The sequence below is a fragment of the Dreissena polymorpha genome, chromosome 6 (assembly GCF_020536995.1).
Source record: "Dreissena polymorpha isolate Duluth1 chromosome 6, UMN_Dpol_1.0, whole genome shotgun sequence".
Classification (NCBI taxonomy): Eukaryota; Metazoa; Mollusca; class Bivalvia; order Myida; family Dreissenidae; genus Dreissena; species Dreissena polymorpha.
Genome location: NC_068360.1, coordinates 102,942,642 through 103,014,730, shown reverse-complemented (window position 1 = coordinate 103,014,730; position 72,089 = coordinate 102,942,642). Strand labels below are relative to the sequence as shown.

Genomic DNA, 72,089 nt, shown 5'->3' with positions numbered 1-72,089 from the left:
TGAAATAAGTTAAACATATCATTTATCGTTCCAAGAACACATCTTCTACAGTTTTACATTAAGCATATTTCGTTTTTTCCATCATGTCTGCGTATTTATTTTCGGAACGATTTTTTTAAAACACATTGTAACGCAAGACCATAGCGCACTAATAAATTTGATTTTGCATCGTGTCTGATCGCATCAAGTCGCCTCAAATACATAAGGGCCCTTGTCATTATTGTGTCTATGTATAGGACCGGTAGCAGCCATCTACAAATTACGTTCGAAATCTTCGGCGAATATATTTCAATCTAACATTAGGCTGGAATATCGCTTTTTTATACGCATTACGGAATTATTAGTATGGGTATGACACGTCTTGAAAGTATCAAAAGAGTAATTAAAATAAATAAATACAACGAAAATGTGTTTTCTTTCTGTTTGATAATGTGATTTATTTTGTCAGTCAAGTCAGAGAATTAACACATTGTCACTCTTAAATTCGCTCGTTAAAATAATTATTTCCTCACTTAACTAAAAACAATAAAGCATGGTATTATCCCGAAAGCAAACACATACTCTATATATATTATTTGGCGTATGATTAAAACACGATGACTTTCGAGGTTTGTATAAACCCTCATGTTCGGAAGCATTGATGATTGTCCCTTTAACAAGTATAAATCAGAAAATAACGTATCAGGTTTAAAATTATTCCACTTTCCGACACTTAGTCATTGCACCGATGGACGGTTAACTGAACGTGCTATATTTTATATTTTAAATGACATGCATATGCTCCGTTTTAGACCGACTGAAATGTGACAAAGAGGGCGCAATTAAAATCGGTGGTATAATTTCGATAGTTTTTCTGTTAATCGTACAATTGTCCGTGGTGATAATGGTATGGACTATGCCGGATATTCAAACAATCAATGGGAGAACTCATATTTGTTTGAAATCTGACGGTGGCGTAATTTTGCAAGAAAACCTCATCAACAATAAAGAGTTTGTTAGAAAATGTAAGTGATATGGGTTTTAATGAAACATAATTATTTTGTGTTTATACTATGTTTTTCAGATAATGTACAAATAGAATTGAACATTGACTACCTATCACCAATTCCAGACTTGAAACCCGCTGCAAAGATTGTTGGATTGCTCACAAACAAAATGACAGGTTTATGTTTTTTAAATTGCTGTTTAAAACAACTAAAACATTTTCTATGAAACACACGACATAAAGATTACAAAAAGTTCTCATGAAATTATAAACATCTTATAATTAATAATACAATATAAGAGTGTAATAAGTCGACTAACGCATATTTTTTAAATGCAATTTAAGCCAAACTGAAAATTGTCTTTACTTCTTTATTATATTATTGTAGGCTTGGAAATAAAGAAATCAGTGGATATAGAAACAGTAGTGTCTTGGTTCAATGGCAGAGATTTAGACTACACTACCGGTTTCATGAGATACGGAGTAAGGTACCAGAATGGTCGACTTATTGTACCTCTTACGGACACATTTAACATTTACTCCTTCCTTATTTTAACAGAAGACATTGATCCATTAGAGATAAAAATGAGAACACCAATGGGAAACTAGTTATTCATGCAATGTACAAATACAAAGTCAAACTCGGACATGAAGTGGAACTGGCGTCTTCTGTCCAAACAATGAACAGAAATTTCAACGCGTTCAATTCATACATCTCAACATTGGTAAATTTAGAAGCTGGGGACGAAATTTCTGTCAAAATTAGCGATATTTCACTTACATCATATCCAGGCGATAACTTTTTGGTCTACACATGATCTGACTAGCGATCAACAGTCGTCCACTCCATGGAGCTGCGGCACGTCGCGTTGATGCTAAAGACCAAAGGTTCCACAGTCCATTTTCATTAAACCGGCAGCATCTATATTTTAACATTCGTACCGAAAAAAAACTTTCATGTTTACGATTTAAATGAAAGTTACAGGATTTTTATCAATTACATTTCACATTAAACAAAGAAGACTAAGGCATTTTCCTAGCATTCAATACACTATCAAATATATTAGCTTCTTAAATGGATATAAGTTAATCATACATTTGAAACTTGGGTCATGATTATTAAGAAAAAATACTATATACAATGTCATCTTTTTATCAAAAAGGATATAGATTGTGTGTGTGAACAACCGAGGGTTCTATAATTGCACATAACTTAAACAAACTTTACAAGTACCATTTATATAATGTTTTGTGAAAATGATGTAATTTTGAGGAATTATATATAAATCTAGCTTATATTACTCATTGAGAAATACATTTGTTTAAATTAATAATATTTATAATGTATATGTATTCATGTTTGTGTTATCACTGTATATTAAAATTGCAAATATTGGCTTATCGTTATAAGGTAAATAATGATAAGCGACCAAAACCAAGACATAGTTCACATTTATCATGTTTTGTTTATTTATATTTTAAGCGCGGTAACACAAACGCAAATCCCTTACAATGCATGTAAAGTTCAGGCAAATATGGTTTCGTTACTTAGGTTCATGACACTAGTTGATAACAAAAAATCAAAATTGTATGGCCTGTCCTAAGGTTTCATAGCTAAACAGAACTTGCCAAACAAAATCTTAACAGCCCAACATTACTATAACTTAAAACAAATGATTCAGAAATGAAATCCATCTTAGGTTTCGTAAGAGGCTATAATTTGTATATGCGTATTCATCAATTAGTGGACATGAAACTGCCAGATTTAAAAACATCTGAGTGATTTATATCCTATTTGTAGGCATCATTTAGAAATTAATTAATATGATACTGACCTTAAATACTACAACATTGATGACTGGGATAATGGTATTGATATGTGTTGCTAAGCGTGTTGGTAACTTTCTCTTTTGAAAATACCCACTAAACACTATCATAGTCCTTTTGGAGACATTGCTACAATTGAGCTCACCATCACACACATTAAAACAAAACATGGATTTAAACGTAATTAATCAAAATGCATTATGAACAATGATACTTAGCGGATAACAAAGATCTATGGTTTATGTACATGTAAGTGAGTTTGAGAGAGTTTGAATCGATCACTGACACACCATGAAGACAAAAGATTAAATATAATTAAACCCATTCAGTTGTTTCGTAAATATGTTATTTTCCGAATCAATTATAGGGAAAAAATAATGGTATTTTATCAATATAAAGGAGTGAAACTCCAGCTGCTGGAGCAGTATTGCATCCTTATTATATACAACGTATTGGTCCTTTATTTAAGGCAATTTGCTTATTGCCAAAACAGAACGAAACAGCACAATACGAAACAACGTACACACAAAGAAGAATAAAGCTGGGGTAACCTCCTTGAAACGTTTCATGCAAAGTATTAGGGACTTAAACCGGTTTTAGAGCGCTAAACCTCACACTTGGCCCAGCAATATTTATGAAGTATTTAATTGTAAATAAAATTAAACCTCATAACATTACAACTCAAATCAAACAATAAAAATAGGGAATTTAAACGCATTCAATTTAATTACCATTAAATACCTCAATTGAAGGAATGAGACTCTAAAGCATTGGTGCAGTTTGTTAACCGTTACGCTGCTCTGTCATTGTAACAATAAAATATAAGTTACAATAATTTATAAATAATAGTTCCAAAGTAAGGACAACTCACCACGCTTATGTTTCAAAGTCACCGATACAATTCAAAATCGTTGAAAAAAGCACACAGGTTAATTTTGAAACGAAGCATGGATAAAGTAGAAAAACACAACATATGATTATTGGTTGTTAAATAAGCATGCACATGCATGTCGATGCATATTATCTACTTATGGCGAACATACAATCACATTATGCACTTAGAACGTATTCTCTCACATTCCACTGAAATGCAATGATATCATGTAGTCGCACTTTTCAAATATAACTGCATATCTATTCAGTGTCTTCTTCCGAAGATTTCTTATTGTGCTTTTAAAATAAGAACCCACACAAGTCCAAACATTGTTTAATTGTATTGAAACTGAAAACGATTATTATAATTTCCTATAAATAAATTCATTTTTTTCAAATGCTGGTGAATATTTGTACACAATATTTTACTTACACGTTATGATTGTCTTGTTACAAACGACGCTTAACTTAATTATATATATATATTTCTGAAAACGGGCCATAATTGCTTTGTTTATACAATAAGACTACACATTAATGGCTTGCATGTTTTTTTTACAAAATAGTATTTTTCTATCATTTGTCTTTTCCGATTAACCCAATGTAAGTATTTATATGCATAGACATACAGTTATAACGACCCCAATGAAATACAATTGTAGAACGTACTAACATAAATGATTAGTATCGAATAACAATTATTACTGAGAAATCTTACGAACCTGAATCAAAGAAGTAGTATCGTTTGCAGAGCGTGTACAATACACTTCTAAAGGAAACAGTCGAATGACACTTTGTAGCATACTAAGACGATTTATCCTACATAAATCAATCCGTACCGATTTAGAAAATGTATATTCAGCTGCTACGTAAGACCAACGACCAACGACCGAACGCTTGACAATATTAATGATATATCCCAGCTGCCGATTTTGCTGCTTCAAAACGATGGTTTATGACTCCACGAACCCGTGTTTAACTCTTATATAACGCTTATATGCGTTGTGCAGTAAAATGAAATTGAACATAATTATTTCATTTTAAAACGGTTGTATTGTCGACGTCTTCTTATTTACAAATACCATCTACAGAACTGAGGCCTTCAATATATTGTTTATTTGTGTATACCCAACATTTTTTTTACTTTTCAACTAAACCATGAGGGCCGCTGGACAAGTGGAGTTGAATACTTATACAAAAATGCCGGCTGTGTTAATTCGATGGATTGCTTGCAAGTGCAATTCTTGTAGAATAAAATGTGTGACAGAATGTATTTATCCAATATTATTCGGAAAGCATACTATTGAAGATACTATATTAATAACATATAATGGTTTCGAAACATTGCACTTTACCATTTACCAATTACTGTGTCACGAAAATTAAGGGATATATTGACAGCATTTAAAGCACTTAAGGACTTGTTGATTTAGTGTTTTAGCTTCCCGCTAGGTTTGTTGGTACCAGTTTGGTAGTTCGTACAATACAAATTGGTGAACACTAATTATAGAAACAAGACCACGAGTCCTAGTACCAGTCTGGCTGCATGACTTGCTCCAGGTTTGGTCGTGAACTTATTATACGGACAGTCTCCCTGGCATATTAATGTGAAGCAGTTTCAGTTACTTGCACGAAGTGGAAGCACTTTGTACACCCAAACAACAGAGTTTGTTGTTCGGAGTGTGCATTCAGCTTACTCACTACCGTACTATGTTTTATATAAAACAAAAAGCATACACATACACAGAACATTAAAAACAAAAGAAACGACATAAATATGTGTTCTGTCAGTTGAAAGATGACCAGTTTCCGAACTTAAGTATTAGTTTGCTGTCTCTGTTCCCATGCAGTGTAGCTGAATGCTATAGGGCTTAATTCTTGCTTACTGATGCGAAGGTCTCGCTAACAGAGATTTTGCGATAAATAACGGCGGAACACAATAATGCCAGTGCTCTTGTCACTTTTTCCCTTGCTCGCGTGTCTGACATTCAATGCGACCTCGGCTCGACCGATCCCGGGTTTACTATTAACTACAGGATTGGTGATCAGCACCTTAAATAAGACGGTGTTAGTGTCGTCCGTAAAATCAATCGGGCTTGTCTGTCAATTCGATTCCTTTCCTAGTAAAATCGAATGTTGAGTAGAAATCAGCAATTTACCAATAAAACCTTTTTTCTGTTTACCAAAATCACTACCTGTTAACCACCACTCTATAAATCACCATTCCTAATTCTAAAGGCGCATGAACATAAACTTGACACGTTTACCTTATAATTAAATATCCCCCCCCCAAAAAAAAACACAAACAAACAAACAAACACAATAACTAAGTAGGAATGCGGATTTCTGTGTTTATTGATTATCTTACTTTAGAGTTAATAGAAACGGATTTTAGTCATTTAATACGAACAAGAGCGAATGATGTTTTTTTCCGTGATCATCTGATATAGTTCATAATCATATTAAACTAAGTCAAATGATAAGAGACTGCGAACAATTACATAACAAACAATTTTTAAGTGTATTATTTATCGTAATCTTATAAGCGTGGTTAGGTTTATCCGCATTAACGTCGTTTATGAAAACGACAATCAATCAGAGGACTCGCGTATGTGTACATTGTCACGACTTTTTCAATTGTTATGAAATTACATATATAAAAGAAAATAACCGAACTAATACTTTATTAACTTACGCATATTGCATCTTATCGTATAGGTAAACAGTCCGAAAACGTATTTGATATTGTTTCAGTCAAACTGGTTTCAGCCTGAATGGCTGAATTGCAAACAGGTACCACATTGTTTAGAACTACTTATTGATGTGTTTTGTTCATTATTCATTTTTGAAAGAGTACACAGTCAAGTGCAAAGGCTCTGCTGAGACTCGAACTCAGATTTCAATGTCAAGCCTCTAGACGACATTGCGTTCTTCTTTGAACTACAGTACCAAATATACACATTGATGGCTGTGTACTCTGCTGTATGAAGTCATTATTCGAAGATGTTTCATGAATGATGGCTGGCTGCTAATTTATAATTGCATCGTTGCGTGCACGAATATTTTAACGTACGAACTTGTGGAGTGTGTAAAGGAATCTTTCGGCCAACGGATGGGCAATGTGCGATCGTCTTTTTTTATATAAGCACAAAAACGTCATTACGACTGTCTTGTGCTTTGCGTACGTCTTTCATACGGCAACTCGGTTGTCACAATGAAATCTGGACTTTTTAAGTTGCGACCAACAACCAAAATAGTGTTGGAAGTAACAATTATGCTATATTGGCTAAATACCAGTATGTGAATAAGTAATGATTTCAAATTATACATAGGTGATGACATGCCATTGTCTTTGGTATATATGGCAGGCAATATGGTATGACATGGTATTTGTCAAATAAAAAAATAGCATGTGTTATCACATGTATGAAGGACATGGCTTTTCGCTGTAACTGTAAGATAACCTCGAAGTATCTAGTAAGACAACACAATGCGTTTGATGTATACTATTGTATATATAAAAGAAGAAGGTGTGCCTTTTATTATACAAATAATATATTTTGGTATGTGCTTTAAACCAAATCTGTAAAACAAATGCTTGCGTGATGCAGCCAATATCATCAGAACAGCATTAAGTTCATAAATAATTTACGATCATAAAACGTGCTTTCAATATTGTAATGTTTTAGGTTTACTATTACTAATATACTCGTACACAAACTGTAGGCATATTAAACAATAAAAGGTATGTAGTTATGCGTGCTAAATGTGTGCATTATATTATAACTAGTGTGAGTGTTGTGCTGCCCAAAAGAAAATATTTTATTTGCATAAAAGCAAAAATAAGTATTTATATAATCTTTAAAACTTTTTTTCGCAAAAAGTAAATCAAATATCATTATGGTTTATTTTCGTGTTTTCTTCAATGTATCATACACTTGACTCTAATAGTAAACTTCAACGTTAACAAAAGTAAGAAATAAAAGCGGAGTTGCTTTTTGGGAATTTCATTTTAAACTAATATTACCATTACGTACGTGGTTTTAGGTCAAAATGATAATATCTCTTGTATTTGAACACTTACAAAATTGCGCGATAATTACACTAAATTTTGTAAGATTTCGTGTAAGATGATGTCAAATGCTTACACTAAGTGTCGCTTGCTGTCACTGATATTTCTGACCATTCGTCTCATAGCATGAATTAAATGACCGCACTTTTATTTAGCAAACACAAACGCTCGTCAAACATCCTCAATCTTTGTACAGAAGTTCAAATAACGCGCCAACAATATGACGCTTCAGAGGTAATAAGAGACGTTAGATACACTTCCATGATGTGCAGCTCGGATTGAAATACGGTATATCGTTCAATAGCGTAGTACAGTCATGTATGTACTACAAATGTCAACCGTCACGTATACTCAAATATTGTATAATTACACACTCAGCCTTGTTTGCAATCGTTAATAAAGTCGCAACGCACAAACTAATCGTGAATACAAAACGTTGACATTATTTATTTTAAACATCAAAATTCAACAATTAAAACGACATAATAGTGTTTTCTCAAAATATACAACGTTTATTTCGGGTTATTTGTTTGAAAACAGCGTAACATGACGTTAACGCTTAAATAATATTTCAAACATATAGCTTTGATTGAGCTATGAGGTAGCCTGTGGGATAATACATTGTCAAGAGTCTCACCATGTGTATAATCATATATCATATCGATTATTTAGAAATGACAATTGACAATACAATTTATTGTCATCGTCATTTCTACATAATATATATTATATATTCGCTCAATTGGTGCACAAAGGTACCATGTGTCTCCTTATTTCATTTTCACATGGTACCTTTTTGCACCAATGCTGTGAAATAAAAAAAAGCAAAGTAAAACTTACATGTGACTAGCTTCTCTTCTGTAAGAAAACGGATATATAAACTGAACAATGTGTTAACTTTTTCGAAAATAACCTACTATTGTTCCGACATAGACTGAATGAAAACTAGTTATGGTCCCGTGTTTTACATACAAATAACTATAAAATAAATATAAACCCCAGTTAATATTGATTGTAGAGATGATTCGTAAATATAACACATTACCATTCAAACCAATGTCCAGAACAAATTATATGGTGTGTTTGTGAAACTCGACTTATCAATGTGTATAACTGTAATGTGGGATCTTCAGTCTAAAGCATCCACGCGACGAGCACGCAATCCCACGGTGGCGGACGTCTGTGGAGCTTCTAGTCAAATCATATGTACACCAAAAAAATTATCACCAGGATAAGACATCAGTGCAATATTGCTGACTTTAACAGAAATTTCGTCTCCAGCCTCTAATTGCACCAAAGTAGAGATTTGTGAACTGAACGCGTTGAAATTTCTATTGGTCGACAGCCGATGTGTTTGTACAGAAGATGCCAGTTCCACTTCGTGTGCTAGTTTGACATTGTATTTGTACATTACATGCTTTACCAGGGTGTTGTTCGCATTCTCATTCTCATTTCGTACCTCCGGGGAGTCATTGTTTTCAGTCAAACTCAGAAAGGAGTAGATGTTGTACGTTCCCGTGAGCGGTACAATCAGACGCCCGTTCTGGTATCTAATTCCGTATCTCATGAAACCTGTCGTGTAATCTAAGTCTCTGTTGCTAAACCATGACATCACAGTTTTCATTGCACCCGGTTTGTCTCGCGTTTTATCCGTGCCTTAAATATACAATACACATATTTTGCAATTCAGCATTCATAGTAATTTGTCATTTTTATTTTACAAATTTAGGTTGATTCTGAATCAAATTCAATAATTCTATTTAAGCATAAGAAACATATACATATTTATTAGTTACGGTTGTTTCAAGTTATATCAACATTCACAAGTCAAATTCCGTGAACAAATTATTACCTATATGTTTGCTTGAGTGTTGCCCAACCAGCTTTGCCGCCGGTTTCATATCGGGGATCGATGCCAGGTAATCATTTTTGAGCTCAATTTTGACATTTTCTAAAATAATTAATACTGAATGTCATACAAGTAAGATGTTGCATATGATTACACAATACATTCATTTTGAAATAATGACTATCTTAACTATTACAATTTGTTTCATGAATATTATTTAATGACACAATTTCATAGGTTAGAAGATATCTTATTGTACCTAATTTGAATAGTGCACTTTCAAGATGTATCAATTTATCCACCGCAACACAAAAGTGACCTGCAAAGACGTTTAGAAAGTAATTCAACACTTTACTTATTGTTATTTAATATAAATTATTCATACCCTCAAAATATATTTTTGTGTCTAAAGTATCTTGTGTCACTGTTCGTTCGTACGCAGCAGCAATCTCCTACAAAACATAATCAAAGTATTTGTCTATTCATCGTGCTCTTTTACCTTGTTGTTCTGTCAGTATTCGAAATTGTCTTAATTTGATATGTTGAGTCCATGGACTGCAGTTATTAAGAGTAGTTATCATCAGAATGAACTATTTTATATGAACACATGTATTCAATACTATGTGATGAATATAATAGATTAAATAAATAGTTACATAATATAATGTGAAAACATTTGCTGCACAAAATACATGATTCTTATTTAATTTCAATACATGGCAAGTACAAAAATAATATAGTGTTAACATATTAAACATTTATTTTATTTAACTCAATAACAATGATGAAAGCTTAAACTGCAATACAATTAATTATCAACTCAACTTCATCTAAAATAATAGTATTGTAATAGTTTAGTAAGTTGTTTATGGTTTTGTATTAATTAAGCGGGTGTGTTATTACAATTTTGTAATGCAAACATTAAAACACTTTTAAATGTATTCTACTACGATTGAAATGTCTTGATATTAAATATCTACATAATAAAGATTCATTTAATAGCTTAAACCATTATTACACTAGTGAGTGGAATTCCGTAAGTTCTATTTTTAGAAACCACGGTGTTTATCGAGTTCCATGTAAAATGACATCAGATGTTTTAGCTGTTAGGTAGTGAGTTTACAACACTGTCGTTACGAGACAGGCGGAACGATGTAAGTTGTTATTACGTGTAATATCTCAGGATACAGTAGTTTACAACAAATATCACATAATGCAACAACGCTCATCTGTTTCTAACATTTGAAGCCGTGGAAAAACATTTCGTTTTAGTAAATAGTTATTCTTTTGGCATACACTATCACAATTAAACAGTATTCTTATTTGTAATATATGTTAAGGTGTCATAGCCAATTCATGTATGTTAAATAATAGGAAAGTGTAATATATTTTCAATTTCAAATAAAATAAATTGATGGTTTGCTTATCATCAATTGTGAAAAAAGTTGTTTCGAACGTTTTTATTTTTAAATCAAACAGATACACCAATGAAATCGAACTCATCGACCTGCTTTAATGCTTCATTTTTTATTTTTCCTAGAATTACATGTTTAAGTATGTTTCCCCTTAAATCATCGCTGAGCATCAAACACGAACTCAACAATTTTCATGCTAAGCACAAAATTGATGTCAAACAAGTTTCATTTTCAGAAAAAGAGTATATGTTTCATATTTATTATATTTAATAAATGGAGCCTCAGCATCTATACACATTTCTAATTACATGGGACATCATCAAGAGAGTCAATAACCTAAGGTTTCTCAACTGATACCCAAGGGTATAGAACTGTTTTGATTAAAAAGTCGGCCAAGATTGCATTTAACTTCATATTCTTGGTAAGTTTCAGGATGATTGGGTAAGAAATGTGACATTTAGTTCGCAAGCTTTAACACTAATTTGACAAAACGACTTATTTTCCTTCAAACCATATCACCCTGTTCAGAACTCGACCGAGATAGCATTGTGACAATTGTTGTGTTGAAAAAGTGTCATTAAGTTTTGACAATAAACGTGGCCTATTTAGTGTTCACAATCTGTAACTTATATTTGACAAGGTATCCTAGTTTTGACGTCACGTGACTATATTCCGAAAGCAGCCGAAATAAAATGGTGACAAATGTTCTGACCAAATAACACGAAGATTGGGCGATAACAACACTAAAGTCAATGAATAGAATTGTATAGAATTTGTGTCGTGTGATATTATTTTATTATCAATTATATGCGCTTTACCCAAAACATAGCTTTTTCCTCAATCCAAGCAGCGAAATTCGTTATCGCATGAACGATTCCTTGTAAAAATGGGTTTGCAAAATTTATTCACAAATTAACTTAACTTATATACGTACTATATAAGGAATGCTGAAATGGCATATTTATGATCCCAATCAAACTATACAATTTGACATGATACAAAATCATTTACGACAACTTCTAACTGGCTAATTGTTATTGTTTTACCGAACTTCAGTTGTTGTTGTGTTTTAAATGATATTATTTAAAAAAAATTAAATAAACATAATCAATATGAACAAAATCTACGTTTTTAAGCTTTCTGGTTGCCAATCAAACTTAACAGATCAAATACAAATATATGCTTTCTGGTGACTTATTTCTGCCACATCGGCGGGTTTGAAGACGGTCCTCGACACAAAAACAATAATGACTTGTTTGGTACATAAGTAATGACACCAACGTTGCCTGTCTGCTCCTTATGTTACAATTTGTATTTAATTTAAGTTATTTGATTGTATAAATCTAAAGGAATGATTCTGTATTTAAGCCTACCCATTTCCATATTCTAATCATATCGACAATTTTTTAATGAAGATTCATCATTTCTATAAGGTTTTCAATACTAGCTTATTTAAAACTTTCGAAATCCAATAGTTTACAATTACACACTTTTACCTAAACAGTTGAGAGTAATTAAATATAAATTGACTGCTCCGAACGTTATGATTAAAATTTGAAAAATATATATATGCAAGACAGTTCACCAACTTTTTCCAACAACTCTGTCAACGTTTTAGCTGTTTCTGAGCATTTAACCTCGCCATTGCTTTGCAAGCAAATGTTCGTATTTCCATCAACTGGTTTAATGTCCGGCATCGTCCATACAATAATCACAACGGACACCAATACGCACAATAACATAACAACTGCACAAATTGAACAGGTTTTTATCTGGTTCATTCTCATATCCCCAAATATGCCCACCGCTATACTCCACGGCAGTACTGTTTTTTAAACAACCTTTAGTATTTAAACCCTCGCGCCTAACTGTTGGCTGGTTGCTTGAATGAAATATTGGTTTAAGTTGAACACAGCTTTACGAGCTTAACGAGCTTTTATATATGTGTACACGTTATCTGAACTAATTACACTGTTATAGCAACCGTTTAAAGTTGCAAACGCGCTTGTTTACGGTTTGGAAAAAACAACAATATTGCAGACAAATATGTAATAGATTTAGAAACAATGTTTACACGACAACCATGCAACAAAATAACACTTTTGACGAAAAAAACACTTTACAATTGTTATCGATAATGTGGCAAAAACGTGTATAATTACATATCCTTCACAACCCTCTACTTATTTAAAGGCGTAGTGCAATAGCAGCTTGCTAGTGGTAGCTTGCTCGCGTTTTAGATGCCCCGTAATCGAATCGCAATGTTCTTATTTTTGTTCAATGATGTATTAACATAATACAAAGCGAAAATTGAGTTTACAGTGTTAATTAATACATTAATGGCCTTCGGTACACGTAGCTCTATTTTTTTCTTTTCGATCTATGTCTAATAATACTATTCGTCATAATTACTACAGTCAAACGAGGAGCTACACTTTTTAATTCGAATAATATGTATGTAAAATTGTCCTTTAACAATCAAATTAAGCTTTACAGACGGAACGATCATCATTTTCATTTATTCTTAAAGGCATTTTAAAGAATATTTTTAATGTTTGCGTGTAATTATTTTACCAGAAATTATCTGAGCAAGTTGATTTACACTTATTATGGTTCTCAAAAATTACTTGAAATATTTTTTATAAGAAGTGTTAATATTTCGTTTTGAACTTTAAAATTACATACGCATATTTATTTATAACAAAAAACTCAGCTGCGTTATAAGACGAGAGAACATGCTTAATACACTTAAACGAAATCTACCTCTGACAGCTGAATACTATAAAAGGAATTTAAAACGTAGATACAAAACGTAGATAACATACAGAAACAACACCGAAAACCATGTATATATTATACTCTATTTTGTTAACAATACTCACATGATCTCTATAATCTGAATAGGACGATACCGTAATCGAAGGACCTACTTTATTATTCGTAACGGTCATGGGTCAAGTTTCTACTAAACGTATCAAAACCGCGCTTTTTAAAAACGTTAACCCATAAAACCTAGATAGCTTTCGGCTTTGAACGCTTCTAACTCACCACTTGCAAGAACAGGTTATGACATATTCATTTGAAAATAGACTTAAGAGAACTTAACCATTAGATTCAACAACAGATTTAACACTATTTGATATGATTTAAATAGCCGTTGAGGTCATATTGATTACTTAAACAAAAGCTTAAAATATCAGTATGCTTCCTTATATAAAAACACAGTTTAACGACGTTCTGCTTCATACATTGATAATGGGAATTCAACAGTCGCAATACCAATTATGTATAAATAGTATTAACAAGAAAATGAAACAGATCCAAGTTTTAAGTTGGCAATTTAGCAAAACGAATGTTTTGTGACACGTAACTATATGCGTAGTATTATGTTCCTCACCAAATGTCAATTTACTGCGTCTCATGTTTCAAGGTTACGTATCTGTCTTTATAAATAGTAAACCGCTTTTTAAACATGTCTGGGTCATTATTTATATCGGTGAATAGGATCACGTATCTAGTGCATGCTGTGCCTTTATCATAGTATTTCAACGCATATCCACTAACATTTAACCGCGCGTCGTCTGCAGATTTAATGACTTCAGCATGTACTCAGGGCACTCTAAACCCGAACATATGATTGAATACAATTTTAAGAAAAAGACCAATAATGCGGCTTTATGGTGTTTTTCTATATTGCCGTTTATATTTAGCCTTGACATATGACTGAAACATTTTTCGAAAAATGAACACGAACAAACCACCTGACCTTATCGGTTTTATCGACGTTCAAGATTGTTTCGAATAAACATACAATTTCGGCCACAGCAAATAGACGAGATGTAAGCCTGATTTGTAGCCCCAAAAATTCGTTAAGTCAAATAAAAATATTGTATACTGTTTCTCTCGTATTGTACATTTTAGTGTTTTTAAATCAGAAGTGTTGCTTTTCCATTAATTTTTAAAATGTACACACTTATATTGTACGCCTTTCCAACAGGTTATAGTAAATGGCAGCATATTAGAGCAAAATACGTTTCGCAGACATAATAGACAAATATGTAGAAACTATGTAGTCTTTATTCTGCTATTTGCACTCCCCTTACTTAAGATCGAAACAGGGATACAATGAGTTGTATTGCTATTGCGCTAGGTCGCTCCTATGGTTATGAACCAATTTCCGTCGAACAACTGATCAATTTGTTGTGGCCTTAGTTGTAAATTATTCAAGGACTTAAAATATCAGTTGAGCTGTCATATATATGAGTTGCTGACGTAATGCTCGTCATTATTAAGCGACAATTGTTCTGTTTGGTCTTTGTTCATGGTGAAGGACTTATCAAGCAGACGATATGACAAGTCTTTTCTATAGAGTAGCAAAAAAACCTGGCGGGCGAAAATTTCCTTTTATATAAAAATTACAATTTAGGTTTCCTTTTTAGTTCCTTACCATTGATTCATTTTTTATAAGTATGGACAAATTGCGTCGACTGTCTATCCGAGCACGTATTACTGAAAAAGAACAGCAAAATATACTTTAATAATAAATATTTAAATGTAAGCAAATTGTTACATGTATGTATGATACTACAAGTATGTAACTACTATATGGTTGATTCCCGTCGTAAGAAACTACGCGTTTATAATATTTCTACCTAAACTATAATAACGCGTGTACTCGAAACCACACATTAAATTTTTACTTGTGTACCTTCGCATAGATATCGACCGACCTTTGCTGTGTTTGCACACGTTCTCGCTGTGCCGCAATAAGGACTGTTAAAGTGGTTTATATCACAATTCAATCTACGTTGTTAAATCATAATAAATATTGTGTTCATTTGTGTGTATGTACACCAAATGCATATAGTCACTGGAGAACACTATTATAAATATTTAGGTATCCGAAATGAGAGAAAAAGAACATTCGACTAAAAGAGAAACAGAGTATTAATGCCGGTTAAGTATGCAGCTTTTCAAGACAATTTGGCCATAACCTACCTTTGTTATTCAAACAGAAAATGATACCGTAAACGAATGCACCGTTTGCAGTTGTTTAATACTGAGTTGGTTGCAAATAACTTGCAACTACATTTGGTTTAAGTATGGTTATTTTTAACAAGTCGTTTGCATTTATATTTAGATCAAATTTAAGTTGTTATATTGTCTATGTAGCATTGCAATAAATGATCAATTTGCAATGGGTGTATACACTTTTGTAAACGTTCCAGCTTATGAAACCACATAAAGTTTAAATAATAAGACAAGTCCCATCTAAAATGAGTTTTAATTAAACTAATATTTACAAAAGGGCGGGTGTTGTAAAACTAGAAATTGCAATGGAAGATCGATCATATTTCTATTCGACGGATCATTTCGTTTTGTGGTCAAATGTATTTTCAAAGTTTGTAAGATGCTACCAGCCGATACAATAAATTATCGTCTGAAAGCATTACAAAACCCAGATTTAAATCTCCAGGTTCGCACCAGGTATAAACGTATAGTTGACAGTGAACTTGTAAAAAGTGAAACAGGCAACACAACTATATGCGTAAATACAATTTAGCGAAAGCCCTGTGAGATGAACATGACCCGATTGCATTATCATTTTTAAGATTATAGACCTAGAGCAACGCAATTAGGCGTTTCTATGTTCAACGCTCGATGCTATCTAGAATAACTATCGATTACTGCATGAAATATATAGAAATATATGTATGACTAATCTATTGTCGTATATAACGTTCGATCGCACAGTAACATTCAGGTCAATGCCATGTTTGGAAATCGGATGCTTTATTTAAACTAACATTTCATGATTGATAAAGTGCATAGGTAGCCACTATCATCCGTTATATAGAGGACTATGCACATGTATGCTAATAAGAAACACAGCCATTTGTTTAATTAATAGTTAAAGCATAATTAATAAATAAGGATTAAAAAGGATAGCTATTAGTAATATAATTACTTCAATCTTTAAGTGGGCATGGGCGAATCTAAGAATAACGTGTATACGAACAGGGATATATTTTTGAAATAGTTATGTTGTTTTTAATACAAAAGAGTTTAATTCAAAGCATAACACTACCATTATCTCTGGATTAGTTTGTCTGTCTCTGGTGTCAGTTGTAATTGTAATAAGTTTTTGGACGTATATTAAACAAATTGATGAACATAATCGTGTTGACTTGTTTGCTGACGTAAAACTGCAGTGTACAAAACACAGGTTTTGTGCGTATATTGTTTTTTCTATAATGAAACTGTCATCGCTATCGGACCAATATAAATGACGATTGTTTCCTAATTATAATGCATGGTTATAATGCATGGTTATAATGCATAATCTTTATTTATGACAACTCGTGAAAATATGGTTTTCATGGCAATTTAACATCTGAGATATATATTGTATATTGCCTTTTTTAAATGTTTAATAAAAGAAAATACTCGGTTTAAAAATTGTACCGCATAATACGCACCCGAGTTCACTTTGTATGGTATATTAACAATTCAAATCTACCAATCTAAAAGATAACACCACAATTATTGTATTGGGTATACTACCGACATAGCACTGGAAATAGGTGCTGATATATAGTAATAGGTATGCTGAGCCATCATACACGTTGTATATATGTTCTCAAGAGACACACAGCTTACCGACAGTTTAAAAAACTCAGACAAAAGCATTGACAAGAGAAAGGATTTGTAACTCTAACTACCTCGTACATTTAAAAAATGCATACACATATGAGTATTTATTTCTCTTTCAGCGATTTGTATAATATGCCCATTCCATATATTGATGAAAGTCCGTTTCCGTCATTTGTTTGAAAAGCCTGGAAAATATATATTGACGGAAATTTGTTATAACTGTTAAATCCTAGTGAACACAATACAGGCATGACAACAGAAGATGCATGGGAAAACTTGCAAACTTTTGGACAACATTTGTACCGTCTATGACACAAAAGTGTGAATATCATATCATTGCATTAGTTTACTATTTCTTCTAGCTCCCTCCCGGAGGTGTTGTTATTTAATACGATGAGTACCAGACGCATGTCGTGTCAACTATTGAACACGCTTCACTTTTAAAGGGATCTTTTGAATAATTTGGAGAGTTCTGTTGTCTTTTAATTTTGTGAAACTTAGAAGATGCTTATATTAAGTATAAAATACGGCACTCGTACATACTTGGCAGGATGGCCGAGCGGTCTAATTGGTTTTTACTCCAGGAGTCCGGGGATCACTGGTTCGAGCCCTGCCGCGGGCTACTTTTTTTTCTTTTTTTTTAATGTTATTCTTGATTTTTTACTGGAGCGTTTTAGATCCAATGTTTACATTTATCAATATAAAACATTTAATGACAAACTTCAAAACATGCCAAAATCTGTGAAAAGGCCCCTTTATTACGCTCTGGGGATTCATTCATAACTTAAAACTCAAGCGTACGTGCATAACAATTTTATTGCATGATTTGTATCACAACACTATTTGTATTGTTTAAGACTAGTATGGAGCTCTTGAAAGCTAAATTATTAATTTAAGGTGTGTTAAATATGAAGTATATTTAAATTACCTATGGGGAACCAATCAATGCATGTTTATTGTGTTCATGTTACGTTTATATTTGTATTTACATTTGTGAAAGTCAGTTATCTGCAAACAGATGAAAGATCGATACGGTTGCTGCTATAAATAAAAACATTGATCAAGGGAGACTAAGCACCAAACGCATACAGTTCTCATTGTAAGCATAATGCCCCTTTTATGCTTATTTTTATTAACTGTTTCGTTTTACACTTTGATAAGTACGCATGTCTCAACGCTTACATGTAAACTAATCAGTTTAAAGAAGAAATGCGAAGCTTTTTCAAACCTTTTAAAACCTTTATTTATCGAATTTAGTGCATTTTGGCACCTCATTTCGATGTAATGAGGGTTTTATTAGCAAAAACGAGTATGACTAAGTCGAGGATTTTCACACATTCCGATCTACTCGCCATTTTCATTCAAACTTGTTGTAACGTGCATTTGACAAATTCGCCCGCAATATCAAACCGGCATGATAGGGCTTTGGGTACAACATTTCTCGCAACTATCGTGAAAAAAGGATAACAATGGAATCTGAAATTGAATATGAATAATTTTCTGTTTAAATATACATGTATGAGACAGAATTTAGTGATTGTCAGCAAGATTTTTTTTAAATCTTATTCAGACACCGAGGAATCTTTTGCCTATGCTCAAGATTACCATCGTGAAGGGAATACGGATTGGTAAAAATATAATTGTCTTATTTTGTTAAATGCAAACGCCGGAAAAAAACGATTTTTATCTCGTTGCTTGTAGTTCTACAATACGATCGCATTGACTATACGGGCGTTGTATGGTTCGTAATTATCGACACAGAACTGATACTTGCGAGCATTTTGGTTTTATTGAAACTACAAATACAACTTCCGTTATAATAATGCGACGAATCAAACCAAGGGCATGCGTAGATAAAATAGGGCTCGGTGGTACGTTGATGCGACAGGGCGCTGCACCCTTGAATTAGGCCCTAGTTTGATAGCGATCAATGTTTATGAAACATTATTGATTTAATTGGGCGAGGTCTAATATCTTATCCGATACCACGCTGTGTCTGCCTAAATCAACTTGAGATATATCCGCTGATAAGGCACAGTTCAACACCCAAATAACTATAAACAGCATGACACATTCTGTAGGGAATACTACACAGCGGTGGTAACTTGTGTCAATTTGAGATTCGCCTTAGCAGGATATTTGCGAAAGTTAAGAAAATAAGAAATCAATCATTCTCATTGTGACCATAACTTGAGTTATTTATTAGTTTAAATGTAGTTGTTCTTTTTAAAAGCTGCTCTACTGATTCACGTATAAGTTATTAATAATAAGAGAAGGGTTAGTAACGTTGTTTTTTGCTACCAAACCATTGATGCGTACATTCTAATAATAAATACTGGCATTTTGAATACAGTTATCCGTATAATTATGTAATCTACATTAAGGCATAACAATAATTCGTTTCAATGTTTCTAGTAATACTTATACATTTAGAATATTGACTTGCAATTTCAGAAAATATATAAAGCTTTTTAAGCTATGAAAAACGTTGTGCGTTTCACAATTTATTCCGGACGCGCTATGCACCTGAAAGCTTTAGACTGAATCATGTCGAATAACGTTTGTCATGCTAAAAACTAATTGCAATACACGCGTTAAATAAAGCCTAACGAAAAACTAACACTATAATACGATATTGATTGTCAAAGGTGACGTTAGGCGCTTAATGTTCAAGATCAAATAACAATGGACGATCTTCCTTGCAATGCGTATGGGTTTGAGTTTACGTAATAATTAACAAAACAGGTAGCGGAAATACCCGAGCGTATAACGGATATTTCCGAGCAAAAAAAAATCGGTTTTTAGTAGCGAAATATTCATGTCCATGATTTAAATTGTATTCGGACATTTTTATTTATAAAAAAGCATGTTTCGTTATAAACATGACAGTTCACATTTAACAATCAATTTCCTTCTTTTGCTTATTTTTTCATAACGCGAACTTTATTCTGATATATCAATTTCCCAACTATATTAATGGGAAAAAAGGAACTGTTAATTTTGTTTAAACGTTGGCAAACATTTGGACAGATAACACACGCCAACAACCGATTTTCGACGCATGCGCTTTCCCGGTTATTATAGAAAGCAATGTTAATGGGGACAATTTTTTCGTTAAGATCATTATCATATCCATTTGCATCCAAGTAGTGAATAGAAAGGTCGAAGTGCCACATCTGCATAGGATTATTTATACTTTATAGCAGTGCTGAAGTGGATGACACATATTTTATTTATTTATAGGTTATTAAGTTATAAGTATACGAAGAAATACGATCCACAAACATTTTAAGCAAATGATACATATATTTAATTCAGGACATTGTTGACTACACATATTATTTACCTTGTTATCGTTCGTAACTAGTTTTTAAATAATGATTACCTATATAATGATGCAGTTTTCCAAAAGAAAATATACCTTTATAGGCATATGAAAAAATAGCATGTGTTAAGTGTATATTCATGTACATGTTTTAAAAAGAATGCGAAATTAAATGTAAGTAGGTAAAATGCGATTAATCAACACCTCCAATTGTCCATTGATTACCTGTTTGGAAAATCGGTATTAAGTTAATTATGTCACAAACATATTGTTCGTCTTTTCTTCTATTGAAAATTTAAGAGACGATATATTTTGGTAAGAATTTGTTATTGGATGTTGTAGTTTGTTATGTAAATGCATACACCAAATTGACTGAATTAAAAAAAAACAAGTTTGAAGTGTTTCATTAATAATATGAACATCAGTTCACTTGCTGTGTCCGAACCACGAGAAATTTATCTCAACAACTTTCAATTTACCAATATATTTTAAGCTATAGAATCTCAAACCGGTTGTCCATTAGGCTCGCGGATGGTTCACAAAACCAAATTTGGCACAATTGGATGTGTCTGTCTCTTCGCGACGTCTGGAACCTTCGGCGCCTAATCGGATTCGCAATTTTAAACGCTGTTAAATTTCGATGCCGAATATTTTATTCGATACTATATTGGATGTTCCGCTCACTTTCGGCAATCGGGCGGAACGTACTGGAACCAAGGTTACCGCGTCTCATACGGTTTATTCAGTACACAAAACATCGGGGTTGCAGTGGACAATAGTCAGCAGCCAGAATCAACACATTTGTTTGGATTTTCGGCTGTAACGATTAGTTGTTTCATATTTTTGTCAAGGTTATACACAGTGGTCGAATATTAAGACACATTTAGTCTTATTTCTTTTTTATTATGTTTGCATATCATCTCCAAACGCGCTCATTTTGCTGAAAACGTGCGTGGTATAATACTGTATTATACGACAACCTTTAATTCACCGAGAGTTAATTATTAACTAATTGCTTTAAACTATGAAGTTACTTTCGTGTTATTTTATCAAAAAAATGTGAATGTAATAATTTCATTGTGATTATCAATAATATGTTAAAATATATATTTAAAAGATATAATGCCAACAAGAAGATTATACAATTATACTTAATATGTATTAATATATTGATTTCATCTAGTTTTTAATAAAATAAAATACATTTTTAAGAAAAACAAATGTATTCACAAGTATGAAGAATACATTTTGAAACAATTTAAATAGACATGAACATTCGTTTTTTCAACATAAATTGTAATATTTGTTATCTTGCAATTATGTTAGTTCAATCGTTGTATAAAGCGCTTGTTATTTAATGATATGTTTAGACAGTTACTCACCAAACGACATGTATACTTGTAAATGAATCATTACAAAAATAGATTTCTCCATTCAAAACAATGCAAGCACATTTAAAGTAGTGTAGCTACATAACATAATAGCATCGAAAATCAAATTATGTGAAAATAAGAGAACATTCCACTTTAATTGCTTGTAATTACTCAATGGTTATTTACAAACCAGAGCACAAGAACCATAACTTTCTGAAGCACGATTTCATGAAACCAAAACGAGTATCAGGTATATCTCCTCTTTTTTAAAAAGCTTTAGAGATATAGCATCATATAGTTCAGGTCATCGTCGTCAAATTCAGAAAGCAGCCACTATACGGTTGTGAAAAGCCAAATATCAATGCTCGGTTGTGTCGTCTATCTTTACCAAAATAAAATAGTTTTAAATAGGTTAAACTGTTTCAATTAAATACAATTATTACATTCAGTTAAAAATGGCATGCTCTAACAAATCATAAATCATTTTTTCGTAGTGATTTGCTGATAGCGAGCCTTATATCAAAAGTTTTACATATGCATATTTTATGGGGTTGAGAAACCAACACAAACTTCGAAAACTTTTCATTCAATGGGTATTCCAGTTTTTGCCTGACATATCTGCTTTATGTTTGCTTATTGATATTGGCTAAATATTACGAATACAAGTATAACAGCACAGTATTGACATTTGTTGGAATAAACTCAAGCTTAAGCTTATTTAGCTTTGTTCAAATTTAATGTATCACTGCTTCGACTTGTAGACAATTAACACTGCAGTGTGTGTTTAAAAAGAAAACAATCTTAAATATACAAACATTTGGACTCTAATTCAAAGCCAAAAGAAGCTTGCAAAACATAAATATGCCATATGTTTTTGTTTTCTTTTGTGGCATCATTTTTAATTATGAATCATTTGAAGGATTAAGAAAATGTTAAATGTTGGGTTAAACAACAGTAATTAAACTATGAGAGTCGTACACAACTAATACGCGATTGGCAATTTTAGTTAATGAATAATACATTTCTACTGAATATCAACAACAATATGGTATTTAAGCATACTACTATACGGAATATCGTTCGCTTTTTTTGAACAAAAAAGACAATCATGGCAGCCAAAATGTGACATCGTAGTGTCACCTGATGATGTTACTCAAATCATGTGCAATCCAAAGAAGCCGTTCTTCTTGCAAACATGTCGTTCGAAAATGCCACTGATTTTGACTGAAATTTCGTCTCCGGCATGCAGATGTTCCAATCGCAAAAGCGGTGTACTGAAGGCACGAATGGCGGACAACAGAGGTTGAACAGAGGACACAAGCTCCATGTCGTGACCACTCTTGACGTTATATCTGTAAATAGCATGTTTGAAAAGAGTTTCGTTTGGTGGGCTGTCATGTTCTGCAGAGTTGTTGCTGCCCCTCAGACTAAGAAAGGAATAGAGGTTGTAAGAACCCGTGAGAGGTACAATTAGTCGACTATGGTGGTATCTCACTCCGTTACTCAGAAATGCGTTGGTACATTCATGGCACCAGCACTGTACTAACGTGGTATCCCGGGGATTTCTTGACGTCCGACCTGACAATACATTTTTTATATAAGCAGCTTTTCACTTGAATAATACATTTTATAACGATATTTATAATGACTATGACTATGTTTTTTTTTGACTTTGTGTATAATATAGTTAGTGTGTTATTTGCTTATTATCGAAAACTACAGACGGCTTATCACGTATATTCATTACGGCCTTTATTTAGATATGCTTTGATTTATATGTATACCTTTCAAAGAATTAGTCGGTCCTCCTTCAAGTCTTGCTGCTGGTTTCATTGTTGGCCCGCTTGTAACGAATCCATGTTTGATCTTGTCGTTGACCAGATTTTCTGTAAACAATCAACAAACGCTCTTACTAACGAATGAAATATGTTTATTAACTATGTGTAAGGTAAAACATCCTAAGCATTCCTTACATATGTTTATCAACTGTGGAGACCAGTTGAAGTAATATAAGCAGTGTATGGTGGTGCGGTGGTCGAGTGGTAACACTCTGGTCTACCATGTCAGAGGTCCCCGGTTCAGTTCCCGGCCGGGGCACTGGAAATTTAAGAAATGCTTTAAGTGTTTTCCACCCAACTAGAGATGTACTGGTATGAAACCCAGGTAATTCTCGCGTGTATCGGTGCTATACACTGAGCACGTAAAAGAACAAAGGGATCTATTCGCAAAGAGCTAGGGTATCGGACCCGGATTCCTTGTATCCCAATACTGTCTCTTCAGCTTGCTGTCTCTTCAGCAAAAGCCAAAGGACCCCATTGGAAATAAGTGCTTGCACTTTCATGGGTTATCCTTGACTGCAAGGTCAAATAAATACATACACACATACAGTGGTATGCGTAATTTAAAATGTATAAGTACTTAAATGAGGACGTTTGAATGCAGCTTGGTAGATTATAGCGCTCTTATGAGTGACTAATAAGCAATAACAGAATTACAAACAGACAATATATCACTACCTATACTTTCCAGCTGTGCACGCAACAAAGCGTCTTTTGATAATTCGTTATAAACGTCATCACAGACCTGTAATAGATGCACAAATGATTATTTAAACTGGCAAGGTGTGAACTAATAATAATATCAGTTTTAGAAGAATATATTATGTGCTTAACACCTCAATTCAAGATATAAAACAAATAAGTGGCACAGTAGTCATAGTGTAGTTGTAACACTTATAGTAATAACCGAGATGCAAATATAGCAGTGTTTTTGTTCAAAAAGCAGAACATCGAAATCTACGATGCATAACAAAGAATGTTCGTATTTAAATCGTAGAAATGGTCCGGGTAGAGGTTCAATTATTATCGTCTCTTATCCACCAGCAATCGTTGATAAGTCAGTAATAGCTATAGTTATCGGCAACTTATTAGCAACGCTCGTCGAAGGAGTAAAGTCGAGTATGTGGCTAAAATATCAGATTCCTTCAAAGTCGTGTTCATAATTTGTGTCGTCTTAATATTTTAATTCCAAAACGGATGACCAATTAATGTTAACGAGAGATTCGAAAGATGTATGTACGCAATTGCGAATTGTCAATAAAGCCGGAAATGGAAAAACATATCAAGAAACAAAGTTTAGCGGGCCTACCTGTCTTATTTTTTGGAGATGCTAATGGAACCATTTTCTTTTTTGAATTAATGCGATTACATTATTTAAAAGTCGATGTCATTCAAAAAGTAGAAGAAATAGATTATGTAGTTCTTATTGAATATTTCATACAAATAAGCATCATCTTCCGAAAAGTAACATTCGTCGAAATCGCTGTAGCAGTATTTGTCATGTCTAAAGATTAGCATTTGCTGAAGAATTAGTATCACAGCTGGCCAGTCTAATAAAAAATATTCAATTTATGAGTAATTTGTTGTCGTCTCGTTATTATTAGTCGTCAAAGTCACAGTAGTAAAAATAATCGTGTCTAAAAGTAGCTTTTGACAATGGCGAACACGTTGTGGGTTCAGTGTCTAAATAAATTCAGAAGTTGAAGTTAAAGTAGTATAAGTTTCCATCGTTAAAAATATTATTTTTTAAAGTAGCAACAGCAATAGGTTTAATGATCTGAAAAAATGCATTCTTTGAATTCTTAGCAGTATTAATTGTCGTATATTACTATTACATTAGCTTTTTAAACTTAATCGGAACGTCTTTTTGGTTATAGTCCTAATCATTTAGATAGAAGCCATGGTCGAAGTAATTGAAGAGAATGTTGCCGTCGACGAAATAATAGGAGTCGACGAGGTCCTATTTGTATAACCTATTGGCGTCTTTATTTTAGTATAAGTCAATTTCTCTCATTTATTATTTTCCGTAGTCTAGACCATTCAATATTCGTCCAGGCTGTTTAAATAGTCACCATAAGCGCACAAATATTGCGTTGTCAACCTGTAAGTAGTCTACAATATTGTCATTTTAATACATGCATTCGTGTAAGTTTAAGAGCGTATATGCGATCTTAGTATTTTATCTAGAAAGATACGCATTTGATAAGTGATGATTTATTAGAGCTTAGAAAAAGGTTCCCAGTATATCCAGACAAAATAGTTTTATATTAATTGTAATTACAGTTATTTTGTACAACAGTCAATGCAATGTTTTGGAAATTTCCCATTTTTATTTGAAGAATGTATTCATAAGACACATTCAATATTTTTCGTCTATACCAAATACGAGCTAATTGTCGGCGAAAACTCAGTCTTGTTGAATTTTGAAAAGCATAGACATTTCATTATGATTACCATTTTACGATGGTAAATATATTTTATCTTCCTCTTGCATTTCCTTGTTTGGGTCAATATTGAGATAAGTTTATGCTCATATAAAAATTGTATATACTCGATTTAATGACATCGACTGAATATGTGTATTTTCGAAGGAGTAGTATTCAAAGCTATCGTCTTCTTTGGATTATTTGACGTCGAAATAAAAGTAACAGTTGTAGCAGTAGACGTCAGCGAACGTATAGTAGTAGTAGTTTTTACTGTCCAAAAAGCATCAGTCGCCACGTCGTTGTAGACTTATTTTTCGTCGTTTAAGTAAACGATGTTGTCAAAGTCTAAAAGGAAGTAGAAGCTTGTGATTTCGTGCAAATAGTCGCCATTAAAATAGCAGTAGTCCTAGTCATGTGTGTTTGATGTAAATAGATGTCATAAAGCAGTATTAGCCGTAAGTTAAGTCGTCGAAATAGTAAGTCGTCGTTGCGTCGTAGAAACGAAGTAGTAAACATAGGAGTGGTTGAAGTAATAGTTATACGTAGCATCTAGTCGTTGTATATCAAGTAATTCAGCAATGAACAGTAGTGGAAGTAAACGTAAACATAGTAGTAGTAATAGTAGTAGTAGTTTTAGTAATAATAGTAGTAGTAGTTTTAGTAGTAATAGTAGAAGAAGTGCTAGTAGAAGAAGAAGAAGTAGTACTAGTAGAAGAAGAAAAAGAAGTAGTAGAAGTAGTAGTAGTAGTAGAAGTAGTCTTAGTAGTAGTAGTCGAGTAGTAGCAGTAGTATAAGTAGAAGAAGTAGAGGTAGTAGCAGTGGTAGTTGTAGAAAAAGTAGAAGTAGCAGTATTAGTAGTAGTAGTAGTAGTAGAAGTAGTAGTTGATCTAGAAGTAGTAGTAGTAGTAGTAGTAGTAGTAGTAGCAGTAGTAGTAGTAGTGGTAGTAGTTGTAGAGTAGTAGTAGTAGTAGATGTAGTGTAGAAGCAGTAGTAGCAGTAGTAGTAGTAGTAGTAATAGAAGTAGTAGTAGTAGTAGCGGTAGTAGTAGTAGTAGTAACAGTAGTAGTAGTAGTAGTATTAGTAGTACTAGTAGTAGGAGTAGTAGTAGTAGCAGTAGTAGCAGACGTAGTAGTAGAAGAAGTAGTAGTAGTACAAGTAGTAGTAGTAGTAGCAGTAGTTGTAGTAGTAGTAATAACATAATAGTAACAGTAGTAGTAGTAGTAGTAGTAGTAGTAAAAGTAGTAGTAGTAGTAGTAGTAGTAGTAGTAGTAGTAGTAGTAGTAGTTGTAGTAGTAGTAGTAGTAGTAGTAGTAGTAGTAGTAGTAGTAGTAGAAGTAGTAGCAGTTGTAGTAGAAGTAGTAGTAGTAGAAGTAGTAGTAGTAGTAGTTGTAGTGGTAGTAGTAGTTGTAGAAGAAGTAGTAGTAGTAGTAGTAGTAGTAATAGTAGTAGTAGCAGCAGTAGTAGTAGTAGAAGTAGTAGTAGTAGTAGAAGTAGTAGAAGTAGTAGTACACGTAGTAGTACTAGTAGTAGTAGTCGTAGTAGTAGTAGCAGTAGTACTAGTAGTAGTGGTAGTAGTAGTAGTAGCAGAAGAAGTAGTAGTAGTAGTAGTAGTAGTAGTGGTAGCAGAATAGTAGTAGCAGTAGTTATAGAAGCAACAGCAGTTGGAGTAGTAATAGTAGACGATGAAATGTAATAATTACAGTAGCATCAATAATAGTTGTAGCATTTGTTGCTTTTGCAGTATATTATATAAGTTTTGATTGTGTTAATATTGTCGATATGAAAATGAATGTAGTCAAAGTCTATGTCGTTTTTAGTGTTGTACCAGTGGTAATTTAAATAATTATAATCATGATAGTATGAAATATGTTCTAACCTTATCAAGAAAATCCGTTAACTGTGCAATATCGTCCAGATATTTAACATCCCGCTTTCCTTGATGATATTCTCCAACGATTACCAAAGACGCTAACAGAAAAACCCAACACGCCAATAACAAATAACATTTAAATTTCTTTGAAGATTGGAATATTTCTCCAAATAAATGAAGCATGTTTGTATGTTTTTAAATCCGTCGTATGTTTACGCACACTCTCTTTGCACAACCAGTATGCTTCGATTCTAAATTTGTAAACCGTGTACTGCTATATACACCGTTGATGACGTCATCACATCGTATTTGTTCTTTATGAACCATGTTTATCGTCCAGGATTTTCATTCCTATTTTGGTTTGGGATCCTGAAACGAATACTGTTCACGGTTATTTAACCGAATTGTCTATCTCAAACATGCTAATACTTGTTAATTTTGCAAACAAAAGGAAGAAAATGTAAAAGGTCTTCCAATCGCTGTTTATCGTACGAAATAAGTATTTACATTGAACATTATTATATTAATTACTAAATAATAATACATGCATACTATTTATCATTTTCAACTTTTTTTCCAAAGTTATATAACCAAACATGTATTGTGGATTATAAATTAACGATTTTAACTTATGATTTTGTTCCAAAACATGCCTGTTTTGATATGGCATTGTACCAACGATATTTGCAAAACAATTCATGTCGTGTATGCCGTGACAGCATTCTTGAGCTCTCTCTCGTCGTGATGACTAGAAACATCATTTTTGCTCATGACATCACCTGAAATATGAACCAGATGAAGAACATATTCTTTCATATGAGAATTGAGAAATTTATCATTGGTCAGTGGATGCATGTTTACGATTATATGGCATATGCATGTCGTTAACTTGGTAGAAAGTTGCATTTAAAATGAAAAACAGTATTAACTTATTCAACTTATTCAACTGACTCTCAATATGTCAATTAGTATCGACATTTATATCAAAGCATTATGTTCGTTCATGTCGGTCACCTTTCGCAATTGCTTACACTTAAACGTGGTAATGCTGAGATTAATTAAAACGCGTTTCGACTGAATAATATCGGTATCAATCGGTCGACAAGCAATATTGGGTGGTATTCTGAATTATAACTTGAATATAGACTGCCATTTTCTATATCGTTAATTTTAGTAGTTTTTTTGTTTTAATGAAATTTGTTTAAAGCACAATACATTGAACAAACCCTTTTTTTTCATTTAATGAATGGGTTTAACATTATTTAATGACGTAAATTTTGATAATAAGATATGTAAGGTAGTTCTTATAACTTCGAAAAAAAATGTTTTTATTGTGTAATTTGATTGTACATGTATATGCTTATTGCATCATTTTCTATAAATTTACAATTCTGCTTAGATTCTTAGCTTAACTTTCTTAAGTTAAGTTTTATAAAAGTTGGTTTTCTTGGTTGACACTACACGTCTATGTGAGTACTAATGCTATGTGTATATTAATATAGTGCATTTCTTATTCTTAGACTGCGCTGTGAAGATAAAAAATATCTTAGCTAAAGCTAAGAAATATATATTGGAAAATGTCACATTTAATTGTCTCAATAGAAAATTTATTATTGAGGTCGAAAGAAACATTTTAATACTACAACAACAATAGTTAATATCCGATATTTATAAGTTTCTTCAAAATATTAATTCTAAATTTGTAATTGTTATTTAAATGTAAGGACAACTATACTCATCGAAAATTAAAATAAATCATAGATTAACATTGTATATAAAAGGTTCAGAATACCATCCTGATGCGTATAGATTGAAGCTCGACTCCATTACCGAACACTTATTTATAACCACGTCTCAGACCGCAGAAATACGATATCAGCCAATACACAATTATGACGCGAACTAGATCTATCTATCTATTATGAACAAACAAATACTATAGGCAACTGCCATTTGAAATATTATACTAAGCTTCGTTCAGTTTTTGGGGGTTTAGGTTTCATAACGACATGATTCTTGTAACAATAAGAAAGGATATTAAATATAATTATTTTTTTCGATATAAATTTATTTCATTGACTGAGCAAAAATTGTTAACATCTGGATTATTTCTCTTGTACCATCAACAAACATTTATTGTTTATCCTTGGAATGTACTGCAGTGCGTGTTCATATGTGTGATGTTGGCGTTTAAAATATAACTTTTTGGTAAATGAACGTTTGTGTTTCTATAGTATTCCCTGCTTACCAGTTTGGAGGAATACATGGATGGTCTATAGCATGGCACAAACAGAATTGAATGCTTTCGGTTAGGCGTTCCATTTTAAGATTTAAACATTTCAACTCGAAAGTAAAGTAAATTTGATCAATAATATGCTTAGAATAATGAACATTTGATGGTTGTAATGTGTATTGTGCAATAAATCTAAAATAATGCTGATAATGTTGATTATACATAAAAAATTAGAAGAGATCTTAGCGCTATATCCTTGGCCGGACCCATTTATTGTGTATCAATTGTAAAAAACAAAAACCTTTGTTAAATAGATTTATAGTCACAATCTCTTTTTAAAAGATATATATATATATATATATATATATATATATATATATATATATATATATATATATATATCTTTCACATGCTTGTTATTATTTCTAAATCGGTATACCATGTGCCTCAAAAATACATATTTTTTCATTACAAAATTGAAGACACAGATTTAATGAACTCTATTATTTTGACAATGTACATTTCTGGACATTTAACAATTATTATTGCATGTACCAATTACTATACCAATATCAATATTAAATATTCATATAAAATACAAATTAAAACATAATTTATATTAAATATAACTTTTGCAATATTTATATAAAAAACACATTTGGTAAATGTTATTAAGCAGGTATGCCACAAACCATTTTCTAAATATATTTTAATATTTCCGTATATAATTTACTTATAATGCATTAAATTACACTTGTTATTTGACCATGTCCTGGCTAAAGCCGCTGTAACGAATATCCATTGATTCAATACTTATTCCAAAACGTTTTTTATTTGAGTTACTGTGAAAGTGGATACAACATCAACAAATAATTATATTCATATTTCTATAAAAGAATTTACAGTTATGACAACGGTGTCAAACACTATTTGTTAAACGTCCATTCTAACCTACACACAAGCCACCAAACGAAGTCACTCCAAGTAAGACCATAGCCTTGTCTGTCGAATCGACATAGGCCTGCTCGATATATGCAAACTCAACATTTATATAAAGCAAACCAGCCCATAGTCAGGTGACGGTGCGCTTAAAGATATCAGTTTGCACGCTCGGGTAGATTTCACAATATTAAAGGGACAATTCATATGAACGACGAGTTCATTCGTGAAACAATCTATACATATAACATTCCACTTTGATATAATGAAAACTACCTACAGAAGATGAGCCCATCATAGATAACACCGCTATTTTATAGTATAGGTACAGTTGCCAATAATAATACGATCCTTATAAAATCTTCAAATTCATATATAACAGGCTTGAACATTGCCATCTGCTCTAAATGGATAATTGTTGTCGTGCACGTGTTTCACGAGACGAGTAACAGCCATTCAATAAGTCTCTTGCTATTCTTGTTATTTATTGCAACCGATTTAAGTATGAAAACCTCTGTATTCATGATAATTTATCTTAAATTAAGGTACGAGCATATTGTCAGAATCAGGTTACTGTTGCTGAGCTGTCAATTCATAAAATCGCTACGAAGAATTTTGTCGACACACTGATAATATGGAATATCTGTTTATGAATCTTATTCCGTATACATGTATAATGTTTAATTAAAGGTTGAAAAGTTCGTTGTACGTTATTATTTAGTCGCCGTTGAATTCCAATACTTTTTTGGCGGATCCAGTAGTAACCATGTTGTGAGCACCTGCCAAGTAAGAGATATAAATGTCTAACGCTGACTGTGCCAAAATACTTGGTACCATTCTGTAAACCTTCTTTTTTTAAATTAGCTGTCAAATAAAAAAAAATATGCTAAGCGGGTCTAACTTTAATATGTATCTACAAAACATTGGTCAGAAGCATTCTGCAAAAGTTTGGGTGTTTTACCTTTGGATTAAAATTGAAAGTTTTAAAACAAAAACTTGCAAACCGAACAACATGCTCTGGAAAAAAAAACACGAACATTTGTATCCTTACATTCCGCAATAATTTAACAGAATCGTCATGAAGAACATATTTGATGAAAAAACTTAATGTTCATATTTAAACAGATAAAAATACATAAATTTAAATGTAGTTCAGACTATTGAAGAACATCTTCCTTGTCAGAAGATCAATCTACCGTCTAATTTTCAATATGGTGAAACACGTAATATTACACTTATTCATGAAGCGTTAATTTAGCTTAAACATACATTTACTTTCTAATAATTCATTACGGAGCATTGGTTTCGAATGTGATTTTCTAAAAATCGATTTAGTTTCGCTAAATGCGAATTCTGTATAAGCTATTCGCCAAACCGTTCATCCATCATCTATTAATCATATTTCCCACATCTTGTTATTCTTCCACCACCAGAAAAGGTCAGCCTTTGGTAAAGTGGCCTTTTGCAGTTGTTTGTATGTGTGCCTCGATCATGTGTACAGACGACACAATATTTTACATAAATTTAAGTTGTATGTATAATAACTTTTATTGAGTTCGTTGATCGCACTGCTTAAATTAGGTGATACGTGTGTCTAGACAAAGCTCAATTACCACAGCTATAAAATTGCTAACGGCATGGACATCCGAGATGGAAATATAAATATGGTCCGTAACTTTATAGAAGGAAAGTTTCATGAGCGTTGTGTTATTAAATTCACTGACATTTCGCCATCGTTATGTTTTTTTCTTCCGCGTAGGACATTCAGCTGACAGTTCATTCAATTTGGTGGTATGTATGGGTCAAACATCTAGTGAAATAGCGCTATAAAATACACTGTCCGAAAATTTGGAGTCATTAAGTATGGACGAAAACCCGTACGTCCGAAAATATAGAGTCACGAAAATTTATTTTGGCTAGAAAAGGGGTTGTTATAAAAATGAGAGTGTCCAAAAACTTAGAGTAATTACGGTAACTATTTCAAAGCGCAATGGGAAAACAACGAGCAATATGTTGTTGAGTTACATGTATATGGTACCGATTTCATATAACAATACAATTGACACAATTACGACATGAGTCAAGTCTATAGTTCTCAAATGACACAAATCGATCTTGATAAGTATTACGCTTAAATAGTTATCCTTAATATAACTGACTCAATGGGACTCATAATATACGATCTTCGCCGCAAAAGTGAACAATAATTACGCAACAGTTGGATCAATACTGTAGTTCACAGTGTGTAGTAATTAAATATTCAAATTATTTATGATTAGTGACCCGAGCTATTGCGTGCAAGGAATCTTGCTGATAATGCCCATATATCGCTACCAGATGATAGCAAGTCTCCGTGTACTAAAAGTACCGATATTATATTTTTAAATAAATTTAATTATGACTAAGACGTTAACCCATCGAACTCAGGGGCAGAACTGACTAACTTCTACAAAACACACCGTTGGATAGTATCCGCACACCCAGACAGCCTCGCTGCTGACTTATGTGATAGTAATGTAAACAATAATATGTATCTGAACTACACGCTATTAGGTAAAACCAAACTGAGACATAACTAGATCTACAAAAGAGCTAACTAGTTACATAAGATTAATAGTAGAATATTACTATGAACATTCACATGCAACAAACACTCTTACTGCAAAGAAAAGCGCTTTAATTAAACACTTTCACAGCCATGTCTTCTTAGTTTACCATTACAGTCAATACAATTAATTTGTAGGTGCGCTCTTTTCTAATTTATTTTAGGGTAACAATCCAGCCTAAATTCGTGTGTTATTTTCTGGCTAAATTCCAATGTTTCACTGTCACGTTTAACACTAGTGGTTGCCTGAATGGAGCAAGTTTTTTATATTGGTTATAACTGTATACGCCCAACCTATAAACAGGTCCACACAGATATAAGTTGCTCGTATAGCTGAGTTTGGTTTCCCACGTGTTCCTTACTAGGTACTTCAATTACGGTAACAGCTCATTTGAATATCTAGGTCATGGTCGTTACATCTTCGCAGAGTGAGTAATTATATCGAGGTTATTTGAAACCAAAAAACAAACACGAGATCATGTATTTCACGAAGCTAGCTTATTATTTCGGAAGGAAGTTAAATATTTAGCCCAAGGTATCTGATAACATTCTACGAAGCTCGAAGCTTGTCTCTTATTGGATGAGTAGTTACTTCGTCGATCAATTTAAACTGTTCAACATCCTTGCATTTATCATCGAACAATCTTATGTCAATATCATTTCTGAAGTAAAATGCTATTATAATTTAACATTCATGATTTCCTGTATACTTTTATTAGTATTCGACTTGCTGAGTTTGTAAGCAATATACCAGTTGCACATCCGAGTAATTATAAACTCACATTAACATGAACTAAATTACTGTCTTGATATGTGTATGTATATTACCACAAACGTTAAACTACCGTCCGTCGTGTGGGAGACACCGAATTACCACAATAAAAAGTATCATTTGATATGCAATAACGCATTAGATGTAAGTGCATTAAAATCATTCGCCAAAAGGAAGCCTTAGGTGAGGAGATTCCAAACTAACAGTCTCTGAATTGATTAACATCAAAACCTTAGTGAGTGAATGCTAACCTTATGCAATGGCCCGAAGTTTTGACAAAAACTTGACTCGGTCTTGGACAAATGCACAATAATTAGAGCAACGTCATGTTAAGTTGTTTACAAACAGCCTTTTCAGTTATATACTTCACATCCCCAACATTTACAATAATAAAACTAAAGTTAATATGAAACCTGTAAGTAAAAAGGCGCGATAAGCGGTTTTCTTCTATAGGCTTTACTTTAGCAAAGATTAAGCCAAACGCTTTTAGATATTTTAAGATTATATATGTCTCCATCCGCAACCGTTATATCGTCATTGTCATAATAAGAGAGTACTATTGAATATTAATGAAATTTAAATAAACTTTACTCCTAGTTTGCCAATTAAAACCATTTGATAATGTGTCATCAACAATAATAAGACACGTGGCAGTGTTTAAATGTTGACTGGCGCACGTGTATTTTCTACTACAAATAACACTAAAGTTCTATTGTCAAGGCGCCAACAAATTGAACGTTGAGTTTTGTGCAACGCACAATATTGAATACCCTCATACAACGCCTTCCTAATTGTGTGACATGTTAATATTTAGAAGTGATCGCGACTGTAGCACATGCTTTAAAATCAATTTGACCTTGGCCTATATGTTTATTAAACGTGCAATGTTATTTGCCAATCGTGTTTGTTTACTGTATAGGTTGCATATTTCGTATAACCTTATGATGTGTCCGCATGATTATTCTTTGGACAATCCTCAGTATGTATAATTGCATGTTTAGTATTTATTATCTGTATAAACGCAACCATATTGAATCCTCTATACATAAAACTTGGCTTGTGCCCAAAAGATATGGGAAATGACAACGTAGCGTTTCGACTTTCAACGGTTGTCAAGGAATAATTTAGTACAAACCTTACACATTTGTTTGTACTGATATGTGACGTGCACATTCAAAAACCGTTCCTTAAAAGTCATCAATTGCATGTCATTAACAATATCGGCAGGTAAGTATGACAAATTTCTGATATGACGCAATGCAAGTAACCATCAGCATAATCGAAGGATTGTGCTAAAAAGAACGAATTGATACAAAGTATGTTACGACAATTTATAGTAAGTATTCCTTATATAAAATATGTGGTTGGTGATAATTCAAGTGAATGAGTGTTACTCGTATTTGTAGTACCTATGATAAGTAAGATGCACTTATTTAAGATGTATTAAAATAATATTTATGTTATGCTAAGTAATGTTTTATTGCACATTATCGAGGCAATAATTCCTTACATCTTTTTCTTTTTTAGCCTGACTATGCGCTTCTGTGTTACATTAACAAATATTATTTTAATTTAGATTCCTTGTCAAATTTCATCGTGCTAAATCGGTTTAATATTCACATACGACACAAGCAGGACGTTGCAACATTCGTAGATTTAAACATTGAATAATCTACGGGGGTGGAGCTCCAAGCCGGTAATTAAATTTATGTTAAACTGAGTGCTTATTCTTTGCTTAAAAAAATCGCAGGTAGAGTACATGTAACTATCGCTGACATTGTGTAGCTTAATACTTGATGTATTTGTCTAATTTGGATCGGTTTTGGTAAGGTTGTATGTCTTTCAGTTTAGAAAATTGAAATATTGACCAATATTTTTCCAAAATAAATAAATACATTATTTTCTATTGTAGTCCGACTGGTCGAAAACCTATGAGCAAAAAACATGATACAAAATGTCACCTTTCAAATACATTTGTTTTTTATATATCTTATTTCAATGGTAAACCCCATTAAAAACAGCGTTTGGTATTCACTGTCTTGTTTTTTTGCACCTCGGAAAAAATATTTGTCACATTTAAAAAAAATGTTTTAACTGTTTTATATTATCAATACCACTTTTTGTTTAGATAACTGCCAATATTGTACGTTGATGTTTCGAATACTATTATTAGCATTCTTTAAAATAAAATAAATACGTCGACACTAAAAAAAGAAACTTTGGAAAACCAACTTGTATTTTCCATAAAAGTTTATACTGACATAGCTAAATAGAAATATAAGCGACATTGAAATCATGTAAATCATGCATTTGAATATGTATGCTTCTTAACCTATAAATCATATATGGTTCGAATATTTAACCCTATCTACAACTTCTGCATCGGCTTTTTAGGCTTTGTTTTAACACTAGTTATCGGATAATAAGCAGGAGGTATTCTTATAGCTAAATATTTATACACCACAACTCGCATTTTACAGAGGTCCAGATAAGATGCGTATTTGCGTAAAATGCTCTTGGAAAATTTCCAAATACGCATGAATTATACTTTTGATTAGTGAAAAGAAATCATCATTAAAATTGGCATACGCATTTTGTGCAAGTATCAGTTAGACCAACAATGACCCAATTCGGATTATTTGATCAGCCAATTCAAAATGCATGTTTATGTAAACAAGAGTAGATGTTCTTTATTATAAATACATGTTTTCTTCATGTTAATGTATAACAAAGTTATAAAACACAATATCAAATATTTTTGCGGGAGTATTTTAAATACTCCCGCAAAAGGCTTTGATTTTGTAATTTGCTCATCAGCTAAAAATGTCATGAGTGAAATACTCTTTATCTGAAACATTATCTTAAGCTCTGCTTGCAAAAGTATGGTTGCTTGTAATTAGCATAAAAAAAACAATTATTTTATACACGAAATTTCGCATTTAAGTATGCGTTACATGAATACATGAGTTTATATCTGAATAAACTTTAAAATAGCCTTATGTAGGACACAGATGCCCCCACTGTCCACGTTTGCCTCAAAACTCGTAAAAAAAAAAGAAAAAAACTGCACGGACCAGTGTGAAAGTTAACATGGCAGTTAATATAATCTCTATGGTTGCACTAGTTTTTTAGTTACATTAGCAACAATAATCCGACAGACAAATTTGAGGGCAGGAGTACGGAACACGGCAAATAAATATGACGCATATACACTCAGAAAATGACAGCATAAAATGGCGAAAAAGAAAACAACAAACTCGTTTAGTGCATTAATTTAGATCTTAACAATTTCTCCGACACATTTTTAGATGTATTTGCTACTTAACGAACTTATATCCTGGTATATAAGAAAACCAGGATTTATCTACGCAACTCAAAACAAGGTTGTGACATTCGAAAATACTTGCCAAGAACAAATGTCATATCGGAGGAAAGATCTTGCACGATAATTGGTTAAATGTTTGCTCCGATTTAAAATTGAAATAAGTGCAGATTTATGTTAGGACTGCGCTCGAATTTTCAGAAAAGGATGGATCTCTCAGCGTTTGAAAACTGTTATCTTTAGATAAATCTAAGTTAAGAGTTTAAGAATCAAAGCATTAGTTATAAATACTCTTGATTCAATATTAACCTTCAGAAATTTAAACCTGTTTGTAAACAATAAATGGTGCATATGTAGCAACCTTGAATACGTGTATATGTGTGTGGGTGTGTGTTGAGAATAAAACATTATATTTTATAAGAGCGCAAGTATTGTGACAGTATGATAGAAAGAAACTCGTTCATATAAACTCATAAATATATATGTCATTCTACAAAAAACCCCGTCATTTTTGATTGCTTGTATGGTTTTAAAACAATACAAAAAGTCTTGGTTAGGTTTGTTTAGCCAAACATTTGTTCCAAAATGTACATACTTTCATTACCGATTTGACAGTCGTAAAATGTAAACATGTTCGTTCTACGGTATGTATATACGGTATACAGAAATATTGGTATAATCATGATCTATATAGTGTAGAACTATGTAAATGTACTAGAATAGTGATTTTAATTCTGATAATCTTGATGTCGGAAGAGAGCCTACAAGCAAAATCACTTACTGGAAATATTCAAACAAACCAGCGATACCAAATTAGGGTAGTATTTAATCCTACAAAATCATACAAAAAATGTGTAATACAAAAAAAGCTACCGCTTAATTATTGCTCAACCGAGAAAAGCTTGGCAACTTGTTTTTCCGTAAATAATACTTTCTGTGTTTCGATTTGAATCGTGTCATTTAGTAAGTGACGTATTGCAGAGAATGGCCGACAAGTTCTAATTCTTCATTTTTAGAATATTCAGGTTGAATCCGAAATAAGAGATTGGGATCGTCAGCATGACCATACAAATCTACGTGATAATGTTGGCAAACCTTATTCAGCGCAGCGATTTCATGGTGAAAATTACTGGGTATGAACCCTGGGGAACACCGTAATTAATGGGTTCAGACTTTAAAAAAGAGTTATTTACATTAATTTGCATTCATCTTTCAGACTGATAATATTCTATCCAGTTTAGATGAGGTCCTTGTATTCAAAATTCTAAGGATTGAGATTGCTATTGGTAGGTCAATAGTGCCAAAGTCGGCACTAAGAACACTCATTAAAACTAATGTTTCTTGGTTTTTGTAAATCGCATTCAGGTCATGATGCAGTTTAGGCATAACTGTTTTAACACTATTTAAATTGCGAAAAGCACTTTGATATGATAGATGTGAGGTGTTCCTTTCAATACTGTCTGTGATGTGCTTAAATACGACCTTTTAAATAATTTTTGAAAAAATGGTAGATTTGAAACCGTTCGATAGTTTGGTAGTTGTAGAGACAATTCTTTTTTCTTAGCAATTTTATATTACTACATTTAACCATTCGGTTGTAAATACACCTGCCACTAGGAATATATTTATAATGTATGTGATATCTGGGATCAAAAATTAACGATTGTCTTTTAGCTGTACTGTTGACATGATGTATAACACACAGATTGTTTTCATTGATCTTCTAATCGCATTTTTCAACTTTGCTTTGCGAGATTTGATAAATCATACGAATGACACTCCCTCAAATGTTTTTGTGAATTTTCAGAAGAGGTGCAAGAGCTTAATCCATCAAGTTAGTCTCTCAATATTTAAAGTTTCTACGAAAAATATTTTTGAAAAGCATTTGCTAATTTCGTATCATCACAGTGAAGAGGAAGCAGTTTGTCTTTCATACGGCCAAGTAATTGAGAAGTGCTGATAGAAGTCGCTTTGTGGTATTGAAGCAGCTTAACAACACTAATTTGTAAAATGCGTGTAAGTGTACCTTGTGACTCCAGTTTTATCATTAAAATGTATAAGTTCAATTGATTACCTATACTGTTGTAACAAATACGTTTTTCAAATACGTGTTGTGCCATGTAACTTTTGGCCTGTAGATAACAGTTTTACCTTAAGAGGATCATTGTTTTCTTCAATTGCCGTTAACCTAGTACGTAAGTCTAACAGGAGGTCTTTTAAATTCGCCGACTGTTCTATAAGCAAACTAATGAAATAAAAAGAGCTGTGACCATAGGATGACATATGCCCCCTATAAACGCTTTGATAGCAGCTATGAGTATTTTTCGAAACTTAAACGCAGTTCAAAGTCAAGGTCACAGGGGTCAAAATTTGTGTGCGTATAGAAAGGCCTTGTCCATATAAACATGCATACCAAATATGAAGGTTACATCAGAAGCGACATAGAAGTTATGAGCATTTTTCGAAACCTAAAAGCAAAAGTGTTACGGAAGGACAGACAGACAGACAGACGGACAGACGGAAAGACGGACGGACAGTGCGATAACTATATGCCCTCCTTCGGGGGCATAAACATACGCTTTACTGGTTCTTTAGTCAATGCGTTTCAGTCTCTGATTTTGACGGACTTCACTTTCAATGGTGGTTAAAATTTCTTTTTGAAGCAGGACATAACACATTGGTGAGACAACATTGTCAAAGCCCTGTAAACCGTTAAGGGTTGTAGTCCGAGTCAACATGTAGGTTAAATCTCATGCAATAAGGCCTATTAATTTCTGACTATAAATTAATAATATTTATTTTTGCGGAAACGAGCTTTGTTGTTGTTGTTTATAGTTTCTATGGATACGATAACGGAATACTTCAGTCGTTTTCGTTATGTACAGATCGAATGAATTAGCTATAAATATAAGCTTACGCAATTTCCGTATCACGTGATTACACGTCATCTCCTTCTTTTGCAAACTATCAGTGTGAACGTTTACATCGACAAAAAACTAAGTTTAAGTTAAATCGCAAATCATCTTAAAAATGCCTCGTGGTCGTGGAAGAAAAAGGACATACACGGAAACTGTGGAGGAGCCTCAGGAGGACGATTTCCGGTTCCTTCAACCGGACCCAGGTAGAAGCTTTATAGATTTTGAAAGGATAATACGGGCATCACAAATTGTTCCTAATAACAATGCGCGTAACGTTGAGGGGTGCGGTGTTAGCGGGGAATCCGCGTCAACTTTAAGTTGCCCGGTAATTGAAAATGCGTAAGTTCAATCTCTTGCTTCGTCTATCAATCAGGGTCAAACCACGTACAGTTGTCAGGAGTTAACCCGCTTATCAACTGATGACTTGGCTGCGCACGTGCCAGCCTCATGAAAGCAACAAATAACGAGAGGCGAATTTGTCAATTTGGCCTTACTGTTTAAAGGTGCCTTCGAATTATCCGCTTTTTGTAACGGTAGTGTTTTACAACTTTCGGCCCAGGGCACACTTGAACAGCGCCCAAAGGAATGCAAGGATAAAATCCAAAACATCGAATGTTGGTCAGACGCCTTCTTGATGTATGCGTCTATCTACCTTATCACGCGACCCGAGAAAGTGCCAGAGATTTTGTATTACATGTGGACAATTCGCGAGTGTGCGTCACGTTAGGGGGGGGGGGGTTGCATGGCGAGAGTATGACGAACAGTTTCGTCTGCGCAAGGCCTTGCACCCTACGTCTTGGGCGTCGATCAATAATGATCTTTGGTGGTGATGCGTGCAAACAAGGGCCCCTGAGCGACAGGGGACGCCAAAAGCTAATTACTCGTGTAACTTTTATAACGAGGGACACTGCACGTGGCCCTACTGTCGGTTTACACACGCACGTTCAGAATGCGGATCTCAATATCCGGTCATAAACTGTCCTTTGCGACCCCGCCCAGAGCGTCACGGGGGCGCCCCGTTTTCAAAGAGGACGGGGATTGTATCGATTTCGGTCACGGCCCCAATAGCGCGGGAGCAATCGTGGCACCCCAAATAGGTTCTAAACCTGACGCTATTTTTCATTGTAACCATGACCTACTTAATCTCGCAACATCGCCGGTGAATATCAAAATTCTACGTGAATATTTAGCATCGTACAATTCTAAAGATCGAAATAACCTTGAAATTGTTTTACAAATGGGTTTTCAATGCATTATAACGGTACCAGAGTCAATAGATTTAGTAAAAACTTAAAGTCTGCAATCGCGAAGGCAGACATAATTGAAGATAAGCTAAATAAGGAGATTTTGGCGGGAAGGATGGCGCGGCCTTTCAGCGAGCACCCTTTTCCTAATTTTATGTTTTCCCCGATTGGCTTGGTGCCAAAAAAGACACCAGCCGATTTTAGGATGATTCACCACCTTTCTTTTCCAGAGGGTTACTCGGTTAATGACTTCATTTATAAAAAATACTCCTCAGCTCAGTACACAAATTTCGATGAGGCGGTTCACATGGTTCAAGATTTAGGGCGACACTGTTAACTTTTCAAAATGGATCTTAAGAATGCATTTCGCCTTCTTCCAGTTCGGCGAGAAGATTTCGAAATACTTGGCAAACGGTTTAATGGCATGTATTACGTAGAAAAAGCATTACCATTTGGAGCTTCAGTCAGTTGCAAAACATTTGAACAGTTTTCATCATTCCTTGAATTCTGCGTTAAGAGTAAAATGTCATCAGGCAGGCTTCTACACTATATAGACGATTTTCTCATAGGCGATAAATCTGAACTAGGTTGCCGCAAATTGATGGATTCGTTTATCAATTGCATGCACGAGCTAAACGTGCCGTTAGCCACAGAGAAAACAGTGACGGTTTTCCACGACCGATACTGGATATTCAATGTTGACACTGAATTGTTTACAGAAAGTGCTGGTGGGTCTGGTTTTGGTTTTGGGATTTATTTTAAAGGTCACTGGTGTAACGCTAGCATGCCGGATTTATGGCGGCAAAAGGGCGTAACTAGTGACATAACTGTTCTCGAATTATTCCCAATTGTAGTTGCACTGTTTGTCTGGGGCGAGGATATAACAAATAAAAAGATAATGTTTCATTGCGACAATGAAGCGGTGGTTTATATCTTAAACAAGTTGACGTCCAAGTCCGATATGGTCATGGATCTAGTTCGAATCCTCACTTTTATGAGGGATGAATTTGTAAAATTTATTGTGGCGGAAAATTCTGTTTGCCGGGGTGGCCATGCCGACTTATTTTTTAACATATATCTCTTAAAGCTATTCTTAACGGCATTGACTTTACACATTTGCTCGGATGGATTCTGCGTTACTTGTAGCATTAGCGTTTTCTTTCGGGCAAATGCCTACTTATTCTAAAACATATATCTCTTAAGGCTAACCTTAAAGACAATGACTTAACACATTTGCACGAACGGACTCTGCGCTACTGTGTACCATCAGCGGGTCCTTTCGGGTATGTCAAAGAAATTATAGCCTTAATTTTATAACATAGTAGCAATACCGTAGGGCAAAAACTTTATGTTTGAAGGTCCGTTTTTAAAAGTGTGTAACCGTTGGTCCGAGTTATAGTGTGTAAAAAGTGTGAAATCGCTGGTGTAGCGATAGTTATAAAGTGTGTAAAAGTGTAAAATCGCTGGTGTAGCGATAAATAATATTATGGACCGAGTTTAAAAGTGTGTAAATGTCGGACCTAAAAAGTGTGAAATCGCTGGTGGAGCGATTTGTGGTATTATTGTGTTGGTCCGAGTTATAAGTGTTTTAAAAGTGTGAAATCGCTGGTGGAGCGATTAGTGGTATAATTGTCCGAATTTAAAGTGTCTAATTGCTGTCCGAGTTATAAAATGTGTAAATGTCGGACTCCAAAAAAGTGTAAAATCACTGGTGGAGCGATAAGTTGTATCGTGTGTTATAGTGTCTGTCAAGCGATTGGTAGAACTAGGTTTAGCCCAGTCAAGTGTATGGTTTTCCTAGTTCGTCGTTCCTGAAACATTTTTTAATTGAGCATCGGTGTTGCTGCTAATGGCGTAACTTCACATTGGTAATTTAACGGGTGCTCATCCACCTCCGGTAGACATAATTTTTCAAGATACTCCGGGTCACGTATGACAGCAAACCTTGGCACCGTGGTTACCACTGGCTGTTTTTTCTGTACCGCTGCGGCCATTCAATTCAAGTACTGTTTCAAACCTTTTTAAAAACGTCTCTAGAAACTCCGGAAATCCGTTCAATAAAATAACCGCTGTAACTAGATGTTTTCAGAATATTGAGTTCTTTAGATGCCGACAATGGAGAAAATGAAGTTATTTTTTCCATTCTGCACTCTCAAATGATGAATTTTGTTTGCATACACGTTTTGAAACTCGGAGATAAGCTATGTACACCATGGCCATACACCCACTTTTTAATGGTTTGGGAACGTCAGAAAATCAAAATCCGTCCAGTTATAACACGCCTCTTACAATGTCATCACCATCAGTAAGTAACCAAATCGCAGTGACAAAAACGTTCTTCCAATTTAGTATGTATGAGGTCAGAGATTTTTTCTTACTGATCTCGTATTAATTGTTGCAATGTTTAATCTGTTTTTAGTTATTGGGCTATGTTGTGTGTTGGGTAAAACTGCTAATCCTTTATATTGTTCAAGTTCACACAGTTTTTATTTTGCCACCCAGTTTTTACCTCTGTATTTCAACAAATATCAAATTATTTCAGCCTGCTGAGAACTATACTATGTTATATGATTATCAGTATTTTGTCCGTATGGTATATACCTTTGAAATTACAAAAGACATTTGCTTGTTAATTGCGAAATAAAAAAAATGTATTTCACTTTGTAAATCAAAATTTAATTATTAAAAAATACTTTTTTATTTGTATAATTTTGATCGATTTGAAAAAGTTATTTGTTTTTGCTGTTTACTTTTCATTTTGTAATTATACAACCTTGCACACTATTATTTCAACGAAAAAATGTGTGTTTATATAGTTCACAACATATGTATGTACATGTCATAATCGCAGTAACAATAAAAAAATAACCACCCATTCTCCAAAATCAATAAATATGTCCTTTGATAATTGCATGATCATTTCATCATTAGCCTGCTGCGTCAGTATGTTTCCAATGCGTATCACAATTGACGAAATATAGACCGGTTTAAATAAAGTAAACAAATATTATCTTTTAACCCACTTATCCTTGAAAAATGCAAACATGTCTAGCGTTCCAAATGAAATTTCGAGCGTGACGAATGATGAACAAGGAATTTAAATATGATGTTTCAGCCCTCCGTTATATATTGAACGGTTGTTCAGTATATTATTCATTATGTGCCTCGAACAGTTGAGAAACGACATGTTTAACTCTAACATGAATTTTATGACTGTTAAAGCGCATTAGGTCTTTCTATCATTAGTGGTATTTAATGTGCGTCATTATAAATATAATTTGTTTAAGTATAAAAAAGTAGAAGCATTGCAGTATACAGATCAAGGAGGAAATACTAACCTAAACATTGGAACCTTAAAACACGTTTTCTGTCATATGTAAAACAGGGAAAGTTTGACTTGTGAAATAAATGGAATTGTTCACATGTTTATGTGAGTGTTTATGTAGTGTTGCTTAAATAAGATTTAATGTATATGCACCAGGATTAAAATCATACAATCTGGTAATTATAACTTTGTATATTGGCAGTGAGCATTTAGGAACAACAAAAAAACAATCTACGAACAATCAGCCATTTGCACAAGCCATGGTGTTAAATATACGGAAAGAGTGTATCGTGAAGCATCAATATGTTTTCTTGTTTCTCACTCTTGTGTCACTTGCGATAATAATATGTTCGTGGACAAACAAGAAGCATATTGACGAACATAATCGCACGTGCCCGATTGCAGAGATAAATCTTCAGTGTACAACGTTATCAAACTTCTTGCATGAAGTAAGTGTTTTTTTGTATTATCGTAAATCCTTTTCTCTAAAATGCGGCATTTTGTATTTGTTGAACTTTGTTGAAGGCGCGTGTGCATAAATCTTTATTGAATGAAGCTATGTTAATTTAAATACACAAGTTTTCTTGCTTGCTACAACGGTGGCCATTGCATTTCAAACAAGGGTAGAGTAAAGTGTCCCCAACATGTTTGGTTTTGTAATGAAAGATTATAGTGTACATCGCACAACGAGCATACGAATTTACTTGGTATGGTATGTGAACCATTTGGGTACAGGAATGCATTTGGAAATATTTACAAAAGATCAGTTATATTTAAGAGTTTTTAATTATTGTACGATTAATTTATATATTCGAAGTGGTCTTAGTGAATACTTACTTGTTATAATAATGTTTTATTAAAAAACGGAAATAATATTACATGTACGAGAGCTCATTTTTGTTTCAAGAGGACATTCTCTTGAAAAATTATAACAGACATGTCAGTATTATTGGCAATGCTGTTATCATTAATACGCAGGGATATCAATCCAAAATTGAGTTTCTTTATTCAGGAGATTAGCCAAACGTATGCAGAGATAAACAGCCACAATCATTTATTTGTGAAGGAATATCTGAACAGTAAGAAGATTTTCACTGATTTGATTTAGTTGATACGCTAACTATTTGTATAAGCTTTACATTGAAATGTCTGTACTTGAAAAATAGTTTATCTAATAGGGATTCGAACCTATGTCCTGTGAAACAGAATGCCTTTATAACGCGCCAGGTTGATTGGTTTGCGCTACTAAAAGTTACCCAAGCGATCCAAGAGATTCAACAATTATAATGCAAACAACATTAACTAATACATCGGTAGGGAATTTTGACAGTTGCAGTCGGTTTTACTGTCACTGTGTTTCATTGGGAATCAATGTAAATCAATGTGTGTAGTGGTAGTTTGCTTTTTTATGATCGCTTTCTTTTGAATAACTTAAAGATTTAATCAAACTTGACGATATTACTGCCAACCTTAATGATTTCCAAAAGGTTGTGAGCAAATATTAATGCTAATATCGCAGTTTTATTAAACTTGATTATGATCAAATTATCCGTTTTGTTACAGACCACGTTCCAATAAAGAAGTTCGTAATAGAACAATTGACTGACAGGAAGCCTGCAGCAAAACTTGTTGGAAGAACACGTTGTTTAAGAAATGGTAAACCGTAAACTATTAAGTGAGCTATTGTTATGCCATAATGAGCGATGTTCTATTGAAAAGATATAAGATTCATTACATAATTTATATAAACTTTTTAACGTTTAAATATAGCCTAGACAATGTCCAAATCAAGTTGTATGTTGTTGCGTAAAACCGGTAATTTACGTTAGAAAGATAATTGCAACCTTCCCAAAGTGGTAATGAACTTTTAACCTGTCACTAGCAGTATATACAAAACGGTTGCAAACAGTACCTCACTTAATGAACATCCATTATATAAGCTGTATTCTCATGGGAATTAATATTTAAAGATTATGTCTACAAATAGCATGAACTTGTTGAGACGTTTATGTGATCAACTTGCAGGCAACCAGATACAATCTATGGGGAAAGTGTTATTTGGGGCAATCAATGACGGAAATCATCCAAGCCTCGGATTCCTAAGAAACGGTGTATTCCTCCAAAATGGTCGGTTGATTGTACCTCTCACGGGAACATATCTGATTTACTCTTCCTTCCACCATCGGTTACAGTGCAGCCTACCCAAAGGACAAACAAACGCAGATGAGACACCGTTGGTCAGGCATGTTATTTACCGGTTCAATATCCGGCTAGGTCAAGACCAAGAGGTGGCGTCAACCAGTCGAGACCACATTTACTGCAATTGTGCAGATTTTGTTGATGTTCAAACTGAAATATCTACATTAGTAGAGCTACGAGCCGGTGATGAAATTTCTGTCAAACTTAATGACTGTTCTCTCCTTCTATATTCGGATGCAAATTTCTTTGGACTACGTTTAATTTGACTTTTTGTAGATTTTGATATATATATCTGTGCCATGAGCATTATCCGTTTTATTGTGTATTGCATTATTAGATAATTGATTATTCATTCGTATAAACATTCTATTACGAGAACAAAACCTGGCAATATCATAAATTAATGTAAATATTCGTAAAGAACTACTTGTCATTGATACAAATTAATAATGTCGTATTTAAAGCAATAACTTAGCAAATACATCATTGACTTGCCGTGTTTTATTGCACGATTTGTATCACAACTGTATGAGTATTTTTACGGTCGCTATGAACCTTATGATTTAACAGACCTTGTTAAATCTAAATTATTAATTTAAGGTCTGTTTGACATTAAGCATGCTTCACTGACCTATGAACAAACATTGCAATGCATGTTTACTTTATACAAATGTACATGCCAGATGTTTTATATATATATATATATATATATATATATATATATATATATATATATATATATATATATTGTGAATGTCGGTTAGTTACAAACAGATCAAAGATGGACCAGGTTGTTAATATTGATGAACACAGATTGATCAAGGGAGACTAAACAATGGAACACACATTGCTTTCATTATAATCATTATGCCTCCTTTGGGCTCAATGACAAATAACTAAAGCGTTTTGTTATTTTTAAATGTACGTTATGATGCATATCTTAACTCCTAATTGTATACTCAAACGTTATTTGATTACGTACTGATAATACGATTTTTTAAATTGCTTAAAACTTAATTTTGGTACATAAATAACGAATCTACAATATTGTGACAAACTCTTAACTGTTGTAAAATTTACTCTGGTTACCTCCCTCTTTCAACTTTGTACAAACATCTTGATATATATACACGCAACATCCGTTTTTTAAGCGCATGCGCTTTTCACGATTAACATTGACATTGACATAAATCCGTGTAGTAAGGAATCATATGAAGCTGGATTGTTGCAAATCTTCATCGCAATACTACTTTATGACAGTGCTGAATTACATGACATAGATTGTATTGATATTTAATCTTTTAAATGATGAATACTAAAAATTTTCATTAAGGGATCTTAATAAGGTACCTACTTTCCGACAACACTTAAATGTTATCTTTGTACAAATCGACATTAGATTTTTATTGGTAGCATTTGCTGTACAAATGAAGATATTTTCGTGTTTCATTTGTAATTAACGATTGATCGCGAAACTTGTAGTTTAATTAAAAGTTGATACACGTTAGATACATACAGCACGCTGCTTATGCTTCTTTATATTGATATGCTAATGAACATACAAGAAAAGGTAAACATCATGACACCAGTGCATTTTAATTTGCACTTGTCCCATATGTATTCACAAAACATTTTCGTGTAACTAACAATTAAGACCATAACAGCTCGATTTATATCAGATTGCAATATAAGAGAATCAGATATGTGTAAATATAATAGACATTCGGATGCATGTGTTTGTTGATTTAATTTTGTGGTTCGTATTATTTATATGTAGTAAATAAAACTAAAGAAAACTAAAGAAGGGTAACAAGAAAATTTAGTATAACAATAAATACTATGTTTACATAGATGCATTTCTTGAAAATGTGTTGGTTGAATTACTGACCAAAATTGACTCCACGTTCCAGCCTGTTACTAAACAGTCCGTTTGGTATCACAATAAGGCTTATAATGGTCATCGAATTGTTACTCGTAATATTCCCTAGCGAGAGCACCTTTTATACTTCTTCATACACGGGGTAAAAGGTGTGTAGCCAAATACCAAATTGGTACTTTACAAGCTTCATACTGCCTGACTTGATAATATTATTTTTAATAACCAAATGGTTAACTGTTGTAAGTAGTATATTTTATCAAGTTTGTACAATGAAATTAAGTTCGAGCTTATGGTTAACTTGATTCAAACTGTGTTGCCAACCTGCTCCGCATTACTCCACAGAGTCAATCTCTGCTAAAGTTTAACAGAAACCATCATGTTTGAGCCTAACTGTAGTACAGCATATTCTATGTTTGATTTTTTACATGTTAATGCATTATTAAAAGACAAACGTGCTTTACAAACACTATCAGCATGAGTTGCTTTCTAGACATTCGAACATATATTTTAACAAAGCCGTGGTAATATTTAAAATAATCAATACGTGTTTGATTTTGATCGAATACCTGCCCGTGTGTTATTAAGTTATTTGTGCACCGATTGCGATAACTGAAACAGGTAATACTACACAATAATGCAATGCTGATGATGCAAATATTTCAAAACTATATCAAAAAGAACTTCACAGCGTTGGATTTTAAAAGATGATCCGATGGCATTTTATGGTTCATTGATACCTGGCTGTGTAGATTTTTAATGTTTTTAATTAGTAGTTGCCTTGATAAATTTTCACCATAGTAATTATACAGTAATGTGTGCTTTCTATTTTTCTGGTTGTCATTGTAGTGCAGGTTTCTCTGTTTTAGTATTTTTAAATGTCTTTGTTTTGTACGATTCATCAATAAATGATTTCAATAACCAATTCAATAAGATTTTCTCATGTTTAATTTTTAAAATATGTTTTGTGTTTCTGAAAGTGGACTGTAATGTGACGTGTCAATTGGTCAGTGGGGCATAAATAAGTGAAATCATGTTAGTAAATTTTGATGCTACTGAAACAACATCCATACGTTTGTTTAAACCTTCGATTGGCTTTTGTAAAGCTTAATCATGTGCATTAACTGCCAAACGCGATGACTTCAGTTGTATTTACTGAGTGTGTTTGCTATTTATTGTGTTTTATGTCTAGTACATTTGTTGCGTGCCACGCCGTTTGGCAATTACCTGCTTTGCACAGATACATGCTAAATAAGATTTTCCTGCTTCTGGTTTGTACCCTTTCATTTTTATTGACTTGTTATCGTGAAAACAGTATTTATGTATTTTAAAAGAATACCCGCAGTATAGTAAAACGTGACCGAATAATGTTTAAATGCTACTCAATACGTTTATTTTTCAACAAGGAAACAAAGTCCGAGTGAGCTGAGGTGGATTTGGTTTTCCAAATTTCCCCGACTGTACATTTCATTTACCATAATCTGTCGTTTGAGAATCTAGATCATTTTCGTGATAACCGTTTCGGTGTAGAATGCGGACGTTTAATATAACTGGGACAACGCTTATGAACGACAGACTATCGGAAGGTAATGTAATATATAACAATTATTCGGCTTCAAGCGGCTTTTTACGTACTTACACCAGTTTGAAATTAAAGCAATAGTTTTTACTGTAACGTTAAATATGGCCTCTTATATCTGGTGAAATGTCAAGGCCACATCGTTAAGGGGTGAGTCTAGTCTGGCTTCCGATATAAACAAATCATATATAAATAATTACATAATAATTTTAACATTTATGTTTACAATTCGACACTTACAACTACTACTACTACTTCTACTACTACTACTACTACTACTACTACTACTACTACTACTACTACTACTACTACTACTACTACTACTACTACTACTACTACTACTACTACTACTACTACTACTACTACTACTACTACTACTACTACTACTACTACTACTACTACTACTACTACTATACTACTACTACTACTACTACTACTACTACTACTACTACTACTACTACTACTACTACTACTACTACTACTACTATTACTACTTCTACTACTACTACTACTACTACTACTATTACTACTACTACTACTACTACTACTACTACTACTACTACTACTACTACTACTACTACTACTACTACTACTACTACTACTACCACTACTACTTCTACTACTACTACTGCTACTACTACTACTACTACTACTACTACTACTACTACTACTCTACTACTACTTCTATTACTACAACTTCTACTACTACTACATTCAATTGAACAGGTAATCACTGTGTATTGTTTAGAGTCTAACAATACAATTTCAAAGGAAAATTATAACATCTTTTGTAAACCACTGACTGTGTTCTAAATACATGAAGTATGGTCAGTTTATCATATTTTGTTTTTGATAAATGTTTATAGTATCAGATTGCATAGCTCTTCTGATATCTATTAGCGTGAACCTCTCATTTATCAAGGTCTCACCCGACATATCTCTGCTAGCCTTCCATCAGACTCGCCTATCTCAATTTAAGAGGTTTCAGGCAGCTAATGTATAGATTCAATCGATATCTGTAATGCGACTGATAAAAGGCGACTATTAAACAACGGTGTTTATGATAAATGAACGTTACTCATGGATTGTTATAGTACACAATTTTCAGGACGTGACATCGTATATAATAGTACATAAGCTAGTTAAAGGCCCTATAAAGGTGACAAATCCAATTATTATGAATGTAAACTTGCCTAATGTTTTACCGGATATCAGTTACTATTGCATAAAATAATAACACAGCTGAGGTGCAACGTTGTCAAGAGGTATTGAAGATATACCCTTTTCATAATTGGAAGAAATGTTAACAACTTTGCAACTAACTTGATGTGTAGCCCCAAAGCGGTGACGTATGCTAAAAATAGCCAAAAGAACATTCTATTTGAAACAACTTTTTACCAGCAAAAAGTAACTAATTAGATCACTACAAACGTTTTGACCATTATTAGAAAACTTAGTGAGTGATACCGGAAAATATTGAAAATCAACGATATATTTTTGGTGACCTGAGTCACTTTCACTTTCACTTTCCTGAGTAAAGAGCGATGTAAATAAACTGATTGTTTGTAAACACGATTGACTTGGAAGACACAATATTTTGAGCTCAAAACCAGCTGTATTGCTCATACTTTTATGGTAATGTCCAATAGTATATAAATAATGTATTTTGATAACCTTTTTATATAAAATACGGAAAAAATATTTAAAAATCGGTAAATAATTACGAATCTTCACCTTTATAGAGCCTTTAACACAAATTAAATTTTGACAAGCAAACTTGAATGTATCACTTTTCTACTCAACATACAATATTGAATAATAATGGCTGGGTGAAAAATGTGTGACACGTGTTTAGTTAAATGGATGTGGTTGGTTGAATACATTTGCAAAACAAGTACCTGAAATTATGTTACGTTTACAAAACAAATTGTTTGCAGTTTAGCAACACGTGGTTACACATCGATTTAGCTATAGCATGGATGTTTATAAAACTGGAAACAATTTACTTATGCTCATTGTATAAGGTTTTATCTTAGTGGGTTGCAAGCGACGCATATCTAAATAATGCCCATTATAACTAAATTATGCACTAGCATGTATAGTTATATTAAATATATTATGTTGATTATGTATGCAGCACTGCCAGGAATGATAACAAATCAAGCTAAACGAACACTTATTGATACGTTGATAACGTTTAATACCACAAAGGGTAAGGTCAACAAGATTGGATTTATTTTGTTAAGTTGTTTAAACAATTGCCTTTAGTGTCGATGCGCCACTTGCACGCGTACAATGTACTGATAAAGAATGTTTTATGATGGTACTTAACTTCATCATTCCTCATATGCGGTTGGTTAATAAGATTAGCCATAGGATGTCAGGTTTAAGTTTGGTTTCACTACCTTCGTGAATCTTATATCAAGCGCAATAGTGCAGCTGTTTTTATTCATTCGTTTCACGATTAAGGAACGAGAAACATCGCGCTTTATTATAACAGGTTTATGTTATTTGTTGAAGTGCGTTTATGTTTCAATCAACCAATACACTGTGATATAAAAACAGCTAACATTAGAATTATTATAATTGATATATACGATAGCATTGGTAATATAATTATTTTATCCTTTCAGTGGACATGTAGGAATCTGAAAATTGCAAGGTTACCGGACTTGCTATGGCGTTCAATATACGGAAAGAGATTGTTGTGAAGCATACCACGGCACTTTTATGTGGATGTTTGTTTCTTACTCTGTTGTCGGTTACGATAGTAATATGTTCGTGGACACACACGAAACATATAGATACACATAGCCATAGGAACCTGTTTGCAGAGGCAAACCTTGAGTCTACAGCGTTATCAAGCATTTTGCAGGGAGTGAGTTAATTGTTGTTGTTACGTTCATGCCTTTCTCAACAATGCAAATGCTACCCTTAGTCGATTATTGTTAAAGACGTATGTCTATAAATGTAAATAAAATTACGCAATGCTTAATCAATATACAAATCGTATATATCAACAGAGGTGTTTATTACTATACAACAAAGTGAAGGGAATTGTCATAGTATAATGTGTCAGTTAGATTATTCATGGTTTATAATTATAAGCGCATAACGAGCATATGCGTTCAGTTATTATTATATTTGAACTATTTTTAGAGGAATTGTTGTTGTTAATTTGCACGCATTAGTAGACATGCATACTTAATAGCATGTTATCATTTATACGCAAGATTGACAATACAAAAAGCGTCTATATTTTACAGGTGATAAGTCAAACTTATACGGAGATAAACAAACACAATGAAATATTTGTGACGGAATATCTGAACAGTAAGTAGATTAACCCTTATAGGTTTAAAGGAATTTGTTTACTGATTGTTTTTAAGTTGACCATTACAATGTCTTAAGATAGATTATCATAGTGGGATAGGGACCTATGTCCCGAGAAATAAAACGGCCGTTTCAATGCGGCCACGATGGTTGACCCTTGCTGCATGTTACAAAATGAAAGCGATACAATACAGTTAACAATTGTAACGACAAAAACATTAAACATGTCTCATCATTGTGCAATCTTAAACGTTGCAGCCGGCGATTTCCGATTGCTGTTATTGGTGTCATGGTATTACCATTTGGAGCATGTAGTGTTGTTTCGCTCTGAACTTTCCGCCTTTTTAGTTTTCGAAGCTTTTATAAAAAGCAGACAAAAAGTCAAATCGTCAATCCCACTATGAACCAAAAATAATTCCCAAATAAGTATCCTCGTATGCAAAAACTACAATTAGTATTATTTGATATCGATATGTTCTCTGTTTTGTTAACAGATCACATTTCAGTAAAAGAGTTCTTCTTAGACAGATTGACGTACAGGAAACCATCAGCAAAACTTGTCGGAAGCAAAAGTTGTGTCAGAAATGGTAAACCCTTTAACATTTAAGTGAGCTGTTGTTATGCTTCTTTCCGCGATGTGTTGTTGAAAAGATAGTAAATTGGTAGATGATGCATCATAGAACGCCTTACTATTTCATTAATCAAGATACGTGTCGTGGTTTTCAAGCCCGTTTTTAATAGGTAATGTTTAGAAAGATAGTATATGCTTACGCTGCCGAAGCGTCGAGTGAACTCACAATTCTACAAAACGCTTATTAGCCGAAGCTTACATGAATACATGAATCACTTTATTGAATACTGGAATAATCAACATTTATGTATTTGTTATACTTAAGGATATTTCAACTGAAAGAGTCCGCTTAAATATATCATTAACGTGTTTAGTCTTTTTGTGATCTACTTGCAGTCGATCAGAAACAATCTATGGCGAAGGTCTTATTTGGTGCAAACAACGAAGGACTTAACCCCAGCCATGGATTTCTAACAAACGGTGTCCTGTTTCAAAACGGTCGCCTAATTGTGCCTCTAACAGGAACATATCTGATTTACTCTTCCATCCACCATCGGTTACAGTGCAGCTTATCCCGAGAACAAGCAAGTGCTAAAGAGGAGCTTTTGGTCAGGCATGCAATGTACCGGTTCAATATTCGGCTTGGTCATGATCAAGAGGTGGCATCAACCCATCAAGACCACATTGACTGCAATCGTTCAGCATTTGTTGATTTTCAAACTGAAATATCTACCTTGGTTGAGCTATGGGCCGGTGATGAAATTTCTGTGAAACTGAATGACTGTTCTTTGCATATGCATTCGGAGTCAAATTACTTTGGACTGCGTTTGATTTAACCTTTTGATTGTTATAATATTTTTTTGCTATTATACAAATCATCCATTAAACATGTTTTTCATCATTTCAGTATAAAACCTGATTCAGTTTATATGATGTATTTGTTTCAATATTCATATATTATATCTGTTCGTGGTTGCAAATTAATAAATACGTTTTATTAAAAGCAATAACTTAGCAATTACTACCTTGATTCGTAATATTCTATTTTGTATATATATCACATTGACCTGTCATATTTCAAGGAATGATTTGTATCACAACTTTATACTTTACAGTCAGTATGAACATCGTTATTAAACAAAACTCGTGAAATCTAAAATAATAATTAAACTTTGATTAATAATAAATATTCTTCAATGCCATATGGCCATCTATGACAAGGCATGTTTACTTTATACACATGCACACATTATTTGTTTATTTACCTCTGTGGGAGTCCGTTGTCTGCTATCAGAATGAATATCTTAATAATATTGATGAACAAAGATTATCAAGTGAGAGTAAGCGACGGAACGCAAGGCAAGTAGTTATCAATGTAAGAATTACGCCCCCTTTGTGTGAAATATCACTTGTCTAAAATTTAGGTTATATAGCGTATCTTAACCCTTCAATTCTTCCGAAATTCTTTAAAAACTGTTTTATTTTGATACTCATTGTAATTACTGTGTTTTATTTTGCATTAAAATATCTTAATTGTGGTTTATTAATAAACAATAAATAATATTTTGGGTAGAAACGGAAATGGGAATTTGAAATGAAATGTTTTATAATGTACTCGACTACCCCGTTTAAACTTTGTAAAAGCAGATAGAAAGCATCCCGGCTCAGCGCTGATACACAAATTAAGTATAAATCATTTTACTGGGGAATTTTATCCGTTTGCACCAGTTTATTGACTATATATGAAGCTGCAACTTGGCGCATCTTCTTGAAAAGGATGTCACTTTATTAAACGTGATTTAATACCAGCTGCTACTTGATGATTGCCGACAGGGAAAATATGGCTGATTTAATCAGATATTTCTTCTACTGCATGCAAATATATAGAGAATGCTAGGTTAGCGTTGAATAGAGAGAAGTTTATGTTGCGAGGCTTAGAACACCGGGAGCGCGAGCCTTTGCGAGCGCTTTCGGTGTTTAAGCCGAGCAACATAATCTTCTTTCTATTCAACGCTAATCCTAGTATTCCATTTACCCCATTGATTTTTTTGAACTTGACATTTAACATTAATAGATCTAATAACCTGAACAATAATTTTAATTCTTTCTTAAAAGCGCTTAAAATCTACAGCTAACGAATGGTACCATGCGTAGTGATATAGAATGTATTTGTTCTGATGTGCAAAATAGGTTTAAAATATTTCGCACAAAAACTGTAAACTAGAAAAAATATCACCATATGCTTCGATTCAATTTTACGCAGCATGCAAATTGTAACACATTACGACCGCGAAAAGAAGATTTTTCTTTACTATAATTCATTTTATTTTCGAAAGAAAGTGATTAAAATCCAATATAGGGGCGATTGCTCCTTACAAAATGATGTCGATGTCAACAAAAAAGTAATGTATATTTACACACAGAGTCGTTCTAAACATAAATTATCCATAACAAATTACTCTGCTAGTTTGTTCATTTACTATGCAGATTTTGATGGCGTCTAGATCTAGCCTTGACATCCTGTAGTGTGTGACCCAAACACAAGATAATCTGAAATTATTATATTAAGCTTTGAAACACTTGTTGCAAACGGGTCATTCTTACTGAATAGAATTTCTTTAATAAAATAACAAAAACAAAGTTTATTCATCAAAGAAAATACCCTTACGTTTACTTACACCCAAAGCAAAACAATTCGAATAGACTACTGAACCAAAATACACACTTCTGAATACTAAGACGCATGGGTTATTACTTCTGGACTAATGAAGCCATTATTTCGTCATTTTCTAGTTCAACATTAAATCGATACATGACCTGCGTAACCAGCAACGCATGTCTAGTTCAGTCGAATATGCGTCAAATATGAGGTTCAGTAAGCAATAAATAGTGTATGCGGCTTTGAATGACGACCAGTTTTGTATTCGACAATGTATATAACCGATGCTTGGTCGATTTCTGTATTGCGATACAATATTAAAACGCTTTCAATTTCGTTCCGATTCTTCTCTGGAATACGACAAGCGCTTCTGTGTGTGATTGTATTTCTATATTGTACGACTTATTTGATTCTAATTCCTATAAACAGTGTATTATTCTTTTGAAATTGTTTAGTTATTTGTTTAATCAAATAATTTTGCCAACAGCGATAACTGAAGTATCAATATATTTTTATGAACGGAAAAATGCACACTAACCATCGAATAACGCTCGGATTTTTAATTATACCACACACAATCTTTGTAAAACAAGCACATTTTTAAGTGAATCAAACTGAATGTCTCAAGTCGTCTAAATGAAAACTTCCTGCTTGTAACGCCTAATGTACGTGTTTATTCATCTTGACGAGAGTGTGTTATCTGTGAACAATTCAATGAAAATTATGAACATATATTGGTAAAGGGAAACCAAACGGAGGAACGACAACAACTATAATTGTCAGCACTATGACCTTTTTGTGTCAAATTACGATAAGCTTAAATGTTGCGTTTGGCAATTAGGTTATTATGCATAACTAAACACTTAAATGTTAACTATAAAAATATATAGTTCGACACTGATTGTAATACGCATTGTCATAGTATTACGAATGAGTGTGTAAATGCTCATGCCGTCATGTAACAAACGGTCGTCTTTTATGGACACGCCTTCCTATTCAAACGTCAAAGGTCAAATACATATCAAAGTTTCATTACCAAATATTAACAGATAACAACAAAGACAAATTAAATAATAAACAAAGTGTCAATAATACTAAAAACACAATTGCTATCAATTCATAACAAAACTCAATGTAACAAATAATGAATAATTCATTTTAAATACACAATAGTCCCACAACTTATAATAAAACGAAATGTAATAGGTATTGATTAAATAACCTTAAATGATAAATTATCTTTAAGGTTAAATTTTGCTTCTGATGCAGTTTGTCAAATTTGCCACAGGAACTGTGTTTAATTAGTTAATACATAATTTCTCTGGAAAATTGTGACATAAACAAAAATAAACATACATATTCAAGAAATAAACATTACAATTTATGATGTTATGTATAACGGTAAATTTGACATCTTTTGAGGAAGTTGTTATGTCAGACAAAGACTTTGTCAACCAGTTTGGCACATATCCGAGTAGATTTGATTAGCCATTCGATATGAGCACAAATGAATTTGACATTTTGAATAAAGTCATAGACTGAGAAGCCTTTACTGAAAAAACAATGAGTGAGAAAAGTGAAAACATATCAAACCAGGAATAAACATCCTTAGAAGTTTAACAATTCTTCAAAGACTTAGATCACAAAAACACTCCGGATAACAATTGCAGATTTCAATCGATTCCAATAATATTTTGAAATAAAATGCGAATGGAAGAAAATTTACAATTTATCACTTGACCAACACGATGGATATCTTGCCCTGTTTTTGCTCTTCATTCACAAAACGAACGGTAATGACTACGCGCCAGTAACACTGCGCAGTAGCATAAGACACCTAGAAAAAAAACTTCAAAGAGATAAGAACACATACAAGATGTTTCAAAGCAGTGGTCCATTATTTTCCCTGAGACGAGACTGCTTGGAAGCAAAGCAAAATATCTCGAATATAAAGAAATATACAAATAGTATTAATGTTTTCACAATAAATATGATTTGAAATTCAATGTCTAAATATAATTGTTATAACATATCATTTCTGTTGTCTAATTTATTAATTCTTTGCAATCAATTATATTTAACAAAAAAAGTTGTATTATTGCCTCTTTTTCTTAAAAGAACAAAACAATTTCTGACAAAAATATATAAATATTGCCCCTAAAATGTTGTCCGCATAAAGTGTTCCAATCTCAGCATCCGAAAAGGCTGCTGCAGATCTGGGCTTGTTTGACAGTTGTCTAGTCTTCCTTGTAGATACTTGGCAAAACACGTGTTCCTGAAAAGACTAATGAAATAAATCTGCATAATAACACAATTGGAGGTCTTCATTTTGACTGTCATTTTATTAACTTCTTATATGTTTTTCCTAGTTAATTGAGACAATCACTTAACTGTAATAACCCGAAGCAAAAAATGTCCCATCTGTAAATTTAAAACTGGACAATTCTTGAATTATAACGCCATTGCATAAAAATGGTAAGAAAACATATCTCCCTTTGTAATATTTTTTTAGATTACAAATCATAATTGATGCATATTATGCATCATTATGGATTGCGTACATGGTCAATATGCGCATGTAACTAATGACAAACATTTTCAAAGAATCGCAATTTCGATTAATAGAATGCACCGCCATAGTATTTGTCTGCAATAGGATCGGCATTACTTCCCTTTATCCCGTTACATAAAATATAACTGTTTACTGAAGAAAATTCCACGTTAACGACAATGTGTATTGATAATCTTCAAGAAGGCATGCTTGGTGACAATGTATAATGCTTACATAGTTTGAACGTTAACGCAATTCTGCCCTGTAGAAAAGTCAAGACATGTTGTTATTACATGCATTAGGGTGCCTGTTTTATAGTAAATTCATTGTAATGTGGTATCACGTGAACAACATCTTTGATCTAAGTACTACATTTGCAGTAGATAATTCGCATTGGAAGAGAGTGATTTTAAAAACAACATGTATAAATGGACTTTTATAGTCTGTTCAGAAGTTTTTTTTGTCCGATTTAAGGGCTGGAGTTTTAGCTGCCATTTTTTAATAAAAAAGTGTCACGTTGAAAGCCAGTGTTGTGGTGTATAATACCACAATATTTCATTCGCACATATCTGTAAAGGAGATCTGATCGCCATTTTATCAGAAAATGTAAACGGTAGTCTAAACATTGAAACATGTTTGAAAATCTGAAAGCCTCAACCCCAGTTTCCTCAGTTGTAAGCAAGTGTCGCATATGGTGTGCAGTAAGACATCCATGTGAAAGTTGCAAAACAAATGTTGGAAGTCATTTAAATGCGAAAACTTCTGCCTAAACTGGATTCTGTTCATTGATCTAAAAGGCTTCTGGTATTTTTTGTGCTGTACAAATATTGTCGAAATAAAACGAATTGCAATAATAAATAGAACAGGGATTGACAAGTTGACAATATATTTTAAATCAGTAATTCCTCCCCATGTCACAATATACGTAGCTTTAAGTAAGTTTAATTAAAACCTTGAAACATAGTCATCATTTTCACGTATGACCCATGCAACCACGCCTTTTCTTCAAGAGCATTTTAAGCTGAATGCATTAAAGAAAAAAAAAGGTATTTAATGTGATGTATTGCTTTTCACCGGCTACTTCTAAGTTGAGCGTAACTCACCTTCGCGAATGTTTCCTGCAGTAGTTACCAACTTAAACAATTATAATTTCTTCATTATTCTGTAACCTATATGCGTCAATTCATTTTGTAACACACAATATTATTTCTTTATATCACATTCATCAAATTTATGCTTCGTGTGCAATAGTTTAAACCGTAAAGCAAACCAGAAATGTTTTAACAGGACCGTGATTTTAGTTGGTCCATGACGATACGATCCACACAACTGATATCAATAAGTACACAAATTTCTAACATATGTATACATACTTAAATGAACTAGGCATACACGGTGTCTTAGACGTTGAAACTGTAACAGGATTGGGTGTGCTTTGAGATGCAAACATCGAATGCCCGCATTAATTTCTTCATAATTAATTGCGATTTTAGCTGGCAAACAGTTACCAAGCATCAACTGTACTACATATTTCATTTTCCCGTGAAATGCTTTTAGCTCAAATCAATCAGGCATTTACAGAGTGATTTCATGTAAAATGTTCGGCTTTGCTTTTTATTATTTAGGTCACAATATGAAAATGCCAAACCTTATGTAATGTAATGAACAACCTTCATCTGAAACAATAAGTGAATATTTTACAATTTTTATAATTCATGAATTACGAAACTCTTTGGAATCTATATGTTTGACGTTTAAAGGTTAGAAATCCTTTTGTTCCCGAGGCTGCATTCTTCATACTTGTTTCAGTGGCACGTGGGATGATTTTTTTCAAACACGTCCTCGCAAGGGAAACACGTCGCTTTTATGCCTCAGCTGAGTTAAAGATGCGAAAAATGTTGATTTAAACATATAGCAAAGATTTTACTTGAAAAACTTATCAATTTTTGCTATCTTTTTTCACTATACACACGTAATTTTTCACATATCATCATATTCCTGTTTGAGTTGTGTCACATTTCTGAATAATATTGGAAAACTATTTGTTCGCATATGTAGAACAAATAATCGAAAACTGAACATGAGATACAAAAAAGTTAATGGTGGTCACCAACAATAAGGGTATGTCGGGTTAAAGGAAAATTCTTGTTAGTTTAGGCATTTCATGTAATTCAACATAACATGCATTTTTTGCACAAAATGTTGCCACAACTTGCGAACGTAAAACTAGTTCTTGATTACTGCTTTAATGCCAGCAATATTACGCTATCATCGAAATGGCTGACGTTATCATGCCCAGTTTCATAGGGCGTTCATGTTCATGCTTATGCGCTGAGGGCTAATGTCATCACTAGTCTTTATGGATGACATTGTGAAGCTAACTTTGTAATGACGGACATTATACTTGATAACTTTCCAATTGCTAACTTTATGGAGATACTTTTCGAAACGCTAAAGTTATCTCCATAATTTGATTATGGCTAACATGATATTTTGTACTCCGTTATAGTGCTAACTTGCTAAGGGCTAAACAGCATCATTCTTACGTATAAATAACTTACTTCATCGTGATAACTTGCTTTAGACTAACGTTATCTGGCTCACTTGTTAAGTGCTCACATTGTATTGCTTTTGTTGCTGAATTGCTAAGGACTGAGGGACTAACATGATCGTTCTTATTTGCTAGGGGTTACTTGACCATGACTAACGTCATCATGCTTATTTTCTAGGACATAACGTCACCTTGCTAATCTATTAACTACTTAGGTTTTTCTTTCTTACTTGCACAGGTCTATCGTGATCATGCTAACTTTATTATTACTGAAGTAATCAGGATAACTTACTTAGGGGTAACATCATAATGCTTATTTGCGTACTGTTAAGCTTATAAAACTAACTTAGGATTTATATTATCATGCTAAGAGATGACGCTATCGTACTAACCTTCTTAGAGCTCATATTATCATGCCCAAATCTGAGATAATTTTGCAAATGTTTTACGATATCATGCTACCTTTTTAAGGACAAAAGAATGAATGAATACAAAACCTATTCGATTCACTCTTCTTGTTAGTTATTTTTAATATTGCATACTTAAAATAAATTTATTTTACATTTTACAGGTATGACAAATAACGCGGGAACAAGATTTAATTTAGTATGTATAATATTCAATCTTAACATATTTCGAATTCCTGGAATCCAAAAAATATTTATATCCAATACTGCACTTCTTTTTGAGTTTAAGACCTAAAATGGCGTTTTTATTTCATGAATTTTAATAAATAATGGAAAAGATCTAGATACCGTAGCCTAATCAGTTGTTCTTCTTTAACAATACATAAACTGTTTATTTATAGATCTTCGAGCAAGGTTATCTAGAGGCTAAACCCATACCAAATGGTATAATGGTAATAACATTGCCTGTCCATACAGCGTAACTTCGTTAAACAAAGGCCTTTCAGCAGTCTAACTTGAGTTGTATCGGGTGTAAAAAAGCAGGAATCTTTAACGGAAACTGTATTTATACTTTGTAAATTGTAACTCAAATGAATGCCTACTATCTTGTATAGGTGTTGAATTTGAAAATAATTGTTAATGTTTATCAAGTGGGTAAGGTTTGTGCATTATTCTGGACTAAGCTTTAAGGTGAACTGGCTTTTAACTGGTTAAACCCCAATCGTGTTTCATTAACCGTTCCAGGGCGGTTACCCGTTTTACTAGTGTGAAGTCCCTCATGTCTTATACTAATAAACAAATAGGTATTTTTTGTTTAACTAGTGGAAACTTAAAAATTCCGCCTTATAATATTACTGGAATATAATAGATTCTATATGCCTTTTAATATAGTAGACATTACGCGATTCTACATAACAAGAGGGATAGCGGCCATATGGCTTTCGTCTTAGACCCAGATGAACTCATCTGTTCTAAGCAGGCGGTTCCACACCGTTTTGATAAGACTAATACTGCAATATGTCCGAATTACCTGGTACAATGTTTCCGAAATCAAACATAGTTATTCTAGGAATAAGATCAGAAATCATGACAATAATACACTTTCGTTATCTGAGCAGTTTAAAGGGAATCACATGTAAATCATAGAAATCGTTAGAACAAAATTTAAGGACACATTGCATCAAATCCCATTTAACTCACCCATTTTCACAAAAACTATGCAATACATGTGGAATCTAGAATTTTGACAAGCTTTTTTCTCCGGCGAGATGTTATCGTTCTCAAGTTCGGATATGCTTTTTTCTTTAATTTGACCAAGTTACCTAGTGTTTGATCCAACGTGATCCAACGATTAAGCCGATATATCATCGACACTAATGATCAATACAATAAATAAGGCCTCTTGTATCGTTCGCATGGCAAATGTTGACGAGCCTCAACTGACGACGACAAATGAAAGGAAACGATACCAAAAACTTAACATAATCTTGTTGCGTTCAGAGGAGCTAATCATTTTGCGCTCTTGTGAACGTTTATTTAATGTAAAAAGCGAGTATCTGGAAAATGGATAAAGTTCAATTCAAAGATTAAGATTACTTTAAACAAGATTTCTTTCACGACTGTCCAGACCTACCAATTAGTGGAAATGCAAAAATCACGCAAGCCCACTACAATATATTCAAGTGAAATAATACTTTCGTCAACATCGCTTTCATGTTAAATCATGCGACATGACGTGCGTTATGAAACATTCAAGTTTCTTTTAAATTGTAAAGTACACAGCACTCTTGTTTTCGCTTTTATATTTTTATGAAGATTTTCGTTTTTAAATATTTTAACATTTAAATTCTGATTTATGACGCAATATTGTCTATAATTTATTAAATCATGTTTATTTTTAAATCAGAATGTTATGTCTGATGTATGTGGGACGGATTTCATTGAAGAAAATTTGACGCAGAACAAGTGCGTTGATCGGGCGTTCGGTTGTTAGCATCCACGCGACGTGCACGCAGCCCAATAGATGGACATGTATTGTGCTGGCTGCTAACAAGAAGTCAAATCATGTGAAGCCCAAAGAAAATTGTCGCTGGGGTATGACGTTAATGAGATATCGCTGATTTTGACAGAAATTTCGTCGCCTGCTTCTAACTGTACCAACGTTGAGATCTGAGAACTGAAAGCATTAAAATTTCGACCGTTTGATGCCCGATGCGTTTGAAGAGAGGACGCTAGCTCCACATCTTTTCTAATCTTTACATTATATTTATACATCGCATGTTTTACCAGCGTCTGATTGGTGCTTTTAACTGAAGGTTGTACTGGTGAGTAGTCATTGCTTTCTGTCAAACTCAGAAAGGAGTATATGTTGTAGGTGCCCGTGAGTGGTACAATCAGACGACCGTTGTGGTATCTGACACCGTATCTCAGGAAACCGGTAGTGTAGTCTAATTCCCTGCCATTAAGCCATGACACGACGGACTCCATTTCTTGCCTTTGGGGCTCTAAAATAATACAACAATTCTTAAAAGATCTAACAAGCATAGATAACTGAAACGAACGAAAACGCAATTGTTTTGTATATTGAGCCCACTTGAACCTTTTATGATTTGGTGTAATAAAAACTTGTGTATGTTGCGACATAATCTATTTAGAAAAAAAAACGTGCTTTTCAATCTTCCAACATTCTTAATTGTAGTTCCCTTCAATTAAAATACATTTTATGTTTACAATGTTTTTGATACTATAAAAAAAGCCAATAATTCACAGTACATATTGCACAAAGTATCATTTGTCCTTTAAAAATACCCGGGTTTTGTTCGAAAGATGGCTGAGTAGTTTTTTTTAGAGATCCATGTAAGGTATTGCTGACAAGTTATCATTCTTCATTTCAAATTTGACATAAGCTAATAATATTATACACACTTGAGGTTTGCAGTTTTAAGTGATCTGTCAGAGGAAGCAAATATTTAATTATCGTTATCATTAATTCATGAAGTAGTTTAAACCGCACAACTTAATCAATTTGTGTTACTTCCCTTTTAGTTGATATACCTGTAATATCTATGTATTACATGCATCTATATCAACGAGTATAGATATATTACCATGTAAAAACAGGGTATGTTTTAAAGGACATTTGTACATTGTCTTACTCTCTGCAATAAAGCAACGAACACACCGTTTTCAGGTTTTTTATTTGATACTCTACAAACAAATCAAGATCAGTTGCAAGAAAAAAAAACAATAATTGTGTTGAAAGACAACACCACACAAACACATTCTAAATCTTCAGTGTTTTTTAAGCTGAAATACTTTGAATGTTTTAGTTGTTATCTTAAAGATAACCAAAAATGTACGAATTACGTTGTATCGTGCAATAAACATACCCTGTTTTAGGTTTGATATTTGGCCGACGAGTTTTGCTGTGGGCTTCATGTCAGGAATTGAAGCCAGGTAATCATTCTTAAGCTCTATCTTCACGTGAGCTACAAAACACATGTAAGTTATGTATCCCTTTGAAATGCCCGCTTTTGTGATATCTTGCAGGTTAACATAAATGGTGTGTTTCGATACGACACATTTAACTACACAATAAAGTGCATGCAAAATAAGAACAGTAATTAGTTTAACAGCACAAACATTTTGCGTCTGTTTTTATCATTACTTTATTGTCGCATAAATTACGGAGAAGGGAACATATAATTATGCATTTATATAATTTGGACACGTTAACAAGCTGAAGTAAACAATTGTCTCGCTTCCGTCAAAACGCCCATCAATGAATGCAAAAAAGTCCTTCATAAATGTGAATAAAACAAGGTGTTTGTTCAATAGGCTAGACTGTGTTTTTGAGACGATAAGAAATTGCCAAGAAAACGAACATTATGCAATTAATGTTCAGTGTGTTCATTTCAATCCACATATGTTTGCGGACTATTCTAAAATTTGAAACACGCGGTATATTATATCATTACTACTAATAAAACGAAGTCTTTAGTAGAGCTTTCTAATTTCGCGGTTTCCGTACACTAAATGCGTAAGTATTGAACTTGTGTCATTGAACAGTTAATGATTGTATAATTGTGATTTATATTTAGTGTTGCAGTTGTGTACGGAAATCAATTAAAGCCAGATGGCTTTGGCTTGCATTTTACTTACTATTAAAATATGATTTTGTATCTTCTGCATCTTGCTTTGCCGTTTTTGCATAAACATTCTCATCTTCCTGAAATATTGAATGATACGGAACTGAAACTAAAACGCATTTATAAACAGGAATTTATTAAATACACAATCATTTGTAGTGACTTTACCAAAGGCATGGGTAGTCCATAGTTTGCAATAAGGAATTTCAATACGAACATCAATTACAAATTTTAGGGTGTAAATTTTAAATACAGCCGAGTTGAATGACATACAATGGTCGTAAATTGTATTTACAACGCGTTGGCTAATTCAAACAGGAATATATCGCATAATCACGCAAACACACACGATATTTGTTAGCTGTGACGCACTTTACATACAGGTTGTGTCACTGTAACAGCCTGCGCATTTCAATAACGCTCACCCAACGAACCTAATAGTTATCGATACCAGCACAAAATATTATTTTACCATTTTCAATATTCATATTACGGCGGGCAGTTTACCCACACACATATATCTGTGTTTGGCGGGTTTAGATTACTAAGTCCATATACTAACGCCATTATCAGGCAACTGACCAACTTAGTTCAGAGAACAGAAAATCCGTAGAAACATTAAAGTTATGGCCGACCGAGTATTCGAACCCGCATTATTCGGATTTAAAGTCCAACGCTCTACCAACTGAGCTAGCCGGTCCGGTTTTATCATAACGTAACATATATGATTAACTACTAACAAAGTGCGAGTTACATTTAATAGAAACCTCCAGAATATTATACACAGTGGCATTGTGCCATATAACATCGCTATTTATCACAGCCTTTTAACAGTTCATGCTTATTGCAAAGAAATACTGACCTTTTGTAAAATCTGACTTAAATTTGTCACCGTTTCGGTGCAGCGCAAATATCCATTATTCTGCAAACAAATATGTATGTTGCCATCAACGGGCTCGATGTCGGGCATAGACCAAACAAGTATTAGAACCATTACAAGCACTATAAGCAAAAACCCCACGCTACTATACGAACCAACGTTTAGTAAAGATGTTTTACCGCGTAAGGCCATTGCATTATCTGCCTGATTACTTCTCCGGTCGGCTGTTATAAACCTGAAAAGACTCTTATCGACCACGTCGAGCAATCGAATAGAAAAATCTTGAAAATTAGAAAATTAGCGTGTATTTTTAGAATAATTATAAACAATGAAGATAAAGGCCACGTATGCATACGTAAATCTTAATTTCTATGAAGTTAACATGACAAGTATGGATATGAATAGGATTTCTATTGTTTGATTTTGATCGGTCATAATTATTATATTTAAATACTCTTTCTGCCTGTAGACACTGTTTTACGAGAGAACGCATGCACTAATAACGAGTGTAGCAAAATAATGCACTAATAACACAGTATTGGAAGGGCTCGATTGTAAGCATTAGTTCAGATTTGTAAATCTCTTCGTAAGAACTAGGAAGTGTTTACTTAAACAAAATAAATTTGAGTTTAATGTACCACAATTTATTTTCATTTATATACAAAGCACATGAGGATATAATTTAAGTTAAAGCCTATCAATTATCGTTGAGTTCAGCATTTACTAAGTACAGAGTGAACATGATTTAACAGCTTGTTAAGATTTGTTTTGTTTTTCAAGTCTGGACAAAACAACTTGGGAGCAGTGCTTTTTTTTAACCTAAGAAATTCATACATACATACATTATTTTCGTGCTGTCCAATGTATGTCTTCACGCAACATGTATTTTTGTAACATTTTATGTCAACCTCATGCCGGCATACATTCAATTTAATGATAACGGAAGAGTTTGATCGTTAAAAAGGCAAGGCCAAAATTAAATATCAAATAACATGAATATTAATGAAATCAAAAGAAAGCGCTTAGTAAGAATACACAATCTACCCATATGCCGGCAATTCAGATACATGGACAACTTACGAGTAAATATTTATGATCACCCCGTTGGTTTAAAGCATTTAATTAGGCGACATGCGCGATAAGACGACGGAAAAGTGTAAATAGAATAATCAATATAAAAACATTATTTTAGGATAAGTGCATCCCATTATTATCGATAACATTTAAACACATTGCAGCTTGGTGTTTATTTATTTGCATGTTTCAAGTATGTCAACAGATGTATGCTGCTTGGTTAGCACATGGAAATACAGCGGGATTATTATTATTTGTACTTCTACGGAAAGCCGATTATCGGTTTTTCTGAAAACGGGCAAAGTGAAACTGAATCGACAGTTCCTTATTATAACATTAACAAGAAATGGCTATTTTAAACATAAAGATAATCTATCTCGATCGTGGTGTGATATCACAAACACAGTTTCGCTTCTGTGCAAACTTATCAGAATATTTACATCAACACCGTGACTTGTGTTTCGTTTTCAAATGGCAAAACAAAAATGTCTGAGTGAATATAAGGAACACTGCACTGCATTTAAATCACAACGCGTAAACACACTTGTTTGTTTTCACTTCACAGACCGACCCTAGTTGATTGCGCTAAACATAAAAATATTATTTGTATATTACAGGTTGAATTTTCGATCACATTTGATCAAGGTGATGTGTTTTTTTTCACTGGATATATTGCAATGTCGCAATTAAATAAGTATGAGTTAGCACCAGAGGATCTACCGATAGTTGTGATCATACTTATTTTATGGCATCAATACAAATACATAAAAAATAGCGATTTTAGGCACATGTAATTGATAAATTGAAAAATTACAGTTTACCATAGCTTGTTGATCACAAAGATATTGGATATTTTTACCGTATTTAATAAGACATAATGTAGTCGGCAGACTAACGTCAATCTTTTGTACTAAAGTACGGCTTATGTAATATATGTGTGACAAAGCGCCAAACCAAACATTTTTACGTATTAAAAAGAACGCACATTGTTTATTTAACAATCTCCTAAAACACTTACCCGATTAAATGACACTTTAATTTTAAGACGTTTGCAAATTAATTTGGTCAAGTTATCTCGGGCATCTTTTTTTGTTTAATCTTTTTCATGGTAGATAACGCTTAACTAAATAATGTATTAGCATGGTTATGTTTAAACATCAGCCTGCATGTTTGTTATTGTAGATTTGAAGCTTAACCGTTCGCTTCATGTAGCAGTGAAATTAATGAACTATTTTTAAATGATATTTGCGACGAAGTGATTTACTTAAAAAAAAACACAATAAGTCATAAGAAGATCGGTCAAATCGTGTTAATAAATATTAATTTTAACAACTTAAAATATTTTGCATCTTTAGCATGCATCTATTAATAAATTTAAAACAGCAAGTTAACAAATCATGTCTACTTGCGCTTGATATATTATGCTTTCTCAGATTTTACAAGCAATTGCCGATTCCAAAATGCAAATAAAAAAAACACAATAGAAAACAGAGGAGACGGGTACAAACATATGCAATATTAAAAAATACCCTTGGCGCTTGTCCAACGAGATATAAAATTTAGCTCTAAGCGTGGTGGAATGTAATAACATTTGTCGATAGTTTGATTTGTATGATAGTCAAAAGAGGATTCCTTCTTGTGCTTGACATATCACTGCCACGTCAGTAACCCGAGACAACAAATTTAATGACAATATCGGCAGTATAAACGTATACAGTGATAGAAGGTCAATCAATACAATGCAATAATAGGTCTTGATCATGTGAACATAGTTTGTATCTGATGTCCGGATTTAATACTCCATATCGTCACTTTTATCTCATCTTGAGGATGATAAATCAGCCTGTATTTAAAATGTATATTGTTGAATCAATTGTGAGTTTACTTCTATTATTTCAACTTTACAACACACGTATCTTTCAAGTGATCTGTATAAACGTTTGCATATTAATGACAATGTCAATTATCATACAGATCATCCTATGACATTGGCGATATGTCAACAACTTAGCAAAGCGTTATTTATTGAACAAGTACAAGAAGCTATCTGTGTCAAGCTAAAAACTATTTTGGTAAATTTTCAAAAGTTATTGTGCACGCAACTGAGCTGTCCAGAGCACACATGTTTATATATAGAGTTAATATCATGTAAATAAGCTACGCTGTATATTTTTTAAAAGGAAGTTTAATCAGCTATTTGCATTTAAAACTACTCTGCCTCATGTTGGACAAATTACAAAATGTAAACAATTGTTGTTAAATTATCTAAATATTATTAATGCGAACAACCGTTCGTTTCTCGATAACATATAATCAAATTAGATTATGTGCGTCTGTCGGTCAGTTTTGTTTTCAAAGTTGAATGAAATGCAACACATAATGACAGAAAATTACAA

The 72,089-nt window shown here is 33.2% G+C and overlaps 6 protein-coding genes across 7 annotated transcripts in view; 3 read left to right on the top strand and 3 right to left on the bottom strand.

Annotated features, from left to right (window-relative positions):
• LOC127834929 (uncharacterized) overlaps positions 1–2,248 on the top strand; it is a 438,004-nt gene extending 435,756 nt beyond the window's left edge. The window contains exon 5 of the transcript XR_008028289.1: positions 2,178–2,248. The gene's annotated coding sequence lies outside the window, so the exon portion shown is untranslated. The remainder of the gene's footprint in view (positions 1–2,177) is intronic.
• A 5,939-nt stretch (positions 2,249–8,187) lies between these two features.
• LOC127834939 (uncharacterized) lies at positions 8,188–9,755 on the bottom strand. Its single transcript, XM_052361079.1, has 2 exons — positions 9,610–9,755; positions 8,188–9,413 (listed from the first exon to the last, which is right to left on the bottom strand). Exons 1-2 carry the CDS (start codon positions 9,656–9,658, stop codon positions 8,953–8,955), a joined length of 510 nt encoding a protein of 169 aa, XP_052217039.1. The 5' UTR covers positions 9,659–9,755; the 3' UTR covers positions 8,188–8,952.
• Positions 9,756–22,240: 12,485 nt separating this feature from the next.
• On the bottom strand, positions 22,241–28,873 carry LOC127834937 (uncharacterized). The gene is made up of 4 exons (XM_052361073.1): positions 28,514–28,873; positions 24,890–24,956; positions 24,158–24,259; positions 22,241–23,951 (listed from the first exon to the last, which is right to left on the bottom strand). Exons 1-4 carry the CDS (start codon positions 28,688–28,690, stop codon positions 23,527–23,529), a joined length of 771 nt encoding a protein of 256 aa, XP_052217033.1. The 5' UTR covers positions 28,691–28,873; the 3' UTR covers positions 22,241–23,526.
• A 16,913-nt stretch (positions 28,874–45,786) lies between these two features.
• LOC127834935 (uncharacterized) lies at positions 45,787–48,362 on the top strand. Its single transcript, XM_052361072.1, has 4 exons — positions 45,787–46,314; positions 46,878–46,944; positions 47,429–47,521; positions 47,891–48,362. The coding sequence occupies exons 1-4, from the start codon at positions 46,126–46,128 to the stop codon at positions 48,328–48,330; spliced, it is 789 nt and encodes a 262-aa protein (XP_052217032.1). The 5' UTR covers positions 45,787–46,125; the 3' UTR covers positions 48,331–48,362.
• Positions 48,363–53,920: 5,558 nt separating this feature from the next.
• On the top strand, positions 53,921–56,991 carry LOC127834933 (uncharacterized). Of its 2 annotated transcripts, none has more exons than XM_052361069.1 (5): positions 53,921–54,019; positions 54,153–54,397; positions 54,786–54,852; positions 55,347–55,439; positions 55,820–56,991. In XM_052361069.1, exons 2-5 carry the CDS (start codon positions 54,197–54,199, stop codon positions 56,257–56,259), a joined length of 801 nt encoding a protein of 266 aa, XP_052217029.1. In that variant the 5' UTR covers positions 53,921–54,019; positions 54,153–54,196; the 3' UTR covers positions 56,260–56,991. The 2 variants fall into 2 exon arrangements, with proteins under 2 accessions (XP_052217029.1, XP_052217030.1); XM_052361070.1 differs by having other exon boundaries at positions 53,993–54,038.
• A 7,701-nt stretch (positions 56,992–64,692) lies between these two features.
• On the bottom strand, positions 64,693–68,841 carry LOC127834931 (uncharacterized). Its single transcript, XM_052361066.1, has 4 exons — positions 68,602–68,841; positions 67,753–67,819; positions 66,981–67,079; positions 64,693–66,095 (listed from the first exon to the last, which is right to left on the bottom strand). The coding sequence occupies exons 1-4, from the start codon at positions 68,809–68,811 to the stop codon at positions 65,638–65,640; spliced, it is 834 nt and encodes a 277-aa protein (XP_052217026.1). The 5' UTR covers positions 68,812–68,841; the 3' UTR covers positions 64,693–65,637.
• Positions 68,842–72,089: the final 3,248 nt, after the last annotated feature.

Bases quoted from the DNA above. Each gene is read 5' to 3' on its own strand.
- LOC127834933 (XM_052361069.1), top strand. From the start codon at position 54,197: ATGGCGTTCAATATACGGAAAGAGATTGTTGTGAAGCATACCACGGCA. The intron at 54,398-54,785 runs GTGAGTTAATTG...TATATTTTACAG, and splicing joins TATCAAGCATTTTGCAGGGA to GTGATAAGTCAAACTTATAC. The intron at 55,440-55,819 runs GTAAACCCTTTA...ATCTACTTGCAG, and splicing joins CAAAAGTTGTGTCAGAAATG to TCGATCAGAAACAATCTATG.
- LOC127834939 (XM_052361079.1), bottom strand. From the start codon at position 9,658: ATGAAACCGGCGGCAAAGCTGGTTGGGCAACACTCAAGCAAACATATA. The intron at 9,414-9,609 runs GTAATAATTTGT...TGTATATTTAAG, and splicing joins ACACTCAAGCAAACATATAG to GCACGGATAAAACGCGAGAC.
- LOC127834937 (XM_052361073.1), bottom strand. From the start codon at position 28,690: ATGCTTCATTTATTTGGAGAAATATTCCAATCTTCAAAGAAATTTAAA. The intron at 24,957-28,513 runs GTTAGAACATAT...CATCTATTACAG, and splicing joins TAACGGATTTTCTTGATAAG to GTCTGTGATGACGTTTATAA. The intron at 23,952-24,157 runs GTATACATATAA...ATGTATTGTCAG, and splicing joins ACCGACTAATTCTTTGAAAG to GTCGGACGTCAAGAAATCCC.
- LOC127834935 (XM_052361072.1), top strand. From the start codon at position 46,126: ATGGTGTTAAATATACGGAAAGAGTGTATCGTGAAGCATCAATATGTT. The intron at 46,315-46,877 runs GTAAGTGTTTTT...TTCTTTATTCAG, and splicing joins TATCAAACTTCTTGCATGAA to GAGATTAGCCAAACGTATGC. The intron at 47,522-47,890 runs GTAAACCGTAAA...ATCAACTTGCAG, and splicing joins AACACGTTGTTTAAGAAATG to GCAACCAGATACAATCTATG.
- LOC127834931 (XM_052361066.1), bottom strand. From the start codon at position 68,811: ATGGCCTTACGCGGTAAAACATCTTTACTAAACGTTGGTTCGTATAGT. The intron at 67,080-67,752 runs GTAAGTAAAATG...TGTGTTTTGTAG, and splicing joins TACAAAATCATATTTTAATA to CTCACGTGAAGATAGAGCTT. The intron at 66,096-66,980 runs GTATGTTTATTG...GTATTATTTTAG, and splicing joins AATATCAAACCTAAAACAGG to AGCCCCAAAGGCAAGAAATG.